General features: G+C 43.8%; 1 long non-coding RNA gene across 1 annotated transcript; it reads left to right on the top strand.

The window, feature by feature from the left end:
* The first annotated feature begins 47,043 nt into the window (after positions 1 to 47,043).
* LOC129497679 (uncharacterized) lies at positions 47,044 to 50,179 on the top strand. Its single transcript, XR_008661990.1, has 3 exons — positions 47,044 to 47,325; positions 48,525 to 48,694; positions 49,484 to 50,179. It is a non-coding gene; the product is annotated as an uncharacterized LOC129497679 (long non-coding RNA).
* Positions 50,180 to 72,089: the final 21,910 nt, after the last annotated feature.

Genomic DNA, 72,089 nt, shown 5'->3' with positions numbered 1-72,089 from the left:
ACCCCCCACCGCAACATGCATAGACTCCTTCACTATCAATGGCCTGCACCAGAGTGATACCTTGGTCACAACCGATGAACCCACACTGACACATCATAATCACCCAAAGTCCATAGTTTATGTTCAGGTTCATTCTTGGCGTTGTATATTCTGTGGGTTTCAATGAATGTATAAAGACATGTATCCATCAGTGTAGTAGCATATAGGGTAGTTTTCACTGCCCTAAAAAACCTCTGTGTCCTGCCTATTTAGACATCTTATTTTCTAGTTTCAAATTAAGTGATCTAAATATGAATGAAAATCCAGAAGTTAAAAAAAGTACAAGAACCCAAGTGTTAACTTAAAATTAATATTTGTTTAAAATCAGTAATACTTTTTGCTTAAAGTATCCAATATCAAATATTAAATGTCAACATTAAGATTTCATTAATTCAGAATGTGTGTCTGAAATTTACCTTTTCAGGAGCCATGGGAAAAAACTGTTGGCTAAGTAAATTATTATTAAAGATTTTATTTATTTATTCATGAGAGACACAGAGAGAGAGGCAGAGACACTGGAAGAGGGAGAAGCAGGCTCCCCGCAAGGAGCCTGATGTGGGACTCGATCTCACCTCCCAGGATCACACCTTGAGCTGAAGGCAGACACTCAACCGCTGAGCCACCCAGGCATCCTGGCTAAGTAAATTAAATGGTTTAAGTGTTTGAGAAGCTTTCAGCCAAGGGACAGCACCTCACCAATACCTTGCCACCCGGAACTTGGCTAAAGTTAAGGAATTAAACAACGAAGGACAGAAAAATCCCTGAAAACTCTTCAAATAATTAAGAAAATAAACAACACCTTTCTAAATAACCGATGAGTCTAAGAAGAAATCACAGTGGAAATTAGGAAATATTTTGAACCATAGGAAAGTAAAAACACAATATTTCATGATTTAATATTCAGCTACAGTAATTAAGGCATTGTAGTATGGTAGAAAGATAGACTTATAGATCAATAAAATAATTTAGAGGGTACTAGAAATAGACCCATTATATATAGTCAATTGATTTTTGACAAAAGGCCAAGATAATTCACCTGGGGAAAAGGAGAGTCTTTACAACAAATTTGCAGTAAAAATTGGATATCCACATGAAAAATAGGAACCTTGTATTTACACTCTAAACAAAACTAACTTGAAATGAACCATATTTTGTAATATAAACTAAAGACACAAAAAATATGAATGATACAAAATTGAAAAATGGACTTCAAAGTTAAAAACATTAGCTCTTGGCAAGATGCTATTAAGAAAAAAAAAAAAGGTGAGTCCCATGTCTCCCAGGAGACAGTATTTGCGATACAATAAGTACATGAACAGAAACATCATTAGGCATGGGGAAATACAAACTAAATCCACACATGTCCACTAGAATGGCTAAAATTCAAGATGACAATACCAAATGTTGGTAAGTATGTGGAACAACTGTAATTCTCACACATTACTGATAGTAATATAAAATGGTACAACCATCTTGAAAAATAGTTTGGCTTTCTTATAAAGTAACACGTATGATTCAATTCCACTACAAGGTATATATCTGGGATAAATGAAAACATAGGTCTACATAAAAACTTGTGCACGAATGTTCATGGTACCGTTATTCATAATTACCAAAGAGCTAGAAACAACCAAAATATCCATCCACAGGTGAATGCGCAAATAAACTGTGATACACCTATGCAATGAAATATTATTTTGCAACTCAAGGGAACAAATTGGTGATTCACACAGATAAACTTTAAAAACACGCTGAGTGACAGATGCCAGATACAAGAGTACGTATTGTAGGAGTTCAAATCTCCAGAACTCTTTTTATCTTGCTAAACTGAAACTCAATACCCACTAACATCTTCCCATTCTCTCCTCCCCTATGGACTCTGGAAACCGCCATTCTACTTTTTGTCTCTACGAAGTTGACTATTCTAGGTACCTGATGGAAATGGAATCATACAGCATTTCCCTTTTTGTGACTGGTTCATTTCACTTAGTATAACATCCTCAAGGTTCATCCATTTAAATATAATTTCTGAGGTGCTATTAGAGTGATTTTTTAGAGCACACAGTAGCCTTCCTCTTTGCCCCATCTCTCATCCCACATATCCCAGTTTCTGCATTGACATCACTCTTCATGATACCTACTATCACTCCTGTTACTTCTTAGTTGTCACCATCACAGCTCTACCAATGCCATCTTGCAGTGGGGATGTTTTCTTACCACCCCCCATCTCACTGGTTTTAAAACTGAAAGCAGAAGTGCACAGGCTGGGAGGAAGGGGCCTATTAGGTAAGAATTTCTATCAGAAAGGGGAAGTGAAAGTCCTTTCACTCAGGGAAGAGAGTAAGTCAAAGGGAATGAGACTAGGATCAGGACATCGCCTGAGGCCCCAGGGACACTGACTTCCTGTGCCGGTAGATCTGCCTTTACAGACATACCTCAAAATGCCTGAACTCACAGCTTGACATGCAGCTAGGACATGTGTTCCAAATCATCCAGTTTCCTATTGTCATTGGCAGATAGATTTCATAGCAGCAAGTAATTACAGTTTGTATTGAATATACTGAGGTACAAAAGCAACTGCCTCATTAGTTTTGTGAAGTCAGTAGTTATCAAGGATGGAATCTGTTATTATTTCCATGTTTATTGGGGACCCTAAGGTGCTACACACTTATTATGATTACCAAATAAAGGAACAGCACAGAGAGACCGTGTGGCCACAGCTACTTAAAATTTCAAAGTAATGGAGACCAGTTGCATGGGCCATGTGAGTGATTGGACGAATAGTAAATAAGCATCATGTGGATAAGTATGCCGTACATACTTATGGAAACATAAGCTAAACTATATTTAGGAGGAAGATGCAGCTCATGGCGTTGATTATATCCCAGGAAGGACATGTATAAATCATAGTTATCAAGTCAAACAGAGTGCTAGGGATCATTTGTAGGGATGTTGGAGACAAACACATTATATTACCACACCATCAAATGAATACATGGTGAACGGATGGATGAATGAATGAATGAATGAACAAATTTAGTGAATTATTTGTTTTCCTGGCTCTCGGGACAAACCCCCCAAATAGCTTTTCTACTTAAAATGTACCTTTTCTTATTCTTTGAAGCAAGATTCTCCTTGAAGCAAGATACCTTCTTAATTTTGGTTTCAAATGTGAGGCCTCTTGATTGGAAAACCATAATTGACTAATAAATGGATTATTTAGTCCAGCCGTGATAACCTATTTTGTGTGAGGACAAATCAGGGAAAAAGAAAGTGTTTTGGGGGGATTTTCCCCTGCATTCAAAATCAAAATAGATTTGCGATCCATAGAATATACGTAGACTTTTAAAATTTAGATTATCTTTTTAGTATTTAGTAGTACTTGGTATTACTTACTAATACTTAGTATTTAGTAATACATTTATTCAGTAATTGTAAAAAAAGGGAATTGCATCATTGAGATCCAAAGTTGGTATGTAGTAAAAGGAAAAATTTTTCTAGTCTTTTAACCAGAAATTAGATCTTGGCTGGTGTGGTGACAAGAATTGGTCTGCAGGCTCTGTATCATTGATATGGTCCTTTTTTGGTAAGATTATTGGCTTTGACCATCGCCAGGGAGATGTGCCGATCCTATCTCCTTTCTACCTTCTGCCCAAATGGCAGTGTAGCTTAACAACTGGTACAAGATATAATATACATTAGCCATATTGCATATAACATAGCTAACCATAATGTACACAACATGCTGTAATAGGAGAATCATTCATCATTTGTTCCAAGCACTGTCCATGCCCTGTGCCAAGCACACACCCCAATAAAATTGATCAGAGCAAATAGAACCAAGGCTGAATTAGGACACATAAATACAGATAGGGCAAAGGATATTATAAACATCTTTAGGACTACAAATAGGGCAGTTCCTGGGAAGATGTAACTTATCAACAGTGACTCAGGAAGAAATAGAAAAACTACCTGGTTCTAAACCCATTAAAGAAATTGAAACACAAGATAAAATCTTCTTTTGAGGAAATGTCAAGCTTGACTGATCTGCAGATAAGTTTTACCAAACATTCAAGAAGAAGTAATTCCAACATTGCACCAACTCTCCCAAGTAATAGGAATGAAGAGAACATATCTTAACTGATTGAAACTCAAATCAATTTGTATAACCACGACAGCAAAGCCAGCAAGAATGATACAAGGAGGGGGAATTCCTGGCAAGTTTCGCTCATGAATTTAGCTGTAAATATCCTTTAAAAAAAAAAGATTTCATTTATTTATTCATGAGAGACACACAGAGAGAGAGAGAGAGAGAGAGAGAGAGAGAGGAAGAGACACAGGCAGAGGGAGAAGCAGGCTCCATGCAGGGAGCCTGACGTGGGACTCAATCCCGGGTCTCCAGGATCAGGCCCTGAGCTGAAGGCAGTGCTAAACCACTGAGCCACTCGGGCTGCCCCTGAATAAAATATTAACAAACAAAATGAAGGAAGGTACAAGGAAGATAAAGTCAATCCTAGGAAAATCTATTGTAATTTGCCCTCTCAATTGATTAAAGAATGAAAACTATGGAGTGCTTCAATCAATGCAGAAAAGCAAATTATAAAATTTAACATTCATCCATGATCCCCCTCCCGCAAAATCATAGCAGACTACAAGTAGGAGAGGATATCCTTAACATAATAAACACAGTTTCAACAAACAAAAAGACAGCAAACCTCAAATTTAATGCTGGAGCACTAAAAACATTCTCTTTAAAATTCAGACCAACCCAAAGACACCAAGTTCTATCTCTGCTAGTCCATATGGTGATCGAGGTGCTAGTCAGTGAGGCAAGACAAGGAGAAACGAAGAAGTTACAGGATTGGTAAGGAAAAAGTAAAAAGAAACCATTTGAGATGTATTTGCCTTCTGAGAAAATCCTAAAGAATGCACACATATATGAATAGAGGGTTTTAGAATGGTTGCTGCAGGAGCATCGGGGTGGCTCAGTAGGTTAGGCCTCTGACTCTTGGTTGTGATCTCATGGTTCCTGAGATAGAGCCCAGCACTGAGCCCTACATTGGGCCCTGTGCTCAGTGGGGAGTCTGCTTGAAGATTCTCTCCTTCTGCCCCCTCACGTCATTCATTCTCTCTCTTTCTCTCTCAAATGAATGAATGAATGAATGAATGAATGAATAAATAAATAATCTTTGGGGGGAAAAAAGAAAGATTGCTGCAAAATCAAGGTACAAAAATCAATTACATTTCTACAGCATTGCTAAACCAACAACAACTAGTGAAAAATAGGTAATAAAAACAATACCACTTGCAATAATGCTTCAAATAAGCGTAATGAAAATGAGCAAGAATTTTATTTAAGATTTGCCCAACAGATGTTAAAGACCTAAATAAATGAAAAATTATATCATGTTTTGAAGTCTCTTTTGCACCCCAACTTTGTTGAGATATAAGTGACATGATATTGTGTAACTTTAAAGTGTACAACCTATTGCTTTGCTACACTTAAATATTGCAGTACGATTACCACCTCAGTGTTAGCTAACATCTTCATCACATCTCACAATTACCATCTATTCTTTGTGGTGAGAAAATTTAAGATTTCTCCTCTTAGCAACTTACCAGTGTGTCTAGTGCAATATTGTTACCTATAATCACAACACTATCCCTGGGTCCTGAGATCCTACTCACTTTTTAACCAAAAGTTCATAGTCTTTGACCAACATTTCCCCTTCTCCCCCATCCGTTGGCAACCCGCCACTTTCTGTTTCCATGAGTTTGGCTTTTTAAGGTTCCATGTATAAGTGATATCCTACAGTATTTGTCTTTCTCTATCTGACTTATTTCCATAACTTCCTAAACATGTCAATTGTCTTCTAACTGATTTATTGATTCACTGTTATTCTGATGAAAATTTCAACCAACTGTTTACGTTTTGTTTGGTTTTGGTGGAACCTGGCAAACTGAATCTTTAATTTGCTGATTATAAAATAGTTTATACAATAAGATTTCATTTTGTAGAAGGAAAATATGCACATTTATGACATGCATAAATGCTCTGGAAAAAATTTTGGATGGGGGGATTGTTTTCTATTGCTATGTAAGAAGTTAGCATAAATGTAGCAGTTTAAAACAACACTTGTTTAATTATTTTTTTAAGATTTAAAAAATTTATTTGATGCCTATTTAATTAGCTAACAGTCCTGTAGGTCAGAAGTCTGGCATGGTGTGGCTGAGTTTTCTGTTCAGAATATCACAAGGCTGAAATCAACATATGGACTGGGTTTAGTTCTTCTTTGGAATTTCAGCAGGAAAATCTGCTTCTAAGCTCATTCTTGTGGGAGATATTTAGCTCTGGGGTTGGAGGACTGAGGTCCTGTTTCCCTGCTGTCAGCTGGGGGGCTGCTCTCTGCACTTGGAAGCTGCCCACATTCCTTGCCAGGCAGTCCACTTTACATTCAGGCCAGCAATTGTGGGCTGAATGTCCCTCATGCTTGAAATCTCTGACTTCCTTGTTTTTTTTTTTTTTTAAGATTTTATTTATTTATTCATGAGAGACACAGGCAGAGGGAAAAGCAGGCTCCCTGCAGGGAGCCTGATGTGGGACTTGATCCCAGGACCCCAGGATCATGACCTGAGCCAAAGGCAGATGCTCAAGCACTGAGGCACCCAGGTGCCCCAACCAACCATAGTGAGATTATGGGTGTGTATGTGTGCCTTTGTATATTTTACAATCATTCTTTTATAAGTGTTCTTCACAATTTTTCTCATAATCGACTTTTTTTTGTATTTAAAATTTCTTTATTAAGTGTAACATTTGTTTTATATTCTTGGTGCACAGCCTTACTAAATAAATGTTGACCTTTATCAAATGTTTCCTCTGTATCTATTAAAATAATATTATTTTTCCCTATTAAATCATCAACATAGTGAATTACATTTGTGGATTTCCTGACATTAATCCACCCGTACCTTTGTGGAACACAGTGTTTTATTACATAACTCTTATTAAAATTATTTGAAATTAAATAAAATGTAGGGATCCCTGGGTGGCGCAGCGGTTTGGCGCCTGCCTTTGGCTCAGGGCGCGATCCTGGAGACCCGGGATCGAATCCCACGTCGGGCTCCCGGTGCATGGAGCCTGCTTCTCCCTCTGCCTGTGTCTCTGCCTCTCTCTCTCTCTCTCTGTGACTATCATAAATAAATAAAAATTATAAATAAATAAATAAAATGTAAATATTCTCTCAGCTTATCCGACTGCTAGGGAATCTCCTTCTGTAATTCACATATCCATCTCCACTGCCAAATTTTTCATCTCTGTTTATAAGTGAAATTTGCCTATTTTTTGTTTTTTTAAAGTCCTCATCCAGTCTTCAGTTTGGGAATCAGAGTTATATTATTCTCATTAAACTATTGGACAATTTTTCCCTCGATTTTTTCTTATTCCTTTCTTTTCTTCTTTCCTTTCTTCTTTTATTTTTACTGAAATAATCTGAATAAAGGATATTCTGTTATTGGATGTTTAAAACTCATTCATGGTACTGTTTGGAAAGGAAGCTTGGGTTGGAAGGCAACGCAAGGCAAGCTTGGATTGGGTTTGGGGAGGAGGCACCTTGACTCTAGGGGGGAAGAGATTTTTAAAATATTAAGAAGAGGTATGTAGACCACTCTTGAGGACATGTCTACAAAAGGGGGCAGAGGGAGAAGGTAACGAAGGAGGCTGTGGGGCCCAGGACATCTTGTTGGGTTCTCTGCTCCTCATCTTCTTGTTGGAGGATAGGAGACCGTGGAGAAGGTTGGAGCACTGACAAGTATGATCTCATAGAGAGGAAGAGTTTGAAGAAAGACAGAAGAGGGATGAATTAATCAAAGACCAGGGGAAGAGCATGTCTAGGTGGACACATAGGAGGAGGGGTCCAGCAGGGAGAAGGGAGAAACTTGATGGAAGTGAGTTTGTGGATCTGGGAGGAAAATCCCTTCACAGCCCCTACTCCTGAAACAGCAGATGAGCTCAGATGGCACGGTTCATAAGGATAATGATTTGGAGGGATGTCATGAAATTCTATGCAGTGATTGAAATTTCGAAGCAAGGCAGTCTGTCCTCTCTCTTGGAATACAAACAACCACAACAACAAACCCAGAAAAAAAGATACTTGTAGATTTCATAAATCCAAGAGACATTATGGTTTAAAAGTGCACAGAAAGAATGCAAAATGGTACACAGCCACTTGGCATGACAGTTTCGCAGGTTTTCCCAAACTAAACTTACTCTTCACAATGATCCAGCAATTGCACTCCTTGGCATTTACCCAGATGAGTTGAAAACTTATGTCCACACAAAATCCGGCACATGGATGTTTATAGCAGCTCTATCATAGTTGCCAGAACTTGGAAGCAACCAGAATGTTCCTTGGTGGGCAAATGAACAAACAGATGGGTATACCTGTACAATGGGATTTTCTTCAGTGATAAAAGGAAATGAGCCATCAAACCAGCAAAAGACATGGAGGAACCCTAAACGCATATTACTAAGTGAAAGAGGCCAATCTGAAGGGTGCATGTACCAGATGATTTTTAATTCTATGACATTCCAGAAAAGGCAAAACTATGGAGACTGTAAAAAGTTCAATGGTTACCAGGGCTGTGGGGGTGGGAGCGATGAGTACGAGGATTTTGAGGGAACTGAAACTACTCTGTGTGACACCAGAATGATATCATTATGTACCCATAGTATGTACAACACCAGAAGTGACCCCTAATGTAAATGGGCTTTAGCTAAAAACCATGTGTCTTCATTGACTCATCAACTGTAACCAACACACACTAACAAAGACGTTAATAAGAAGGTAAATTGGAAGGGCTAAGGGAGTCTATTAAATTTTCTAGACGTTTCACTTGATTTTTTTTGTAAATCTAAACCCGTTTTTAAAAATAAGTTCTATTCATTTCAAAATAAATAAATACAAAATTAAAAATAAAAACCCCCACAGAAAGTGTAAATAGTGTATACATTTTATTTATTTATTAATTAAAAGATTTTATTTATTTATTCAAGAGATGCAGAGAGAAAGAGAGGCAGAGACACAGGCAGAGGGAGAAGCAGGCTCCTCACAGGGAGCCCAATGTGGGACTCCATCCCCGAACTGGGATCATGCCCTGAGCCAAAGGCAGACGCTGAACCGCTGAACCACCTGGGCGTCTCTAGTGTATACATTTTAGACCACTGGTAGGCAATAAGGATATTCAGGGTTACGGTCTTCATTTCTCAGCATGTATAACGGATCCTAGGGCTTATGAAGAGAGCATGGCCCCAGCAGGTGAGCCAAGGCTGGGAATGAGAAGGAATGCAGGTAGTGCAGACAGGAAACAGAGACAGCTGTGCGTCTTCGTGTTTTTCATGTAACCCAAATGTTTGGAGCTTGTTGTCTTGTGATGTCATCCTTTAACGATGGAATTACAGTCAGCCTCATTCTGACCTACCTGGAGATTGTTTGTTATCAGATCCTTCTCCCCTAGGCTACTTACTTGTCTACAAATCCACTTGACCAAACCATTTTCCTACAATTCTAGACTCTACCTGCTAGAGACAGAAGAGAGAATAATCTGGGACTCCTGGGTGGCTCAGCAATTGAGCGTCTACCTTTGGCTCAGGGCATGATCCCAGAGACCTGGGATTGAGTCCCACATCGGGCTTCCTGCCTGGAGCCTATTTCTCCCTCTTCCTGTGTCTCTGTCTCTCTCTGTGTGTTTCTCATGGATAAATAAAGAAAATCTAAAAAAAAAAAAAAAAAAGAACAATCCAAGACCTGGGATGCCTGGGTGGCTCAGTCAGTTAAGCCTCTGCCTTCAGCTCAGATCTTAATCCAAGGGTTTTGGGATTGAGTCTCACATTGGGCTCCCTGCTCAGTGAGGAGTCTTCTTCTCCTTCTCCCTCTGCCCCTCACCCCTGCTTATGCCCTCTTCTCTCTCTCTCAAATAAATAAATAAATAAATAAATAAATAAATAAAACCTTTAAAAAAAGAAAAAAGAATCCAAGACTGGGGGAAGACCACATCTAGGTGGACACTAATGCTGTGATTGGACATCTATGCCAGCTGCCTCTACGACTTTTTAGGGTGAGCATAGACTATTACTTAAAACACACACACACACACACACACACACACACAAAACCTTGCTGAAAGCTTTGTTATAATAGAAAAGGACCCTAGGAGCTTCAAACTGGATGCCAGATCCACTGACTTGCAAAGCCAGAGGTCCAAGCCTTGAGATTTGGGTGCTCTGGAGTGTTTTCCTATACCAAACACCAATTCTCTGATTCTCCAACACCTACTGGGTGTCCAACAATTCAATTCAGACACTGAGTGCCTCGAGTTAGTGCAGACCTGGCTGGTAAGTTCTCAGTCCTACAAAATTGTTCCCACCTCAGATGCCGGTTGCAAGTCCTGGGCCACCTGTACTTCTCATGGACTGGCTATAGATCTGGAGTTCCCGAGGCTCCCTGCTAAGATTCCATCATTTGCTAAAATGGCTCATGGGATTTAGGGAAGCACTTATGTTTACCAGTTATTTATAAGGGCCACAAGTCAGGAACAGCTGGAGCGAACAAGTGTATAGGGTAAGGTTTGCAGGAGTGGCGGGCTGGGAGCTTCCGTGCCCCATCTGGGTACACTATTCTGGCACCTGCAAGTGTTCACCAATTTGGAAGCCCATCAAATCTTGTTCAAGGGTTTTTATGGAGTTTAATCCATAGCTCTTCCTTCTTCCCAGAGGTCGGTGGGTGGAACTGAAAGTTCCAACCCTCTAATCTCTTGGTCTTTCTGGGGACCAGCCCATCAGAAGCCATCTAGGGGCCCCAGCCTGTCACTTCATTAGCATAAACTAAGGTGTGATCAAAAGGGACTCCTTATGAATAAGGAGACACTCCCCTCACCCAGGAAATTCCAAGGGTTTTAGGAGCTATGCTTGACAGGAACTGGGGAAAAGACCAAATATTTCACATTAGACCACAGATGACCTTCTGGTGCCTCTGGTTATTCCGTGGCCTGCCCCACAGGGTTAATGCAGATGACACACAGGCTGGGTACCAAAGCATTCTTTGAAGAAGCTTGGTATTTGAGATTTCAGGAGAAGTACCTAAGAAGTCACCTTAGTTGTGCTCTTTCAGTTCTGGCTCACGGCCTTTTAGATTTTAATAAGTTCGCAATATTAAAAAACTTGGAGATTCCTGATTTCGCTTTAAAAATCAGAAGGGACTGCCAAAATGATGCATTGCCACCTATTGTCTGGAGTTGAGCAGGGTTGTCTTTTGGGGTGTCCTCTCCAGCTCACCAAGGTCCTCTCCACACTTGCAGCCTCACTGACATGAGGAGGCTGACGCCATCGACACACGGTCTGCACAACATGAGGTTCATCAAATGTTCCCTAAACTGGGGAGGATTGGAGGCAAAAGTGAGTTGAAATTCCCACCTTTTGCCACACGCAGAACTCACTTCTAGTCCCCAGAGAAGACCAATGGAAGATTTAGGAATCTCTTTTTGAGCACAGGCCACAGCTTTTCCCCAGGTACATGCGCCAGTGACAAATTGGACATTTTATATATTTCTAGTACATTCTGCCTCCTGGCCATCTCTGTGTGTCATTAATCCATCCCATTTTCAGGGTCTTGGGTGTTTCCAATGCCGCAGGCCATGCCTATGGCCAGAAATATTTCTCAATCACATGGAGTGTGTTTGAGTTCTTCCTACGTGTATGGCTGGGTAAAAGCAACCCCTTCACTCTGATTATTTAGACTCTCCTTTTGTGCCCTTTTTGTGGGAGGGTCCTTGGAATGTAAAACTCCTTTGCGGATGGCCATAAACATAGAGCGTTGAAACTTCACCATCTATAATGTGCACTCCACAATAAAAAAGGTGCCTTTTCTGTGGATGTTTCAGAGTTAACAAAAAAAATACGAATTCTAATTCCTTAGAGAATTGGTTGTGTTGAAATATTTACAGAAGGTCAAGGAGTTCCTCCTCCTGCCTGGAGCAGAGAAGTAAAGCTGTGGGCAGTGGTTAAGCAAGGCCAGCCTTTCAAGCATTGTTTATTCTGGAAATAAGTCTGGAAAATGCCTCATATGGTTCCCCAGAGACCTGGAGGTGGGCCTGTGTCAGTACATGACGAATGAAAACAAACCGTTTTCCTTTGCAGCGTTGAGCAAAATCTATAAAAAAGATCTTTCTTAGAACTTCCAGACAGACCTGAGAGACCAGAAATGAGCCTGAAAGTGTGAGGAAGTCAGAGTGCAGAGTGAGACCCCCCAAAATATATTTCATTTGACTTTATAACAGATTTAGATGGTGGAAATTATATCAACATGAAGCCCTCGGAACTCAGGCAGTTTGAAGTGGATCTGAAACACTGGCTTGTTTTCATCAGTTGTCAGTTTAGTGATGAAGTCATGCCCCCGGGCCCGGGTTAGGTGCTCCCTGTCTCTCGAGGCTCACCCCCAGGGGGCAGGACTGGGTCGGTGTCCCCTCTGCCTGGTGCCCGACCGGGGCCTGGTGGGCGGGAGGCAGCCTTTTGCTGCATCAACAAAACGTTATGACCTGTGGGCCTCTCAGTGAATGCCCAGCAGATGGAGGGTCATGAAAGGTTGTGTCCCTGGGACGGCCTAATCCACGTTGTCGATCCTGACTGTGATTTCCTACTGGAAAGTTCATTCAATCTGTAGGCACTCTGGTGTGTAAAGCACTTAGAAAAGTGGGCCTGGTTTCCTCTGGGAACCAGGGGATTTCGTGCTGAACATCCAATGGTTTTGTCTGCCTCCTTCTCTGCCACCATTCTACTCACTCTCTCTCCCTCCTCTACCCACCAGTCTCTCCCCTGGGGACCAGTTCTGGGATCTGGTGTAGGTTCTGTGTCACCCAAAGTACACCAATCAGAGCTCTTCCTCAAGAGTTTTCAATCTGGATCTGAGATAGAGGAGTCTTCCTCCGTGCTCTCTCAGTCATTAGGGTGAGATGCTGGGTGCTGCTAGCAGCCAGGGCTCTCACAGGTGGGGGGGGTGGGAAGGTATGTCTGCATTTAAGTGGCTTCAAACTCAGGCAGTCTGAGTGATGCCAGCTGCATTGCTTCAGGAAATGAGAGCTAGGACCACTCAGGAGACATGGGTCTCATCTGCCTCCTGGTTCCAACTCTATCCTTGCCTTTCCTGCAATGCCTTTCTCTGGGTCCACCCACACAGTACCTCTTCTTGCCTAGGCTAGTTTCAATTCAGTTTGTACCATTTTCAGTGGGAAGAGACTTAAAAATATAGCATGCATATCACCAGGAAAGCAAAAATGAATTCCCCGTTGTGGTCTGAAAAACCAGATCAGACTTTAATGTTCATAAGACATTATTTGAAATTTGAAAGTGCAAACCTTTGCTCTGTGTGCAGATGTGTTCATTGTAGTTTTGTTCTGTTTTGCATATTCATGTTCTTTCTCAAATAGAAAATTCTCAAAATGTCATAGCAATAAAATAATAATGAATGTCAGTATTTACCGGGCATTCGCTATATCCCGGGTACTACTTAATGGGTACTTACATTTTTCATCCTCATAGAAACTTATGAAGTTCATCCTGTCTCCCCCCCCCCATTATATACATATGGAAACTGAGGCACAGAGAGGTTGTGAGGTTCCCCCCCAGGGTTGTACAACCAGTAATGGGAGAGACAGGATTTGAACCCAAACTTTCCAAGTGCAGAGACTGGAATTTGAATCTAGAAATATATCAAAGTATTGAAAATCACAGATTTTTAGTTCTGACAATCCCTTTTGAGATTGAATTATGAATTTTTAATTATTTTGAAATAAATTTTGCTATTTTTCTTTTTTTTAAGATTTTATTTATTTATTTATGAGATACACACACAGAGAAAGAGAGAGAGAGAGATTGGGAGGCAGAGACACAGGCAGAGGGAGAAGCAGGCTCCATGCAGAGAGCCCTACCTGGGACTCGATCCCAGGTCTCCAGGATCACACCCTGGGCTGAAGGCGGCGCTAAACTGCTGAGCCACCTGGGCTACCCAATTTTGCTATTTTCAAGGCAATTGCCAAGTTGGAAATGCCCTAAAGTGTATTCTGCTCTATGACTCAAACCTTCGTGCAAGGAGAAGTTAACCCAGAGAGGCTTTGCTTGCTTTGCAGGGGTAGAGCCGATACCAGCATTCCCGTCTCTGATGCACATTCCAGCTGGACCATTCTGTGAATGCATCTTGAAGCAAATACTGACCTTCCCAGAAGCCAAAGCCAGGGGGCGGTTGGACCTTGAAGAACGCACCTGCTGTGGAGGGCAGAGCACCATGAAGCCCTCAGACCCCAGGCTCTGTCCAACTTTTTATCTTGACCCCTGGTGGCATCCAATAGACCAAACAGGAAAATGGCTAAAATGTTCAGCCCCACTCGCTCAACGTCCCCAAGGCACATGGAGAACAGGAGAAGGTTGACCAAGGCTCATTTCAATGTCATTCCTAGGAAGCATTTCATGCAATAGCTGGAGAATTTGGTTGAAACCCAAAGTCATGACCCAGAGTCTTTGGCCAAGTGCTAATTTCCTACCTGTTACCGTTTCCTTTGTGAGCAACTAGAAAAACAACCCACCTCCTTTATTCTTGATCAGAGGGGAATATGAGAATCAGAAATCCTGGGCCCCTCACTTCCTGTGTGGTTGTGAAACAAAAGGTAAACACTTCATGGGTCGTGGCAGCTCTGAACAATTGACCCTATTGAGGAACCAGTACAGGCTACTTTCCCTCTTCACACAAGCTCTTTCTGGTGAGGAGGTTGAGCAGAAGAAAAAGCCAGCCCTGTCTCTGTGGGTCGGCCAGGCTGCCCGGATTTGCAGGGAGAAAATGCAGGGAGATTTGCTGGGTGGGTGGTTTGTGGACATTTTCAAGGTTTAGGCAGAAATGTCTGTCCTTGGGTTATTTGGCAACGTTTTCTTTAAAGGGATGCATTCTCGGGCACCTGGGTGGCTCAGGGGTTGAGCATCTGCCTTTGGTTCAGATCATGATCCCAGGGTCCTGGGATCAAGTCCTGCCTCAGGCTCCCCGCAGAGAGCCTGCTTCTCCCTCTGCCTGTGTCTCTGCCTCTCTCTCTGTGTTTCTCATGAATAAATAAACACAATTTAAAAAACTAAATAAAGGGACTCATTCTGCATGATTTGGAAGGCCCGCCATGATTCTGCAGTTTGGGCAGAGATAGAGGGTTTGCAGCCCTGATAACTTTATTTATTAAGAGTCTGGAACAAGGTGTCTGGGCTGGATCCCTTGTCTCTCTCTGCTCAGGAGCCTCGGTGTTGTTCTGATTTTCTTCCTTTTTAGGTTTTCCCCCACGGTGAGCCCTTCAGAGAACAAGGTCATGTTGATCTACGGCGGTGACTCATGCCAGGTTTTGCCATGTCTCCTCTGCAAAGACTCAAGAGCTGAGAGTAAAACCTCATAATAGTTCTGTGATGGAAGGCAAAGGGCCCCATCAGTGCTGAGGAACCCGCTAATCATTCAGCTGGATCACTTGGTCTTTACCTTTTAATTGTCAAACGAAAAATATTCTAAAGCGACAGGAAAGACTTCTTTGAGGGTTAGTGTGAACTATTCCCTCCTATTCAGCAAACGTTTATTCAGGAAATATCATAAACCTGTGAAGAAATAGTAAGAAATATATGTGTGTGTCTCTGCCCTTGGTTCTAATATTTGGTCTTTGACCCTAGTTCCTGACATAGAGTTCCTAAAACCTGTGTGATCTCCTGGGTGACTGGAGTGTCTTTTGTTCTGAGAACACTCCGGGATGGCTCCTGGATTGTGAGTGGCCACCAAGAAGGCCAAACCATGATTAGAAGCGTGGAACTTTCAACATTGCCCCCAGCCCTGTCTCTGTTCTTGAGAGAAATGGAGTTAATGGGTGATCATGCCTATGTGATGAAGCCTCCCTAAAATTCCTGAAAGCACAGGGTTTGGAGAGTGTCTGGATCGGTGAACACATCCACATGTGGGGAAGGTGATGACTCCATGAGATACAAGCTTCTGTGCTTGGGACCTTTGCCCACTCAACCCATGTGCCTCTTCATTTGGCTACTCATCTGTTATCCTTATTATACAATAAACTGGCAAGTGAGGGTTCTCCTGAGTTCTGTAGGCTGCTGTGGTGTATGATCGAACCTGCCGAGGAGGTTGTGGGAAGCCTGCTGTATAGCTGGTCTGTCAGAAGCACAGGGGAACCACCTGGACATGCACTTGGCCTCTGATGAGGGAGCAATCTTATGGGACTGAGCCCTTTACCCACAGAACCTGACCCTCCCTCTGGGTAGATGGGGTCAGAATTGAGTTAAATGGTAGGATGCCCCATTGGTATCTGCAGGAGGGTTGAAGCATTAGTTGGTGTGGAAACCAACCTCCCTCCCCACATGTAGGGTTGGAAGTGAAGTATTGAGAGAAGAAAAGAATGTGTCTTTCCTAGACAACCCATAAATTGTGCTGGTCTTAAGGGATACAATGGTGACCGAGTCAATGTCTCTAATCTTGTGGAATTTATAGGTAAACGGGCAGTTACAATTAGAGTATGATAAATGCTGTGATGGGCAAAGTCGAGGATCATGCAAAAACTGCTGAGGGTTTCTCCCTGGACTTTGAGTCAGGAAAGGGGAAATGGAGAGAATGATTCATCCAGACCAGGGGAGGTCTCCCTCTGTCTCCAAGACTGACTTCTGTGAGGTGGTGAATAATTCTCTTTGTGTGTCTAAAAAAAAGAAAAGAATATGATGACTTATTTATTTAATGTTGTTATATTTTTACCAAGCACCACAAACTTACAGAAAAGCTGAGATTACAGTATAAAAAACTTTTTTCTCCCCCCCCCCCCGGGCCAACCTGATGGCCCATCAAACTCAACACTTCAGTGTACATTCTGTGTGAACAAAGACAGTCTCCTACAGAACTGATACACAACTGTCAACATCAGGAGATTGGCAGTGACTCATTCATATCCTCCCTAATCCTCAGACCCCACTCAAGTTTTGCCAGTTGTCCCAAGAATGACCCTTATGGAGAAAAGACCCAGTTCATAGCCAACATTGCCTTTCCTTGACCTTGGTGACTATGCCACTTTTGAAGAGATGAGAGTTGCTTTGTAGAGTGTCTCTCCATTGTCATTTGTCTGACGCTTCCTCATGAATAGATTTAAGTGCACATCTATAGCGGGAACAGCTTGGAGGTGCTGGTGCATTCTCCCTGCATCTTCGCATTGGTGCAGGATTTTAACCTCTCTCATTACCAATCATCTGATTAGGTGACATCTGCTAGAGTTCTTCTTCTTTTTCTTTTTTAAAGATTTTATTTATTTATTTATTTATGAGAGACACACAGAGAGAGGCAGAGGGAGAAGCAGGACTCGATCCCTGGACCCTGAGATCATGACCTGTGCTGAAGACAGATGCTCAATCGCTGAGCCACCCAGGCGTCCCTGCTAGACTTCTTCGCCATGAAGCTACTCTTTTGCTCTCTGTAATTAACGTGTATTTTGAGGGAGGTACTGAAAAACATCCCACTCCTCATCAGACTCTTGATTAAGCACAGACTCATGATTTCCTACTTTATCCATGGGGTTATAATCTGTCACCATCTTTTCTTTGATGCCTAAATTGTCCTATATTTGGTAGCCCCTATGTGTGGTCAACCCCCGCAGGCTGACTTCTGTGTCCTTTCGGCATGTTCCAATCACCCTCTGAGCATTCCCATTTTTTTCTGATGCAGATGGTTCAACTTCTACATTCCCTGTACCAGCCCTGGCACCAGCAACTTCTCCAAGGGAGCTTTTTCTGGCAAATGGTATTTAGAAACCAAGATCTGGGCATCAGATGTGCTCACTGCTATTGAGCTCTTACTGCTCCAAGGGCCTCCTCACAGACTGAGCTAGAAATGTACACACACACACACACACACACACACACACATTTGTTTCCATACTTTTACTGAAACCCTTGAGTTTGTATCAATAACTTAAGCTCCAACCCCAAACCACAGGGTTCATTCTGGTTTCCTCCCTTTCAATGTTTTAACTCCTTTCTCCAACACTCAGAGGCCTGGTTCCCATTATTCCAAGTATACTCATGTCTTTGATCAAGCCCTTGTGTGGAGTCAATCTCTGCCACCCCCTCCCCATGTGGACTCCCTCCTCATACCTGCCTGGCTCTGCTGGCCTGGCCGGGTCTGCCACATGCACAGAGGCCTTTCCTGCCCCACCTGGGCTCCAAGTCCTCACAGACATGAACCTTGCTCTACCACCCTTCCGGACTTTAGGGCAGAATTTCTGAGGAAAGGAACAGGAAAAGTAGGAAAGCAGAAGGGGAGAAGGGGGAGGGGAAGGAAAGGAAGTGGAGAGTCTCTTGAAGGAAGAGCCAATTACATTTTTTTTTTAGCTTCCATTTTTCTCACTTTTGGGGCACTATATTATACACCATAATTTCAGAACTTATGTTTATGTTGTGCAGATGCCACCTCTGCACTTCTCCCTCTACCCCTCTTTCTGTATCTGACGATCCATCTGGCCTGGTCTCAGCCATCTTGGAATCCGCTCCAGAGTGTGCAGTTCTGGAACATCCAGTTTGTCAGCTTTACTGAGGAGCCTTTCATGTCAGAAAAGCATGAAGAATTTTAACGTCCCTCCAGAGGAGCACAAAGGACAGAGGCACAGGACATCTGATATCTCAGAGGCAATTTCATGCAATTATGAGATCATATCTCTGAGACGAAAAAATACAGATAAGCGTATCTTTTCAAAGGTTTTGTCCATTTTTGAGAATGGGAATTAGCACCATCTTTTATTTGGATAGTTTTGTCAGGCATTCACTCCCTGAGTATAATATCAATTTAACTTTCTTAAAGCTAATTATGAATGTCATAAAAATGCTAAAGTTAGTACTAAAAATTATTAGAGACTTTAAGTGTTAAGTGTACCCCCTGAATTTAAGTGTAACATTTCAAAAAGGAGAGTGGGCCAGGACTATCTGGTTCCTTTAGAATTAATTAATAAACAAATAAAAACAAAACCCCCCTTAGAATAATTGGAGCCATAACATATTCCAATTGAAATGTTCATCTTACATTACACTACCTACTTCCCAAATATATCCATTTGAGGAGTGGCATATTTTAGGGATTTTTGAAATAGAAAAAAGACCAGGACAACCACAGAAAGTTCTACTATAAACATCCAGATCCTTGTGTGGATTAAAATGCCTCATCCTTAGTTTTTTATTCTGAGCTAACTGCACGAACACCTCAGAGATCAAAGGTACTGTAATCAGGGTCAAATGGTGGCATGGTCCCATGAAATACACTTTTGCTGGTATATGTCAAACTGGCAAGACTGATAATAGAGGGTTTTTTTCACGATATATCAAAATATCATTTTTATTTTTATTTTTTTAAAGATTTTATTTATTTATTAATGAGAGACACAGAGAGAGGCAGAGACAGGCAGAGAGAGAAGCAGCCTCCCTGCAAGGAGCCTGAAGCAGGACTCAGTCCCAGGACCCCAGGATTATGCCCTGAGCCAAAGGAACATGCTCAACCACTGAGCCACTGAGGCATCCCAAAATATCATTTTTAATAACATCAATATTCTATTTAAAGCCTTACAAAAAAAAAAGCCTTACAAATTCATGTAATGGTGGAACTAGATGAAACTCAGCCTCCATAAAGACATTACATCTCCCAGAATGTGGCTTGTCCTGGCATTGCTGCCCCCTTGCCACCCAGAACTCTCCTCAGGGCCCCCTCAGAGCCACATGAACTCAGAGTACCCACTGCCCCTGTGTGATGGGGGCAAGAAGGTTTGGTGGGAAGTTCAGGAGACAAGTGGTGATGACAGTTGGGAGGGTTTGGGGTGAGGGTTTCAGACTTGGGAAGGGGGGGTGAGAAGGATACACAGGAAAAAGGAGTTGAAGAAAAAGCCAGAAACTTGAAAGAAGTCTAAAACAATGGTTTTACACCCACAAACATACTGCTATTTTGATACCCAAAAATACTATAGTATCGAAAGAGCATGATAAAACTTTTAGGCAGTGACAGGTACATTCACTAGCTTTTTTAAAAGTATATTCCACACCCAGTGTGGAGCCCAACTTGGGGCTTGAACTCATGACCCTGAGATTAAGACCTAAGTTGAAATCAACTTAACGACTTAACCAACTGAGCCACCCAGGCCCCCCTGTATATTCACTATCTTGATTGTGGTGATGATTTCATGGGTGTACATATATATCAAAACTTCTCTAATTGTGCGGTTTATTCTATGTTTTATTTTGTCTCCAGCTATTTTTTTTAATTATGGTGACAATAATGCTCAAACCGGTACTATTATTGCTAGCTGTGTCAAAAATCTAAACAGGTCAACCTGGTATCAAACTTTCTGTTTGGACTTTGAAAGGATTTGGGTCAGTATTTCTACCTGCTGTCAGTAGGAAATGGGTGGCCTCAAGGACCTTAATTACCTTAGATGAATTATTTTCATGGGGGCTGGTAATTAATCCAGTGGTCTCCATTTTGTATGTTTAGCTAGTCCTTGCATACATTTGTCAGGGGAATAAACTTTTCATCTACTCTCTTTGGTTCAGTCCTAAGGGTCTGGAAGTTAAACCAAAAAAAAAAAAAAAAAAAGGTTTAATAGGAGAAAAGGCACATAATTTTTATTAACATTTCTGCATATGAGACTTCACGGAAAAAAATAAACTCTAAAAATTGGTTGACTTGGGGGCTTATATACCATTTTAACAAAGGAAAGGGAGGTTGGGTTTCTTTCTTTCTTTTTTTTAAAGATTTTATTTATTCGAGAGAGAGAGGCAGAGACACAGGCAGAGGGAGAAGCAGGCTTCACATAGGAAGCCCGACATGGGACTTGATCCCAGGTCGAGACCCCAGGTCTCCAGGATCAGGCCCTGGGCGGAAGGTGGTGCTAAACCGATGAGCCACCTGGGCTGCCCAAGACTGGGTTTCAAAAGATGATGACGAATGAAGGATAACTAGATAACACTTGGAGGGACTAATGGAAGATCAGGGTTCTTTTAGTAAAGTCTGTTTCTGCAAACTTGTTTTGGTATAAGTCTCTGTCTCTGGTGATAAAAGTTCTCTCCTCTTCCTGGTGGTGGGTGGAGGAGGGCTGGAATTTAGTGGGTTCGGAGAGGGGGCAGGGGACATCTTTACAAAGGGAAATGTATGCTCCGCTTTTACGCAGTTGACTGGAGAGCAGAGAAATCTCCCTGCACTTGCTGATGCTCAATTGCTCTCAACTCAAAATAATACTTATGGGGGCACCTGATGGCTCAGTGGTTGAGTGTCTGCCTTTGGCTCAGGTTGTCATCCTGGGGTCCGGGGATGGAGTCCTACATCAGGCTCCCCATAGGGAGCCTACTTCTCCTTCTGCCTGTGTCTCTGCGTCTCTCTCTCTGTGTCTCTCATGAATAAATGAATAAATAATGAATAAATAAATAAAAACTTAAAAAAATAATACTTATGCCAATAAGGCAGATGTGGGGGTGCTGTATTCTGATCCCCTTAATAGGGCAAACCACTCATAACAGAACCTTTTAGAAGACTCAGTGCCTCTGCTCCCCATATGACTGCCCTACTATCTTACTGGTACTTTACTGTGGGATGAGGAGATATGAGGGCCTGAGGTTAGTCTGCCTGGAGATGGAGCTGGCTGTCCTCTAGGGGTTGGCATTTTATAGTCTGAGGCCCTCCTCATTATGACTGTGAGCCTGCATGCAACCCCCTCCCTCTTGCCTTGGGCACCCCTCCTGCCATCTGCCTCCTTGCTCTCCTATCCTGAGATAGGGCACTCAGCATAGCTTTTGTCTCTTTAAAAATATCATACAGTATTTCCCCTCTGGACTTTGTTTCCATGGGGTTCATGTTTCATCTGAATTTACTGACCTTACACAGTTTATACACATTGATAATTTATTTTTCCAATACAAAATATTTTCTTCTGTTTCACCTCATCCATGTAACATTCCTCTTCATAAATAATCCCCAATTAGAATGCAGTTCTCATTTTAAATAATCCTCACTGTTTTTAAAAGAAGGAATTTGGCTCAGAAGCCTGAAGAAGCTGTATGACTACCAACAGAGATCCTAAACTGACCCAAAAGCAGAGCTGGGGGATGATGGGACTAATAGTCGTAAAAGAAATCCCTTTCCAAGAAGCTTAGCCTTGGAGAACATCCTTGTGCAGAAGTGCGGGCCCCTTGCCATTTCCCCACTGCTGTGCTGGCTGATCCTGGCCGGTCCTGCACTGGCCTCTTCTGTCCTGACCAAAACAATGCCTGACAGAATGAAGACTTCTACATTTTTCTTGGAAAAATGGTTCTATGTCCCAATTAAATACTTTTAAAATTTCCATTTCGAAGGTACCCTTTAAAAAGTGCATACTTCAAAAAAATAAATAAATAAAAATAAAAATTAGAAATAAAAAGTGCATACTTTGGTCTGAAACCCCAGCCTCCAAACATCATTTTAAAAAACTCAGTAGTCCGCACACATGTCAGGATCCCAAGATCATGGGTTCTTTCCTCTTGTTCGGAAGAACTGCAGCTCACACATGTTCAAATGTATCACTCTGGATTGAAAACAGCAGTGAGGCTTTTTTTTTTTTTTTCAGATTTTATTTATTTATCCATGAGAGACACAGAGAGAGAGGCAGAGACACAGGCAGAGGGAGAAGCAGGATCCCTGCAGGGAGCCCAGTGTGGGACTCGATCCCAGGACTCTAAGATCACGACCTGAGCTGCAGGCAGACGCTCAACCAATGAACCACCCAGGTGCACCAGCAGTGAGGCTTAACTGGTTCTCTTTCTCCTTCTGGGTGTGAGCTATGTTAATCTGCTTCTTGCCACCTCTAGATTTCCCTCCCCACTTTTAGCACACATGCTCAAGGAGCATTGAAGGATTTTTAGGCCCCTCCGCCTCCCCCTCCCCTTATCTCACACCTGAGTTGTTGTGCAAATTTGCTGGGTGCTAGTTAGGGTTGAGGTTTCTTGAGGACTTGAGTCTTGAGGACCTTTTCATTTCCTCAACCATCTCCTGGCTTCCCTTTTCCCCATCGAACACACACAAACACAGCAGATGCGAAGGGCAGCTCGGTCAGCCCCTCTCGCAGTGCCCCCCACCCACCTTCCCAGTCATCCCCAAGGCTCTGCCTTGTGCGTGCATCCTGCAAAACCCAACCTTTCTTCTTGTTTTCCGGCACTATTTTCCAGCCAATCCTACACAGAACATGATTTTACCCCTAAGTACTTCAGTATGTACCTATAACAGTCAAGGACTTTTCTGTTTTTTTCTAACGTGAGTGCAATGCCATTATCGGCCTAACACATTCACAAAAATCCTTTCATACGACTTGGGCCACAGTGGCCTGCAGCCAAGCATCTGGGGATTAGCTTTGGGCCACGGCTGGTCAGCAGAGCTGGTGGTGGGAGAAGGGCTGGGTGGGGGCACAGGACGGGAAAGACAAGCTGCAATTCAACGACCCCTCTGTGTCTGTCGGTCCTGCATCAGATCATGACAATCTTGGGAGAGTCGTGGCTGTTCCCCTTCCTCCACCAAGTCCCACGGGAATTCCTCTTCTGGCCTCCGCTAGCTTAGAATGGCCCCCTGGGTAGGGGCTCAGGGAATATCTAGCTCCAGCTTAGCCGAGATGACACAGTACATACCACCACAATCATCTAATTCCCAGTCCACGTTCAAATGTCACCCAGTGCCTTGATAAAGGGTTTTTTACACTTGGTTTATTCAAATTGGGGTCCCCCAAGAGATCCACATGTTGCATTTGACTGTTACTTCTCTTGGTGTCTTTATAATAGTCTCTCTCTCTCTCTCTCTCTCTCTCTCTCACACACACACACACACACACACACACACACACACACTTTTTATGACATTTACTTATTTCCCTGACAAAGAAGCCTGGTTGTTGATCTGGGAGAAATTCCCCACATCCTAACTATAGCCCCCTCTATCTTCCTGGTGCAATGGAAATCACCTCTAGAGGTTTGGTAAGATTCAGGGTTTTGTGTTGTTTTGTTTTATTTGGCAAGAACGCCTGAGTTTGGGGTGCCTGGGTGGCTCAATTGGTGGCCTTTGACTCCGGTCATGATCTCGGGGTCCTGGGATCGAGCCTCCGAGCCTCCGAGCCTCTGTGCCTCTGCCTCACGTCGTCGGGCTCCCTGCTCAGCGGGGAGTCTGCTGCTCCTTCTCCCTCTGCCCTTCCCCCAGCTCGTGCTTCTCTCCCTCTCTCAAATAAGTGAAATCTTAAAAATAAAGAAAAGAATGCCTGAGGTTCCTTAGCTCTTACCTCGTAGCTGCTAAGCTGTCCTCCCCAGTCTTAGGCTGATGGGGTTGGGAGAAGCCAGGAAACAGCCCTTGGGCTATACTACCCTCACCTCAGCTTTCTTAATCGCTGAGCCTGAATGTTTCGGGCAGGAAAACTAGATGAATCCACTGATGAAACATCTTCCCCTCTCTGGCCTCACGCCAAGAGCTAGTCTGTCTCTCTCAGCAATATTTACTTTGCTGCCTCTTCCCCCAGCTTGCTGAGCTTTGTAAGCACCGTGGTGCCAATCTCCTGCTTGACACCAGCTGTAGTGTGTCAGTTGGATAAGCGTCTAGTAGGAAAAGACCACACATACCCCTCGCCATAAGATTAAATTCTCCATTTATTTCAGAGAGGGAGGTTCATAAAAGTACGAAGAAGCTTATAGGAAACAGATGGAACATAGCTCGGTGCAGCTCCCCAGGGACTAGCACTGGGATCCCCCCTGGTCTCCCCAACAGGGTGGGGTGGGGGGGTGGGGAGGTGAGTCATCACCGTCTTCGAGTCTTGCTATGTCCTTGAACTTTTATATTCTGCACTTACCACAATTCAAGAAGAATTTGCTCCAGCAATCAATGGCTTTCATTCAAGAGAATATTTACCAGCACTGGGCTCTCCTGTTTCTTGAACCAAACTCTGCTTCAGCAAAGGCAGTTCCTGAGGGGGAAGAGACATTGGGAATCTGGGCCTCCTCAACTTCCATCACCACCTCCAGATCGCTGCCATTCTGGAAAGTCAGTGTCCCTGCACTTATTCCTGCAATTCTGTGAAATGGTTGATTCAGAGTGCTGTGAGCACCATCATCCCACCAGAAGGTGATTGTATTAATCTCTTTTAAGTTTTTCATCAGAAAGAAAACCTGTAAAATATTTTTGTTAAGACCTTGTGGGGGCATCTGTGTGGCTCAGTCAGTTAGGCATCTGCCTTTAGCTCAGGTCATGATCCCGGGGTCTTGGGAATGGAGCTCCGTGTTGGGCTCCTGCTGGGTGGGGAGTCTGCTTCTCCCTCTCCCTGTCTCCTCCCCCACCTCCCTACTTATATTCTCTCTCTCTCACTCTCAAATAAATAAGAACCTTTAAAAAAAAAAAAAAAAGGACCTCATTTAAAAAAAAAAAAAAAGGACCTCATGGATCTAGGAGAATGCACCTATGGGTCAGAATTCCAAGTCTGAGAACTCCACTCTGCATCTAACACATGCAATTTGATGAAAGAATATACATTTGAGATAGAAAAAATCCTGCCCAGGAAGCTGGTACAGAGCAGATACGGGTGAGCTCCTATGATAGACACCAGGATCCTCAGAGTCTAGTTTAAATAAAAGGGACAGCATTGGAAAGATCTCAGGAACTCTTAGAAAGGACGTGAGGTTGAGGCACTGGGTTTGGAAGTGGAAATAACGTGGTTCTGGAGAGCTGGAAGCGCTGTCCTCTTTCACACTCTCCGTGGGAGGAGCGTGCTGGGATTTTCATTCCATCAGATTGCCCCAAAGGGGAAGAAGCTAGCCCATAAAAGGAAATCCAGGTGCTATCTATGGCAAGGAAGAATGGTCAGAAGACAATTGAAACCCGACACTGATCCACACACAGTCCCTTTACATAAAGGAAGAAGAGCTTCCTCTTAGGCAGAAACTTAGAGTTTCTGGAGGGGGGGGGAGAAAGACCTAAGACCTTAAACAAAAGAATTCATTTTCTAAAATCTAGCTCCATGAATAATGGAGCCAGAAGGCAGGTTATCAGCTTGGGGTATTTGTGTTAAATATCCCAATTTACCACATTCCAAGAGCAGGATTTATAGTCATTCATAGGGAATGTTTCAGAGAACACCCGGGGTCAGGGAAATGTGGTCATTTGGGTTTTGAAACAGAACCGTATGTTTCTACAGCTGCTGACTTACCAGCTCCCCGGGGATGACAGGCTTAGTTCATCCTGACCAGGGCCTGCATGGCTGGATGCTTCTCTCTGGTCGGAAGGGATGGATGGCTTTCTATGCTCAGGACGTCTGACCAGAATTGGATTGGGGAAGAATCTGTTGGCTATAAAGGAAGGCCCTCAACTTGCGGATCTGAGGGACTGGTAAACAAATTTGGGGTGGAAGGAAGTGGACCAAACGATTCATATCATTGAAGGCAGAAAAGTGTTCCTGATTCTTTTTTTTTTTTTTGATTCTTTTTTTTTTTAAATTAAAACAATTATTAAAGTTCTTTTAACCTCCAGGTGGAGAAGGTGATGGCGCTGAGCCCTCGGGCCCTCCATCTGGGTCTTCAGCTGGCCCCTAGGGCTAGCAGACACTGTGAAACCATTTCCATGTTAAAACCCACACCCATAATGCACCTCAGATTAAAAGCAAATTTAAGGAACACGATTATGAAAATGAGGGCTCACAAAGAGAACAGAATAACATTCCTACAAATTGGCCGCCATGTGAATTTTCCCAGATTTCTTAGTCATTCTCATTGGATCAAAATATTAGATTTGTCCAGCATGGGAAGTTAAACATGTAATGACAATGACGTCGAGTGTTGCTCGTCATTCTTTAGGAATAAAGATCACCCACACCCACATTCTGCTTTTGCTGAGGCGCACTTACCACAAGCTGTCTGGAACTTTCTGTCTTGTCATTTAGAAGCAAAATATGAGACTTATGTATACCAAAAAATCCTCAGTTATTAAAACTCATTTTTAAAAGTGTAAAGATTCCAAGCAGTTCATAGAACCAGGGGTGGTTTTTTTTTTTTGATGCTTTAAAACATATGTAACTTCTAATCCACACTCAAGCCTACATTTATCACAAAATATATCACTTTAAAATTTGTTAGCAAATCATACTTTTCCTAATGTGACTAATTTTAAGTAAAATTGTATAGCTCTTTCCTTAAGTATGATAAAGTTGAAATAACTATTTTTACATAAGTTGGGTTTTGGAGTTGCAGTAGAAATTGGCCAGTTGCAACAGTAACAGACGGTGTGGGAGTAAGACTTTGCTTCCTGACCCACACTCACCCCTGGACAATCTAAGTAATCCATGATCTGAAAATGCCAGCATCTTGCTGTGCAAATCCTACACCCTCTACCAGAATACTGCCCCTCAGGCCCTTGGCATGGAAAATCCGAGGCTGCCACTGAAACCAGCTCCAACTGAGGAAGGCACAAAAGAATGTGTCAGGTGGTCTTGAGGGATGGAAGGATGGAGAAAAAGCTGAGTCACCACGTCTCAGAATAGTTCCAGGGACTCCCTGGGGAGCAGAAACCAATGGGCAGCCTCTTCAAAAGGAGAAGTTCCCATGTCACAAAACTTTTGATATGAGTTGCCGAATTACCTCCTAGAACAATCTTGGGCCATTACCTCTGTGTAACTGCTTTACACAGAGCTGCCTGATGGTTGGTCTGAACCTTATGCCAGGTCTTGTTGGTTGGTCTGAGCCCTATCCCAGGTCTTGGTGGTCTGAGTCCTATCCTAGTTCTTGTTGGTGGTCTGAACACTATCCCTTATCTCCTTGGTCTGAGAAGATATCACAGGAGATATCTGAGCCCTATCCCAAGTCTCATTGCTTGGTCTGAACCCTATCCCACATCTAGTTGGTGGTCTGAGCCCTATCCCAGGTTCCACACACAGATTGAACAGAACGTTGACCTTCCAGTAGCTTCTGGTGTGGACACAGTCACCCAGGCATGATTAATGGGCCACTCTGTCTCTTGCATGACCCATTAAATCTGAGACCAAGCCTTCCTAGGAGTCACTGGTCCTGTTGCTTGTGTGTGTGTAGCAGATATGTTACTTGCCTACTTGATAGTCATTCTTCCTTCTTCCCTAATTACTAGAAGCCCAATTTTGTTCAGGGCAGCACCAGTGCCCAGATAAAATACCCACATTTCTCGAGGCTTCTGCAGCTAGGGGTAGCCAGGTGACATGATTCTGAAATGTGTGGGAAATCTGTCAGGAGTTTCTGGAAATTCTTTGTTTTCATGATGTAGCACTGCCTTGTCCTCTTTCTCTTTGTCTTCCTCTTCCTGTTTGGAATATGGACATGAGGCTGGAGCTGGAGAAGCCATCTTGAGACCTTGAATAAAAAAAAAAAAAAAAACCCCAAACCATGAAGCTAAAAGTCTTATGCTCAGAGGAGGAGAGAAGCATAAAGATAAAAGGAGCCTGAAATGTCATGTTGTAGCAGGTAGGCCTGCCCTGACCTTCAGGGGGTCTGGGCAAGAACACAGATGGAGGCCTTTACGTTGTCCAAGTTTAAAAATGATCAATCACGCTAACTGTTAAAAAAAATAAGTTCTATCCGCCTAGATGACAATAACTTCATAATGATGAAATTTTAAAAGTGCACATAAAGCCATCATTTTTATATGACTTAAAGTTAGCAAACAATCAGAGGCAGCTAAATATTTTAGTACACTTCTCTGTATTCCACTGAGCAGTACTTAATCATGAATTATGACTCAGGATTTTACTGTGCCTTGGAATCAGCATAGGCTTTGAGTGTTAATTATCACTGCAAAGGGGTGCAGACAGCAGGATATTGGGTGAGGCCTACTGAATGAATAACCCAACTGACACCAGGATATAATCTGGACGTTTCGGTTGGAAGTAAATCTTGAATTTGGGCATATTTCATTATGATTTATGTCCTTCTAAAGAAAAAAAAAAGGTGACAAAACCCTTTTATTCTTGTGGGTTTGGAAGATATTTTTGGCATGATCCTAGAGGATTGCAATTTCCCTTCTACTTGCACATCTTGTATATTGTTCTGGAAACCGAGCTCAGCTAAATAATTGTGAATACAGTTTCATAAGAAAAAGGTTAAAGAAGTTCTTTATAAAGACACATGATGGATGATAGCTTTCTCTTCCTAAATGGCAGTCCCACAAGTCAGGCAGAAGGCGAACTTAATAGGTAGCTATTATGTCAAACCACAAAGAACTCTGAATTCCGTGGTGGCAGATCCTCTGACCTCACCGCCAACATGCAGACACTTCAATCTTCTTGTGGTTTCGGAATCAGAAATGCAGCTTTTCCATAGCCCTCGCCTACGGTTGTCAAAAGGAAATGCTTCCAGAATCACTGCGTGAGGGCAACTAGGCTGCAGGATAGCGGTTGAAAGTTTACAAGGGTTCAAACTATCTCCGAGAACGTTAATATGCAGACCAGAAGATAGTGAGGTTTTAGGAGACAGTTCTTATTGATGCCCCAGAGTCTAGAAAGCTCTCCAAGCCTGTGAGACCAGCCTGGCTTTGATCCAGTCTTAATTATGTGAATTCCAGTTTTTTGTTTTTTTACTTCTGGTCTAGACTAAGCTTTTGTCTCAACCCCAGAACATTACTATCTTCCGTCACTGCTTGTTCAGGGACACAGAACTCACGTGTGAGAGGAGGTTGTGTGCTGTGGCCTGAATTGTGTCGTCCCCCCCCCTCCCCCTCCCCTCCCCCAATCTCCTTTGTTGAAGCCCTAACCCCAAATGTGACCGTATTTGGAGACAGTGCCTTTAAGGAGGTGACAAAGGTGAAATGAGGTCATCAGGGTGGGGATCTGATCTGACAGGACCTATGTCCTTATGAGTAGAGGTAGAGACACCAGAGAGCACTCTTTCCATCACGTGAACACAGCCAGAAGGCTGCCATCTGCAAGCCGGGAAGACAGCTAATACCAGAACCTGACTATGCTAGACCTTGATCTTGAACCTTCGGCTTCCAGAACTTTGAGAAAATAAATTTCTGTGGTAGTCTGTGGTATTTTGTTATGGCAGCCCCAGCAGACTACTGCCGAGTGGTTTGCCCCATTCCTTTCTCATTGAAATCTAGTCTGTGCTTCCCTAAACTCTTCCTTCCCAAAATATGTGCAAGACTGGTTTAAAAATATAGGATATTTCATGTTTGTCTTTATGTTTTGTTTACCTTACTCTGATAATTGTTTTTGAATGTGAAAGTGGAGAATTCTTCTTCTCCTCTTCCTCCCCTCCCTTCCCCACTTCTCCTCCTCCTCGTCCTCCTCCTCCTCCTCCTTCTTCTTCTCCTTCTCCGTCTTCTTTATTTGGCCATGCAGAAGGGTATGCTCTGTGGGGAAACTGCCAGACAGTTGAGATTACCTGTTTGGCTTGAAGGAAAAAATATTGGGCGGATTATGATAATGGTAACACCTCTGATTAATGCCTTCCAGGTCACAAACACCCATTCATATGTGATCACATTGGTGCCTCTGGTTAGAGGCCTCAGTAGAGATCACACAGCTGCAGTGAGTGCCAGAGTCAGGACTCCCTGTTCACATGGGGAAGAGGGGGATGGTTATGCTGTGCAGTACTGTGTAAAGGGGATAACTTTGGAAATTGCTATAATAAACAGAATTTTACCATATAATTTAAAAAGGAGAGGGTCTGTTGGTGCCCCAACCCCACCCCCACACCACCTGTGCCTTTCCTACACCCACACAGGCAGCTCTGGGTCCCCAGGTTACATATGGGCTGAAGGCCATCTACACTTGGCTCTGAATTCTTATGCCCCTTTATCTTTAATTCCTTTTCAAAACAATAAATATTTTCGTAGAGCTAGACCCATTTGTTATCTCTCTGGGTCATTTCTCAAAACTTTAAGTAAAATGCTTGGTAAAAGAATTTAGTTTGGTTTTGCTCAATAGTTTGCTTTTGAGATGGCAGTGGACACCTTTTTTCCCCTCCACCAACTCTTGGAAATCCCTCTCACGATGAGAAAAACAAGAGACCAAAACACAAACTCAGTCCTAGATGAAACTGGGACAGAATCATACAACTGAACTGTCACTGATGAGGAAGGGGAGCAGAAGAAGCAAGGAAGCATCCTAGAGCCTGGGAAGTGGAGGGGCAGGGCCAGAGTGAGGTGAGGGCAGAAGACAGTGAGGCTTTTATAAAAATGTTAGATATTGCCTTCTCACTTCTCTTGCTTTGGCCACATTCATGGCCAGCATCTTGCCCTAGCTGCATTGAATTACCTAAGGACCTTGAAAAATGCCAATGTCCAGGCCAGGCCACCCCTCTCCATGCGTGACTCTTCCCCTGTAACTCATGGCTGTAACTCATGTGACCGGGGACATTGAGAAGGACTACGCTTGTTCCCTTCCCACTCTTCTCTTTGGGCTCTGCTGGTGTTGCAGAAGGCAGGTGTCCTGCCAGTCTCGTCCGTTGGGGAGGCTGCCATTTTCCAGCACAGCTGAGTGGGTGCACTTAATTCTAGGGTGCAGTGGGAGGATGCTTCCTTGGCCAGCAGACAAAAAGCCACCTTCTCCAAACAGCCTCAGCAGTAAAAAAGCTGGTGTTTTGATCCCCATCTCTCTGGCTCCAGCACCCACCTTTCAGCCAGCTCTGCATACTTTCTCAGGAAGCTTCTGGAAGATGTGGTCCATCGGGATGGGGAATAACCAAGAAGAACCAAGAACAAGGAAGACAGGAAATCCCAGAAAGGAGGGATTCAGGGAGCACAGGGAATTTCCAGGGTGGTGGTGATGGGAACATCATCCACCAAGGGAACAGACTAACTAGGATTAGGGAGCCCAGCACCCAAAAAGGAGTCTCTGGGAAACAAAAATGGAACCAACTCATTATCAGATAGCTTTAGTCCTGTGGCATGAGAAGATACTAAGAGGTGCAGGAAGACAGCAAAGGTACAAATGAGAGAAAGTAAAGCCAAATACGAGGCAACTACTACCAACTTTAGGATACATAAAAAAGTTGTAAATGAAAGAAAATACACTCATAGTTTATTGCTTGATTCAGCAGTGAAGAATATTTACATGGTTCTAATAGTGTAAATACTGAATATCAATCTAACCACAAGTAATGCTGTATCTATGTTTCAGATGCAAGAGCACTAAATCCTCCACTATCACAATACATGATTCTAAAATGAATTAATTGAGGTAGAGTAGTAGAACTGTACTTAAACACATGGAAGTAACTATCAGAGGGACCTGCTAAGAGTTGAAGGACCCAAAGAAATTGAGTAGAGCAATAGATGGCTTTTGTTTTGTCATTGTTTTGTCATCTATTTGTCAACAGATTGTTTTCTGCTTTGTCATAAACCTTTTAACACTACTTGATAAAACAAGCAAACAAATTGCTCCCCCAACCCCCAAAGAACCAGACACTCATGTTTCACCTTGATAAAAATAAAAGTTAAAAAAACAGTTTGGGCTTGTATTCAATTCCCAACTTTGGCTCCGATCATGCAGAGGCGAGCTTAACCTAATCTATGCCCCATGAAGAACTTCTGCCCTTCATATCTCTGGCATATCACCCAGGCTGTGCACACTCTAAGTGCATAGACAGAACATAGTGTTAATAATGAAAATAATTTGTTGCATGCTAAGAATCCTGTAGTGTCATTAATAGTAGAAAGTGCAATTTTATCTGCTTGTTTCTGATGAATGACAATTTCAGTTAGATGCCAGCTAGGTAGCAAAAGAAAACTGGAGGTGCAAATTTTCATACGTCTTGAAGTTCCCCCAAAGCCTTTCACTAACAGAGCAATACTTGGTCCACATCAGACTCAGAAAGCTCGAGGGATGTCCCAGTCATCACACACGATCAGTTCTCAGACAGATCGGTGGTAAATTTGATTCAAATTGGCAGGGTTTCAGGGCACCCGGGTGGTTCAGTGGTTGAGTGTCTGTCTTCGGTTCAAGTCGTGGTCCCGGGGTCCTGGGATTGAGCCCCTCATTGAGCTCCCGCAGGGATCCTGCTTCTCCCTCTGCCTATGTCTCTGCCTCTCTCTCTGTGTCTCTCATGAATAAATAAGATTTAAAAAAAATTGGCAGGGTTTCAAATATATAATTTTAATACATACATAAATATGAATGTGAACACATACAAGCATATAATCTGAACTGCCTTTTCAAAAAGATTGCATTTAAAAAAAAGGATTGCATTTATTTTAGAGAGAAAGAGGACAAGTGAGCAGAATGGGGTAAGGGGCAGAGGGAGAAGGAGAGAGAGAATCTCAAGCAGATTCCCCCACTGAGCATGGAGGCCAACCTCAGGGTTGATCTCATGACCCTGAAATCATGACCTGAACCTGAGACCAGGAGTCAGACTCGCTTAACCAGGTGAGCCCCCCAGGCACCCCTGTGAACTAGTTTTTAAGCATGTTGCAATACTAATTTATACTCCCATCTGCTTCCAAAAAGGATTTGAGGCAGCTCAGAGTAAAATAAGAGCAATGAAAATCTGTAGAAATCATAGCTTTATTCATGATTACCAAAAATTGGAAGCACTCAAGATGTCTTTTGGTAGGAGAATAGACAAAACAGACTGTGGCACAGCCGTACCATGGAATAGTATTCAGTGATAAAAAGAAATGAGCTATCAAGTCACAAAAAGACACGAAGGACGCTCAGACACATACTGCTGAGTGAAAGGAGCCAATCTGGAAGAGGATACAAACATACTGTATGATTCCAGCGACGTGGCATTCTCTGGAGGCAGCAGAAAGATCACGGTTGCCTGCACTTATGGCGGAGGGAGGAATGGACAGTTGGAGCACAAGAGATTTTTAGGGCATGGAAACTATTCTGTATGATACTGCCATGGTGGATACATGGCTTTATGTGTTTGTCAAAACCCTTGAAACACACCACACACAGTGAACCTAATGTAAACAGCTGGCTCTAGTTAATAATAATGTGTCAGTGCTGGCTCATAACCGTAAGAAGTGTACCAAGCTAGTGCAAGATGTTAACAACAGAAGACACTGTGTACAAGGAGAAGAAGGGGATATATGGGAACTCTCTGTACTTCCTGTTCCATTTTTCTGTAAACCTGAAACTCCTTGAATGAAATAACTTATTAAAAGCCATCAGTACTGGTGCACCTGGGGGCGCTCAGTGGTTGAGCATCTGCTTTCAGTTCAGATCGTGGTCCTGGGGGCCCTGGGATTGAGCCCTGCATCAGGTTCCCTGCAGGGAGCCTGCTTTTCCCTCTGCCTATGTCTCCGCCTCTCTCTGTGTGTCTCCCATGAATAAATAAATAAAAATCTTTAAAAGCAATCAGTACTTCAGTACAGCCCAAGACCATTAAAACTGAATGAAGGGATAGGTATTGGAATACAATTGTATTCCAATTTGTATACAGTGGAATTGTATTCCACTGGGGAGAAGCACTCAGCTAAACCCAGACCCTGACTCAGAAGTTCTCTGGCAGGCAGGTGCAAGGAGGGATGGATTCCACAGGGCATATTGTCTGCAAAAGGAAGTAGATCCATTTGTCAGGAGACGCAAGCCAGCCCAGAGATGAACTTGCCCCACAGTTTTCATTCCAAAGGGACCAACAACATACTGGGTGATGACCTTGTCTGGACTTCCACTAGATGCTCTCTCTATACATTGCCATTTCTTAGTAACCCTCTGATTTAAACAATCTGGGAGGGCCTGATGTGACCTTGTAGTTAATAAAGATTCATCTGTGGGGTAGAGCGGAGGTTAGAGACATCCCTTTTCTGGAGGAGTGCTTATTATGATCATATCTTATGAATATTGATTTGTCCCTCAGCTTCCAAGGTGAGCCAATGCTGGGCCAGACGTGTCTTAGTTGCTTATTTATTTCCTTATCTGCTCAATTTTTTTTTTTAAATGACTGTTGTAAAAATCAATGCACAGTTTTTTATTGTGATGGATTTTATGGTTTTAGGATATAATCTGCTTGCTCGATTTCCTTGTATTAGCAAAGGAAATCACGATATTATAGATGTTAGAACTGAAAGGATTTTGAAGACCAAGGAGTCCCCCCTCATTTACAATTGAAGGGGCTCAGACAAATGTATCCAGTTGATTTGTGGGCACGTGGCTAATTAACACCAGAGCTGGTTCTAGGGCTCAGATTCATATAAGTTAAATGATGTGCTCTCCTGATTATCTCACACTCCCCACCTCCCAGGCAAGCCAGCAGCCGCAGCATTCCGTAAGTCAGCCTAAAAGCAGAATCTTGTCACTTTCTACTGGTGTCACTGCTGGCTGGGGGGTCATGAAAGTGCTTCGGGGACTGGCCATGGCTTTGTCAGCAGAATTCTGGCCGTTGTGCCCTGGGTATTTGCACACTGTGGCCTGTGCTGACACTCCGGCAGTTGTGTCTACTTTGCCTGGTTGAAGACAGCTGCCACTGGGGGCCCTTTTGCTGTAATACTGATCTGAAATGTTGTTTGTTACTATAGGGTGGTGAAGATGAAGCTACCTAAGCATCCCTGAGGCTAATAAATCAAGCCTCATCAGTAGTGTTAATTCGGGGTTACTGGCTGGCTCAGTTGCTTAAGTGTCTGCCTTCGGCTCAGGTCATGATCTCAGGGTCCTGGGATAAAGCCCTGCATCGGTGGGGTGGGGTGGTCCCTGTTCAATGGGGAGTCTGCTTCTCCCTCTCCTTCTGCCCTTGCCCACTCTGCCCAGCTTGTGCTTACTTTCTCTCAAATAAATAAATAAAGTCCTAAAAATAAATAAAATAAAATAAAATAAAATAAAATAAAATAAAATAAAATAAAAAAGAGTGCTAATTCTGTGACTTACACTGGTGACTTCCTTTACTGTTTTATCCAAACACCGTGGACTCTGATGCTGATGGCAGCCCAAGGGTCAATGAATGTCTGGACTTTCTTCACCCCTCAAGGACAAAGAATGTGTTCATGAACATCCTCCTGGTGGGCTGAGCTACCCCGGATGATGGGTGACTGGTGGCCCTGCAGCAGCTACGGTGCCACCTGTGTGGACTCAGCGGTCAAGGGTAACTCCTGCAGGATTGCTCTCGCTCAGGACAGAGAGCCTGGGCAAAGCACACCTCACATAGATACAAATGTCATTCTGCGAAAACTAAATTCACTCTAGGAATGAAGTAAATTCCATTGTCAGAAGTGAGAAAAATCGTATTTTTATAAAGAAAAAGATGTGCATGATTATACTTTGAGATCTCCCATTTCTTTAGATGAAGAAGGAAAACATTTCTTTGTCCTGATAAAAGATATGTCTTCTTAAAAGTGAAGATGTAGGTGATCTGCAGGGTCTGAATTTTTTTTCAATTTATAGATCTAGGGGAAAATAGAAATATTTTTGGGCAGCCCTGGTAGCGCAGCGGTTTAGTGCTGCCTGTAGCCTGGGGGTGTGATCCTGGAGACCCTGGATCGAGTCCCGCACCCGGCTTCCTGCATGGGGCCTTCTTCTCCCTCTGCCTGTGTTTCTGCCTCTCTCTGCCTCTCTCTCGCTCTCTCTGAATGAAAAAGTAAATAAATCTTAAAAAAAAAAGAAAGAAAGAAAATAGAAATATTTTTGAAATAATGGTAAGTGAAAAAGGAAAACAGGGTTAAAAGGGAAAATGTAATAAAATGGCACAATCCTTGGTTATTAGGAAGAGGGAAACTGTCTCCTCTGACCCTTATCCTAGGACAACAAGGGTAAGAGAAATTTGCATCCTAGGCACTGACAAGGATCAAAGGGTCTTCAATACAATTTTATGTATTATGTATGGATTTACTTACTCTCATTCCGATTATTTTAAAGAGCCCACCCAGGCATCCCCCAGTAGAATTTACTATATTCAGGTGGTTTTAAAAAAATGTTAAAGCAATGTGGTTTTTTGCAATGAGATTTACAAGTAATTAACTCATGAGTTGCTTCTTTTGTGCTCTGCTCTGCATCTGGTCTGTTCACCCAGCCAGGCTTTTGTGGTTCCTGGAAGCCCTTGAAGAACCAGAAGCTGAAGGAAGGCAAAGGCGCAGGTTTGCCCGGTCCCAACAGGAAAAATTGGTTTCAGTCTCCACCTCTCTGGGAATGTGGTTTGGTGGAGGAGGAGGGGGAGGCCTCTGAAGCACCACACAGCAATGCAGTCTGGTTCTCCAGGAGCTGGAGAGCCTCTCTACGCGCCTCATCCTGAGGCCCCAGAGAAGCCGCCTCCCCATCTTCCCCCCTGGCTGGCCCTCCTCTGGCCCTACCCCTTAAACCCACGTCTCTGACTACTAACATTGATGTGGATGTATTATTTTTTTTAAAACACAATCTACTACATTGTAAAAAAGCCCTGGGAGTTTAAAAAGTGAGGAATCCTTTTTATTTATTTTCCTTTCTTTAAAAAAAGATTTTATTTATTTATTCATGAGAGATAGAGGAGAGAGGCAGAGACACAGGCAGAGGGAAAAGCAGGCTCCCTACAGGGAACCCGATGTGGGACTCGATCCCGGGACCCTGGGATCACGCCCTAAGCCAAAGGCAGACACTCAACCACTGAGCCACCTGTGTGCCCCTAAAAAGTGAGGAATCTTATCAGGAAGTTGGGTTCATCTCATCTCTAGTGAAAGGGGGTTTGCTCCCTTCTTCCATTCCAAAGATGCTCTTCCATGAGAGTTATACTGTTCTCATATCCCGTCTGATGACTGGGTTAGGTTTCACCATTGGCCATGGAGGTCCTGACCAGTTGACACAGGTATCCAGTGTATTTGGTATGATACAGTGGGAAATAGATACTGGTCTTGGTCTATTCCTGGCACACAGCTCCTACAACCCTTGGAATCTCTGGAATGGTGCTAATGAGTTGGCTGGGAGCTGGGAGTTGGGGGTCCCCAGGCAGCTTCAGAATTGAGGCTGGTCACCAAGAAGACCTAGGCATAGTTAAAGGGTTGAGACTTGGGGCAGCTGGGTGACTCAGTCGGTTCAGCGTCTGCTTTCGGCTCAGGTCATGATCCCAGGGTCCTGCTCAGCGGGGTCTCTACTTCTCCCTCTGTCCCTCCCACTTGCTTGTGTTCTCTCTCTCTCTCTCTCTCTCTCTGAAATAAATAAATAAATATCTTAAAAAACAGAAGTATTGGGACTTACAGGAAAGGGAGAGTTGCTGGAGATTGAGCTAATCATCATTGGCTGAAGACTTAGTCTTGCCTACATAATGAAACCTCCATAAAAAACCCCAAACCAAGGGGTTGGGAGAGCTTCTGGGTTGGTGAACCTATCCAGGTGCTGGGAGGGTGGTATGAGAGGATACAGAGGCTTCACGCTCCTTTCAACATACTTTGCCCTATGCGTCTCTTCCATTTTGCTGTTCCTGAGATGTATCCTTTATATAACTAACCAGTCATAACAGTGAGTAAAGCTCTTTCTTCAGTTCTGGGAGCTATTCTAGCAAATTATCAAACCTGAGGAGAGGGCTGTGAGAATCCCCGATTTATAGCCAGTTGATCAAGAAGGACTGGTGGTCCAGGATCTGTGATTGGCATCTGAGGTGAGGACGGTCATGAGGACAGAACCCCTTCACCTGTGGGGTCTGCTCTAACTCTGGGTAGTGTCAGACTCGAATTAAATTCTTGGACACCCAGTTGGTGTTGGTGTAAGAAAAAAACCTCACACATCTGCTATCAAAGGAGGTGTGAATAAAAACAGTTCACCTGGCAGTATCATTACATTTATTCTGGTTTATTAATTTGTAATTTGCATACACTGGTTACATCCTAGGATCTTTGAGTTCTCACCAGGCCACACGAGATGAGACCTGCCTGGAATAACCAGCAGCCCATCCCAGCCTTTTTGTTTTGTTGAGGTGGAAATCAAGACACAAGACAATTAAGGAATTTACCCCAAATTATGTAGGGGATGGTACAACCCAGATCTCTGATGGTTAATTCTTGCTCTTTGCACACATTGTTTCTCAAAAGGAAACAGGACCAGAGGGAAGGTCTGGGCTTTTTTGGAATATGAAGCTTTTCTCACAATGCTTTGTATCATTACTTGTGCCACACACGTGGAGTCTGGTATTTTTGACCCTAAAAATGCTCTTCCCTAACTCTGCATCCTCCTGCACCTGGACACTGGAGGTTTTGCAGAGAAGCTCCTGGAGCAATGGACAGCAATGTCCAGCAATGGACAGCTTCCTGCATGGAAGTTATCTGTGCAGATGGGCTCCCAGACAGCCTTACAGAGACCTGCACACCCAGTGTGGCCGGGGAGAAGCAGACAAGAGATCCCAACACCCCAAGAGGAACACAGAAATGACTTTGAGGACAGGAGGTCTAACTGGAAGAAGCCTCAGACTTGGTCATCAGGAGAAAAAGAGTACTATACTTGACAACTGGAGACCTTGACAGACTCCTGGACATTGTCACAAGGGCCACGAATGAAGGGTGATGCCCCAAACCTGGTGAAACAGGTCATTGTCAGGAGAGGTCAGAAAGGACAGAGAGTCATGGACCTGATGTGCACATCTCCATCTGTGACACTCAGACATGCTCCCCTGAATTCAGGTCCTATCCAGGATAAGGACCGATGAATGGGGTGAGGGTGAGGAGCATCCCAAAGTGACCAGAGGAGCCAGTTATGCAAAATAAACAGAGTTTAAACTAGGAACCTAACTTACTTTGGATTGTAATGTTAGATTTTCAGTTACCAAATGGCTGAAGGGTGAGTTCATCTGTCAAGAGGCAGACAATGTGACTATGGGTCAGTGTTCTCCTGAGAAATGAACCAATAGAATAGGACAGTTACATTAAGATGCACATTGCAAGATACTGGCTCAGTGAGTGCCAGCAAGTCTGAAATCCATGGGGTGGGGTTAAGTAGGGTGGAAATAGGTAGGAGTTGATGTTGCAGGCTTTAAAAAAAAATTGTGATAAAATAAACATACCATAAAATTTCCCATTTTAGCCATTCTAATCATACATTTCAGGGGCGTTAAGTACATCTGCACTCTTGTGCAACCATCACCACCACCCACCTCCAGAGCTTTCTCATCACCCCATGCTGAAGCTCTATCCACTTTGAACACTGACTCCCACTCTCCACACCCCTGACCCCTGACAATCACTGATGCTGCTGTCTTGAACCAGAATTTCTTCTCCTGGAAACCTCAGTTTTTGTTCTTAAGGCTTCCAACTGATTAGATGAGTCCCACCTCCATTATCGTGGGTAGTATCCATTACCTAAAGCTAACCAATTTGTAGATGTTGGCCACAAAAATACTTCTACAAAATACTTTGATAGCAACACCTTGATTAGCGTTGAGTTAAACACTAGGATGGGACAGCCTAGCCAAGTTGACAAGAACTAACCATCACAATGATTTTTTTTTTGTAATTCAAATTTGTGATTCTGTTAAAATTTATACTTGACACACATATACGATATGTGTATAATCATACATTCGTTCTCTCTCTCTCTCTTTTAAGATTTTATTCATTTACTCATGAGAGACACAGAGAGAGGCAGAGACACAGGCAGAGGGAAAAGCAGGCTCCATGCAGGGAGCCCAATGCAGGACTCGATCCCAGGACTCCAGGACCATGCCCTGGGCCGAAGGAAGGTGCTAAACCTATGTGGCATGGACATAGGTTTTTGGTTCTCTTGGGTCTATACCTTGGGGTGGAATCACTGGGATCCCCTCTCTTTTTTTCTTAGAGAGAGAAAGAGCATGCGCTCAGGGCAGGGGGAAGGGGTAGGGGAAAGGGGCAGAGGTAGAGAGAATCCCAAGCAGGCTCCATGCCCAGGGCAGACTTGACATGGGGCTCGATCTCACAACCCTGAGATCATGACCTGAGATGAAAGCAAGAGTCAGACACCCAACCAACTGCTCCACCCAGACACCCCACATTCTTACTCTTCTAACTTGACTCCAAGATAGAAGCATACAGACTCCCATCTGAGGTGACCCTCACCCTCATGCAGGCAGGAGAAAGAGTGAGTGTTTCTGAATGGCCAGACCCCATGCCTCCCCCACCAGACTCAGAGAGGTTCCACACCTTTCATCTTTGAGTCCTCTCCTCTTTGGAAGGATAGAGTTTGCTTCTTTTGAGCACCTTTACCTGTGTTTCCTCCTCAGTTTCACGCAGGATGGAATGTCTTCTCCTACAATAAGACTCCTCCTTCCAGCACGCTCCACTTTGGGGTACACCTGCTTTCTCCTCCCTGCCTGCAGCTTCCTTCTGCACGGCTTGGGTTCCTTCTGCAGCCCACAGCTGGTGGCTTTCTTCTCACCACACCACAAAAATGCCTCTTCTAAAATTTGGTGGTTCCCCTAGTCTCTATCCAACCATCCTATAATATCCGACACCCTCCTCTGTCACCTGTCACCCCCGTCCGCTGGCTCCCTGACCACCCCCAGTTCTTCCCACCTGGATCCCTTCTTTCCCTCTCCTTATCCCTCAGATGTGGATGTTCCCAAGATTCCCATCCTTAGCCCCATTAGCAGAAACCCTGTTCCAGTCCCTAGGCATTCTCGTGATGCCCCTTACCTGCACACTGCCTGATGTCGAGTCTGTGTATTTACCCCACCCTCTCTCCCTCCATCTCTTGGCATCAACGTGCTCCACCTGGCCATCCTGCGGGAGCCTCAGAGTCACTCAGGAGCGGGCTCTCAGCACCTGTCTGTCCACTCCTCAGCCTCCTCACTCTCATACGTCCTGGGACTCAGGCATCTGCATCCGACCCCTAATCTAGAAATGACAGGCACCTTTGTCTTCTCTCTCCTTCACTCTTGTGGACCAACTACTCCATCTTCAAGCCTGCTGACACTTCCTCTGGGACCTCCCCCATTCCTCCCCCTAGAGGGAGGACAAAAGTCCTCTAGTCCCGGGCTAGAACATAAGTCCAGTCACCCATCTTCCTTCTCACCATGTTAGGACAGCCACCCGGGTGGTGTTCCTGCCTCCACCCTTTCCTAAGCACCTCCATTCATATTCCTTCCACACTGAGCCCCTGGATGGCTCTTCCCCATTGCCTGGAGGACCAAGCCCAGCCCTTTAACATGACCCTCAAGACTAAAACTCTCGTGTACTTTTCTTCCTTATGCTTCCTTCCTCTTCCTTCCATTCACTGACCCAGGCTTTGGCAGACCAAGGTCCTTGGGCTGTTAAAAAAAAATTTTTTTTTAATCAAGGTGTAATTCATGTACATAAAATTTATACTCAATATATAAAATTCAGTGTATTTTAATGTATTCACACAAAGCTGTGAACCAACCCAACTATCTAATTGGAGAACATTTTCATCACCCCGGAAAGAAACTCTGTACCCACTAGCAGTCACTCCCATTTCACCCCCAACCCCTCTAACCCAAGGGAACCATTCATCTACTTTCCATCTCAGTGGATTTGCCTGTTCTGGACATTTCCTATCAACGGAATTCTGCAGTAAGTGGTTTCCTGTGTCAGACTTCCTTAATTTTGCATGTTTTCAAACTTCATCCACGTTGTAATGTGTGGCAGTCCTTTATTCATTTTTATTGCTGGATAAAATTCCATTATACAGATATAACACATCTTGCCCATCCAATCACCAGTCGATGGACATTTGGGCTGTTTCCACTTTTTGGTGATTATGAATAATGTTGCTGTGAACATTCATGCACAAGTGTGGTATGGACATAGGTTTTTGGTTCTCTTGGGTCTATACCTTTGGGTGGAATCACTGGGTCACGTGGTAACTCTGTGCTTAGCCTTTTAAGGACCCACCAGACCACTTTCTGCAGCAGCTGCCCCATTGTACACCCCCACTAGTGAAGTATGAGGGTCCAGGCCCTTTACATCCTCCCTGGTACTTGTTATTAACTGCCTTTTTTCGATTCTAACCATCTTATTGGGTGTGCCCTAGCCTGTTTGTGTTTTTGTATTACTTGCGAGCTAAGAATAGTTTTTATATTTTTAAAGGGTTATAAAACACACACACATATACACACATAAAGAAAATGTGTCAGAGAGAGTATGTGGCTCACAAAGCCTAGAACATCACTACCCACCCTTGGGGTTTGGCTGGCCATCCCTACGCCCTTGGAATGTGGAGATAAAGCACTTTCAGCTCTCTGTGCTTTTGCCTACTGGTCTCTCGAGAGAAGACAGAAGCCTTTCCTGGTCACCTCATCCTCCCCCGGGCTCTGCAGGTGCTTCGTGGAAATGTCTGCGGTGCAGGGTTACAGCATGAGGCCCGTCATTCCTGTGTTTTACAGGAGAGTTGGTCTGAGACCCTGGATGGCAGAGATTGCAGTTGGTTTGTTTTTTCCTCTTTCTTTTCTGAGTCTAGGGCTGAGCACACGCTATTGAATTAATGAAGGCTCAGGAGGGGAAGACAAGCTCTTGACCTCAGGAAGCCAATGGTATAATTGGAGCAGCACAACTTCTATCCTGATACCTCGGGGAGCACAGAGGCCCAGGTCGCCCTGCTGCATCTGTGGAGCGGCCACAGGTACCAGTCCCGGACAGGCAGCAGGGGCACAACCACATTGAGAAAGAAGCCTTTGTTCTCACATGGAACCAAGCACAATGCTATTGCAGCCTGACCATGTGGATGGAATGGCCTGGGCTGACCAAGTGGGCCTCCCTTTCCAGCCTGGGGCTCCCCGGGCAATGGCGTTGGCATAGCTGTAGCACCACATGTGGTGATCTGGGCCCCGTGGAAGTCACTAGAGTTCTTTTCCAGATCCTTGTGGCTCTTCCTTTCTGAGCTCCTGGTACAATGGCGCTTCCTACTCCCTCTGTGGCTGGAGTGGCCATTTGACTCAAGGAAACATGAGCAGAAGTGATACATAGCACTTTGGGTGGATACTCGAAAGGCCAGTGTTCTCTGTCCCCCCTTTCCTTCCCCATGCTTCAATGACCACAGGAATGTATGCCTGATGGGGCCCCTGTCTGCCCATGTGACTCTAAAGACCAGAACCTTGCAGACTGTGTAGGATTTGAGGTTATACAGGGCCATGGCCTGACCTAGATGGTCCTAAATGATACACCCCACGTCCCATGGGAGTCCACCCATGGGAGGACCTGGGGTGGTTGCTGTAGGAGGCAGGGTTGACCCAGGCCCTGAAGGATGGGTAGGGTAGGGGTGGGTAGGAAGCTGGGGAGTGAGGATTCTGGAAAAGACCAAGTCAGAGTTGCGCTGCCCCCTCACAAATTTCAACTGAGGTCGATACTTGCAAAGACCACATTTCTGCTCTAATTTTCTTCCAAGGCTGGAGCTGCTTCAAAAATAACCATTCCTCAATTTACCTCCTGAGGAGGAGATTCCATATTGAGGATTTTCTTGTCTGTAGCTCCTCAGTGAACACACATTGGTCATTCACTGGACATCTTATTTTATTTTGTAGTGGAGCTGGCAGTAAGAAAAAAAGTTCTGCTTTCTTTGGATTACAAGATTATGCAGTCGCACTGTGCAGAGGAGGAAAAGGAAAACGGCACAAGCCCAGCATGGCCAGCGGTCTGTGGCCTCTCAAAGAGAATCATGCTCTTGCCCAAAGAGCCACCCCTGGGTGACAGCGGCATGTGACCTGTTTTATGCATAAAACTAAGCGCTCATTGGTGAAGCTGGGCTGGAATTCTTTTTTTTTTTGCGGGGGGGGGTTGGAATTCTTAAAGCAAGTTTGAAAAGTATGTCATGTTCCTTTCCTGGTGCAGGCCACAAACCACTGTTCTCTCTTTCATTAGCCTCATCATCTAGGAATAACAGCACAAATTATTTTAGTGCCAATAGGGGTCGATATCCCAAAACTGAGTCAGTGTGGAGGTATTGACTAGATAGCAGGAAACCCCCATGATTAGCATCAGTCACTGCCTCACCAGGAAAACCTGCTGTGCTGTGGTCCTTCTGAGGGCCAACGTGGTAGCTAAGAAACCCATGTCCGGCAGGGTCCCCAGTGTCCGCTCTTGGAGCAGGGTTGCTCTTCTTCAGCGACAAGGGGACAGGAGGAACAATGCCTGCACTTGACTCACGAAGTGACTGAGTAATAACCTTCTGGGCCAAGTAGTGCAGGTGCACATGTTTCTCAGCAGGGAGTGTGCGAGCTGGGTTTTATGGGCTGCAGACTCCTATCAGAAGCTGATAAGAGAGGTTCTGGGTTATTGGTTCTCTGCTGATTGGAGAAGTATTTCCTAAGCCCAAAGTGTGAAACACCTAAGGATGAATCATCCACATGGGCCATGTCCTCCACAAAACGATCTGTCTGTTGGCATCAACACACACACACACACACACACACACACACACACACACACGAACACAACCACATGTGCGAACACCTTAAGTCTTGTCATCAGGGCCCCTGAGGAAGTGGGGAGATCAGACAGCCAATGCGTGGCACCCCTCCTCGCCAACTACAACCAGAAAGTGAATCTGATATCAGACAAGGAAGAGGGCAGTCCCAGGGGTCTTATCATCCTAAGGAAGAAGCCAGGAGACCAAGGGGTCATTGTTGGCAGGTGCATCCTTGGGATTCCACGCCTATGAGCATCCCAGGCTTTTAAATGCCAGTGGGCTGGGCCATCTGCCAGTATCCTACTCACAGCCTCCTGGTGCTCTGGGCACCTGGTCCCTTCAGAAGAGCACTCTTGGAGCTTGTCACCTTATCACATAGTGTCACAGCGACTGAAGCATAGTTTCTCAGGCTACAGAGCTGTGTGTCTGAGGGCAGATATTCAAACTTTTTGGAATGTCTAAGTTCTGAATTGTTTCATAAATATATTTCATGGCCATGCAACCGTGACACGAATACCAGGTGCCTCGAGGTCAACACCTGGGTCTCATCCATGGCTGTGCTCCCCCTCCCCATGCCGCACCTGCACCTGGGCGTGGGGAGATATGCACAGAGCAGCCTGGGCTCTCTCTCTCCACACCCCTCCCCGCCCCCGCCCCATCGGGGACCAAGAGCAATGGAACTTCCCACCGGAGCGTCAAAATCTGTGCTTTCGCTACTTTTTCTTTGTGAGGACCAGTCTTCATCGAAATGCATAAAATTTAAAGCTCTTAAAACTCCCCAGCTACAACACTCTTCAGGGAACTAATCTAATTATCATGTGAGATGAGCCAATTGTCCTGAATGTTATGGGTGAAGATGAGTCAATGATGCTCTGGGTGAGGTCAGAGGGGTTCTCCAGCCTCTCTCAGCCTCTGCTGCCCCAGGGGTGTTAAGTGGATTTCTCTGCAACCTCTGAGCCTGGGTGGGCAGCACTGCCCTCCAGCGTCTGCTGTGGGCTCTCCCCCAGTTGTCTGAGCTGTCTGCACCTCCTCTGGTCTCCAGGGGCACCTGTCAGAAGTCAGGCCAAAATACTGCAACAGAAACGGGGCAGTTGGGTGGCATGAACAGTAACATAAATTCAGTTAGAGGTCAATAGCCAATCTTAAAATGGGTGAGAGAGAGGAGAGGGAGGGAAATGGAGATGGAGGGAGGAAGAAGGAGGGGAGGAAAGAGAGAAGGAGGGAGAGAAGGAAGGAAGGAAAAGACAGGAAGGAAGGAAGAAAGAAAGAAAGAAAAAAGAAAGAAAAAGGGAGAAGAGAAGACTTTCTGGCACCCATCCCAAGCATTTCACCCACAAACTGGTTTAGGCCAGTGAGACAGGATGTTCTGCAGAGCAAAGATCATGTGACCGCACAGTGTGAACAAACAGATGGTGTATCATTAACAAAATGCAAGGCTGCGTTTCATAGTCTCTGCAGGTGTCACTGACCCAGGCAATTTAATTAAAAACATAAAAAAATAAAAAGTGGCAAAGGCCAAAGTTTCATCCTGTTCAAATGCAACCTCATCAGCAATGCAGAGGGGCTGCCCTTAAATGCAGGTCACATATCTGCCCCTGGGTGAAGTGTGACCAATTGGTGGCCAACTGTGTCATCTGATCTCAGGTTCTGTGGCCCGCGGCGGACTGGGCAGCTCCAGGACAGAGCTTGTCCCTCCCCTTGTCCTCATGGGGAGGAAGTGCAGCTGCTGAGAGCTTAGAGGCTGTGAGGACCGGACCTGCACACTGTGGATCCTGAGTGCACAGCAGTGTCACCTTGGTCCTAACAAGGCCCATACCAGAGCTTCGGGGGAGCCCGGTCAGCTCCACTGACCTAGTGGTAACCCGGAGCCCTGCTCTGCTGTTGGCGGCACAAGGCGAGGGTCAGGGCTGTGCACTCGGGGCTCAGAAGACTTTGTCCAAAGCCCTGCTCCACCATCCCCAGGTGGGGGATACCTTACTGCAATCAGCCTCAGGGCTCCACCTGTAGGATTGTCACGGTGCTTGTTCTTTTGGGAGGAAGCCATGGAGAGGGGAGGTAAAGGCCGCTGACCACTGAGTGTGCCTGTGACACAGCTGACTGCTGTTGCTGTCCTGGATGGGCTCCTCCGTCACTGCCAGGGCTGCTCTGAGCCGGGCCACCCTGGCCTTACAGCAGAGAGGATGCCCAGCTGCAGATCAGGGCAGGACAGAAAGGAAAGGTGCAGGCAAGGGGTAAAGGGGGACCCAGGGCAAGAGTAGGTATAGTGAAGACTCCCCTGGAGGTGAAGGGGTAGCAGCGCCATGGGGGTTGTTAAAGCTAGCTGGCAAGGCACTGTGTGACATCCAGGGACATTCAAAGCAGGGAATCGATTTCGGGAGATACACGTTTTCAAAGTCAGGTCCAGCAGTGGTTCAGAGGCAGCGCAGCGTGGCGGCCCACCGCAGGTCAAGGGGGCAGAGGAGGGAGGATTTGCAGCAGGGCAAGAAGGCCCCTGGGGAGAGACGGTGGGGAGGTTGAAGGGAGTTGGGAATAGTGCAGGAATCTGTGAAGAAGGAGATATAGGATTTAAAAAAAAGAAAGAAAGAAAGAAAGAAAGAAATTTATGGGCAGCCCGGGTGGATCAGCGGTTTCACACAGCCTTCGGCCCAAGGTGTGATCCCGGAGACCTGGGATCAAGTCCCACGTCAGGCTCCCTGCATGGAGCCTGCTTCTCTCTCTGCCTGTGTCTCTGCCTCTCTCTCTGGTCTCTCATGAATAAATAAATAAATAAATCTTTAAATAAAAAAGAAATTTATATAATCATGGGCTTCTAAGTATGGAGATGAGAGAAATTTTTTTAAAGATTTTATTTATTTGATACACACACATTGAATGAGGAGGGGGAGGGGCAGGCAAAGGGAGAGGGAGAAGCAGGCTTCCTGATGAGCAGGGAGGCCGATGTGGGGCTCCATCCCAGGACCCCAGGATCATGACCTGAGACAAAGGTAGATGCTCAACCCCCGAGCTACCCAGGCGCTCCGAGAGAATTCTAATTAATCCTAAGCACAAAGCATAAGAATCTGGAGGACCTTTTTATACTTCAATGTCTATGGAGAGTGGTAGCTTACTAGACTACAGAAATTCTAAATAAAATGTAACTTGCATTGTGATGCATCCAACAGAAGCACAAGTCTGACTTCGAAGCCTCTCTGGAGACATGAGCTTCCCCTATGTGGAGGGTTTTGTGAGCAGCTGGAAAAGAGGGCACGGAGGGCCACATGCACAGCGACGGGCACTCTGCAACAGCTTTCCCCAACGCTCCTGTCAACACGTGTTCATCATTTGCTAATGGGTATTGAGCACGCATTGCATGCTCTGCTCTAGATGTGGGGATGATAAAAAGGACCCTAATGGGTCTCTGCCCTGTGGGGAAGCAGACAGGAAAAACCAACAGCTAGGCTGTGTCGGGTATAGTGACTTTAGATTAGGCAGATAGGCAGCAGGATCTGTGTTATTTTGACTGTGATGTGAATGACAAGAAGAATCCTGCTTCACAGAGTTGAGGAGAACCTTCTAGGCAGGTGGGAACAGCAGGTGCAAAGACCCTGAGGTGGAAACAAGCCTTGGTATATTTCCCAAAGGAAGGTCAATGTAGCCCAGTATGGGGAGCAACATTTTCCGGGAACAGTGTGAGCAATGGTCAGGGAGGGCTTTTAAGCCTGGATAGAGGGTCTGACTTCTGCTTCAGGTTCATGGTTCATGGCACAGCCATCCTAAAGGCTTTGAGCAGGGGAGCAGTGGAATCTGACTTGTGCTTAAGAGCGCATCTGGGTCCTGGTGGAGAATGGTGGCTGTCAGAGGTGGAGGGAGCGAGACCAGGGAGGAGTCTATTGCAGAATCAGGTCATGAGAGGCTGGTGGCTCCGACTGGGGTGTGGTCAAGGAGATGGACAGCAGTGGGTGACCTGGGACACGCCTTGGGGACAGGACTTGATATCAAGGAGGGAAAGGAATTGAGGATGATTCCCAGGTGCGTTGTGCATCTGAACTGGGTGCGCCTTCTCAGGGCAGGAGCAAAGAGTGATTCTGACGGTGGCAAGCTTGTTTACTTCTGAATTTTTTGTTTTCTTTTTTTTTTTCAGTGCAGCCTGAGGAACTGAAAGGGACAGAGAGTTCGGGACGAAGCACAGTGGTTCTCAAACATTAGCATGCGTCAGCATCATGAGGAGATTGTGTTAAAATACGTATCAGGGCCCCACCCCCAGAGTTTCTGATTCAGCAGGTCTGGGGCAGGGCCTGAAGATTTGTGTTCCTAACACGGTCCCAGGTGATCCGAGCTGCTGCCCCAGAGGCCCCACTTGGGGAGGAAAGCAAACATGCGACAGCCTGGTGGAGTTTCCAGGCACGCTGAGTGCCGTTCCTGGAGATGTATGGCCACCGTGGACCCCTGCAGATGACCAGAGTTAGGGACCTGTGCAAAACCCAGCTCAGATCCTGTCAGCAGACTGGTGTGCAAAGAGACTGCTCGGTTTAAGTCCTAATAAAATGTTTAGGGGTTGTATATTTCACTTTTCGTGATGGAAAATGTGACCCAAATTCTCAATCATCCAACCAACTGCAGGTCCTACTCACATTAGATTTCAGGACTTCTACTGTTCTTAAATATTTTGTAGCGACTCACAACAACATTCAGTAATTCTTCCTGCTTATCAAAAATGACAGTATTCGGGACACCTGGGTGGCTCAGCGGTTGAAATGTCTGTCTTCGGCTCAGGGCATGATCCTAGAGTCTGGGGATCGAGTCCCACATTGGGCTCCCTGCATGGAGCCTGCTTCTCCCTCTGCCTGTGTCTCTGCCTCTCTCTCTGTGTGTGTCTCTCATGAATAAATAAATAAAATCTTTAAAAAAAAATGACAGTATTCTCTGAGCCAATACTGTGTAAATGTCATCACATACATGCACGCACACATACACACAAACATCAGTGAAAAAGTTACCTTATCAGCTTAGCATATAAGTTTAATAACCAGAGAAGAAAATTTATCTAATTTTTAGTGTTCTGGGGATCCCTGGGTGGCTCAGTGGTTTAGCACCTGCCCTTGGCCCAGGGCACGATCCTGGAGTCCAGGGATCGAGTCCCGCGTCAGGCTCCCGGCATGAAGCCTGCTTTTCCCTCCTCCTGTGTCTCTGCCCCCCCCCATGTCTATCATGATTAGATAAATAAAATCTTTAAAAAAATAATAATTTTTAGTGTTCTGTTTAACCAATTGTAGACCAAGGTTAGATGCCCAACACATTTATTGATCAAATATTATATAAATGTTTGGCTCCTTGAGAGATGCTAAAAAATAGTATATTACCTGGTCCATATGCTCAACGAAGTTCACCTTGTTGGTGACACATGACCTCCATTCTAGAAGCAAGAACAATGTAAAATAGGCTATAATCAAGTGCTTCAGTCATTTGAAAAGAACTTGCTCTGCCTTACGTCTGGGAGTTTGCCAATTCTAGGACATGTGCTGCTGAAGGGAGTATAGCGTTTGTCAGTTTTAAAATCAGTATCCTATCTAGAATTTCTGTTGCCAACCTTGCCTATAAAAATTTTCTCTCTCCTTCAGGTGTACTTCCTTCATGGATCTTTTTTATTCTTCTCATCTCAAAGTGGTCATTTGCTTTCAGTATCTTTAAAGATAGATTATTTGATACTTTGAAAATATTGAATGTGACATATATGTTAAATAAGATATAATGAATCCTTGGATCCAGCACCCAAATCAGCAGCTAGAATATCACCAATGAGTCGTGATCCTTCCTTTTCCCAATTTACCTACTCTCCCCCCCAAAACCCAAGTAACTACAATCTTAAATTTTGTGTTTCTCAAGACTTTGCTTTTTTTTTGTTGTATTTTGGTTACATAATGTCTTTCCATATATTCTTTTTAAAAAATTTTTAAAAGATTTTATTTATCTCTTTATTTATTTGAGAAAGAGAATAGGGGAAGAGCAGAGGGAGAAGGACAAACAGACTCCACGCTGATAGCAGAGCCCAACTTGGGCTCCATCTCACAACCATGAGATGATGATCTGAGCTAAAACCAAGATGCTTAACCAACTGAGCTACCCAGTTGCCTCTATATGTTCTTTTTTTAAAAAATGGAGATGTAATTTATATACAAAACAACGTGCAGGCTTTCAGTGTATAGATTGAGGAATTCTGAGAAATGTTTGCACCCACAGAGCCAGTATCCTATTCAAAACATGTATTTCCTACCTCAGAAAGTCCTTTATATACCATCCAATTGCCTCTCCCCTGCCAGAGGTGGCCACTGCTCTTTCCTCTCCCCCGTAAATTAGTTTTGCTTGTTTTAGAATTCCATGTACACTGAATCGAGCAATGTCTACTCTTTGTGTCTAGTTTTTAAAAAGTGTTGTTCACCATAATGTTTTTGAAGTTCATCCATGTTATTGAGTGTATGTGGAGTTCTTTCTTTTTATTATAGAATAATATTTTATTGTATGAACATGCTACACTCTGTTTCCCATTATTGCCTTATTTATTTGTTGATGGGTATGTAGGATGTTTCCTATTTACAGCTACCAAACAACTTGGTATACTTTCTTGTGTGCATCATTGTTTTTAAATATATATATATATATAGAGAGAGAGGGTCTTATTTCAAATGTATGTATGCTTGTTTATTATTTAGTTTTGCTAGGTTTTGAGCTCTATAGAAATGGCAACGTGTTGATTATAATCTTATGGGACCTTTTTCCCTGCCTAGCATTTTGTGTCCAGACTAAATCTGTTACGATATGCAACTGATTTCTCAATATAGCTTTTATAGGCAGCTACCTTGCTAAACTTACTATTTTAGAAAATATATCTATATATTCTTTTGGGTTTTATAGAAAGAAAATTATATCACCAGAAAATAGTAACTGTCTTTTTATTCCTTTTTAATCCTTGAATTTATTTTTCTGGTTATTGCGTTGTTTAGTTTCCCAGCAATTTGGGGGGAAAAGTAGTGATAGTGGCACCCTTGTCTTGCTCCGGATCTTAAAGGAAATACTGCAAACAGTTTTGTATTTATACTGTTTGTTTAGTCTCTGTCAGGTTAAGGAAGTTCCATTGTAATCCTGGTTTACTAAAAGTTTCTTTTTTCAAACAAAATGAGGAAGAACATTGCATGCATTGAGATTTTCAATTTTTTTTCTCATTCAGTCTGTTACTGTGATGGATGTCAGGCCAGAGTTGTCCAAACTCAAGCCAAAGGGCACAATCCTCCAGACTGTCAAGTCTGCCCCCAAAATTCTGACGCAGGTTGCAAGTTCAGGAGTCCTCAGGGCTATCCTCTCCTAGACCAGCTGTCTACACAGTTAGGGATGTGGACTGCTGGGTTTACTAGGATGACTCACATACCCGGGAAAATGCTATACTTATTCTTACAGTTTTCTTTTAGCAAAAGGATACAAAATAGAACCCCCAAGGGAACAGACATGAGGCAGAATCTGGAACTCAGTTTCAAACACAAAGCCTTTGTGTCCTCTGGGAGGCATTACCCTCCCAGCATCAAAGTGTGGTAATAAGCAGAGTGTTGCCAACCCAGGAAGCTCATCCAAGCTTTGGTGTCCAGAATTTGATCAAGGCTTCCTTATATAGGTATGATTGATTGAATTATTGCCCACATGGTTTTGATTTCCATTTCCAGCAGCACCACTGCTTGCCCAAGTCAGGCTGATTTCAAGCGGCCCAAAGCCCCAATTCTCTAATCACATAGTTGGTCTTTCTGGCATGAACAGTCCCCACCCTGAGTCATCTCATTAAGGTAGACTCTCAAGTGTGGCCCAGGGATAACAAAAACACTCTTCTCCCTCAGGAAATTTCAAGAGTTTGGGGGATACTTCCCAGGAGCTAGAACAAAGGCCAGATCTCTCTTTGGGAAAAGTGAATTCTTCACTAGGCAGTGATGCTCGTAGGTCTCCTGAAGTCAACCCAACCTTGCTCTTGGAATAATTTAACATGATATTTTTAAAAACACACGTGGATCTTTTTTGCAAATTTTTAAAAGGATTCTGCACCAATATTTATGAATGAGATTGAGTTATAATTTCCATTTCTCTTACTAATCTTGCCTGATTTTGTAAATTAAGATTACACTGAACATATAGGGTGAGTTGGACAGTGATGTCTTTTTTCCTGAACACAAGAAGAACTTTTGTTAGATTGGAATGATTGGTTCTGTGAAGATTTGGGGCAACTTACCTGTGAAACTATCTGAGCCTGATGTTTTGCTTTGGCAGGACTTTTCATGGTGTTTTAATTTTTAAAGTAATTTTAGGACTATTCAAACTTTCTATTTCTTCTTGAGTCAGCATTGATAAAGTTGCATTTTTCCAGAAATGTGTCTATTTTATCTAATTGTCAAGTATATCAGTATAAAACTGTTTATTGATTCCACTTTTTAGTTTCTGCTGTATCTGTAGTTAAATATCTTCTGCTGGATTTATGTTTAAATATTTGCACCTTTTTATTTTTCTTGAGCAGTATCATCAGAAATTAGTCTATTTTATCAATCTTTCTAAAGGACCAGTATTTGACTTTGTCAATTCTTTCCGGTGTATGGCACCCCTCCCCCACACTTCATTGATGCCTACTCTTTTCTTCATTATCCTTTCCCTTCTATTTTGCCTACTCTTTTCTTCATTATCCTTTCCCTTCTATTTAGGACTACACATTCCTCTGAATGCCCCTTTCACTGTAACACACAAGTATGTGTTTTTCATTATAATTCTAAATACTTCTAAATTTTTATGATAATTTCTTTTTGGAGTTACGAATTATTTAGAATTCTATTTTTAAAATTCCAATATATGATAACTTCTTATCTTTTTGTTATTGACTTCAACTTAATTATACTGTGTTTAAAGAATGTGATGGATGTGATATTTACTTTTTTGACATTTATTGAGATGTGCTTTATGACTAGTACATGGCTAATTTTTGTAACCATTTCATGTGTGTTTAAGAACTCTGTGAATGTAACTCTGATGGTTACATTCAGGATTTTATGTATGACCATCAGGTCACAGTTGTCCAAATATATTTACTGAGTTCTTTTTCTGTTTTTTGTTTTTTTTTTTTTGCTGCTCACTTAGCAATAACTGAGAGAGAACTGTTGGTAGATTTGTCCCTTTCTCCCTATATGTTAAGTTTTTATTTATATGGTGCAAAACTTTTTTATTAGGTGCATAAACACTTGGAATTCTTGTCTTCCTGGTGAATTAAAAATTATATCGTTGTATAGTAACATTTTCTGTCCTAGAGCCTATTTTTTGTGATATTGATATAGTCATGTCAGTTCTCTTTTGGTTAATATTTTCCTGGCATATCTTCTCCCATCCTTTATTCTCATAATTTTCCTTGTCTTTTTGCTTTAGGTGTATCCCAAACAGGATTTCTCTCAGTATAATAATGTCTGCCCTTTAACAGATAGATTTAATCCATTTATATCTGGAAGGATTATGACCATCATGATACAGGTTTCCACACTCTTCACCAAGCAGCATTGGAGAATACAAGTCCCAAGATGACACAACTTTGCCAGTAATCAAAGCCAGTGATCTGACAGACACCTCAGGCATGTTGATTATCTTTGACTCTTCCTCAATAGTGGTACTATTAAGTTTTGTATCTTGAGAAAATGTTATTTTCTGATTAGGTGTAGGGTTAAAATCAAATCTTTGGGAAATTAGTGAGTCCACATAATTTCTCAAAGCTTTTTTCAGGATATTTTAAGAGGCAGCAGAATGCTTATAGGAACACATGAGCTTTAGTGCTGGGCCAAACTGGCTCCTAATCTTTGCTCTGCCACTTTCTAGTTGTGTGATTTGGGATATATTCCTTAATCTCTCTGAGTCTGTTTCTTCATCTGGAAATCAAGAATGATCACACCTGCCTCTCTAAGATTTTTATCATGGAAATGGAATTGCCTGGAACATAGTAGGTGCTGAGGGAATGTTCCTGCTCTTTTTTCTCCTCCTCCCTCTTCCAGGCCCATGGCCTTGATGATGTCAAGAATGTTTTGTAATTACAAATAAGATGTGTCATTGTGATTATTATTAAAATCTCTTTGTTTCCTGAGCTAGGTGATTCATCTCAATGAAAAGAAAGATTTGTGCTGTTCTGGATGATAAAAACTTTGCAAAACAATGATTGCTTCATTTCAGCAGCCCCTTCTGTGCTGGTCACGATGTCAGTCTACACTGGCATCAATTTCAGGTAATCACTGAGCTTTCTGAAGCTTTTTGTTTGCATATTTGTTTTAGGGCAGATAGAATGACTTAGGTAATACGATTGCATTCTCAGGAATTCACAGAGATGAAAACACAGATCTGAAATGATGCCAGAACAAAGCATAAGAGCAGAAAATCACAAGAACACTCAAGTGTTCAGTCTGCATCTTGTATACAGGAGGAACTTAGAAGTGTTCTCTTTTCTGGGCTTTTGACCCATCCAGTGCTGATAAAATAGGTTACCAATCATCTCTCACAGATCTTGTCTTGCTGCTTTTGGCTCATTTTTATCATTATCAAATATTTTTAATGTCTATAGGTGTTAAGGGTTAAATAGTTTTCATGTGATTGAGATATTTGGCCAGAAGGTATTTGAGTATCATTCTGTGTTCAGGCTCTTCAGTGGTTTGGAACCTAGTATAGAGAATCTGAAAGGACAGATGAGATGGATGACATGTGAGGACACATCAAAAACAAGGCCATAAATTTGGGTTTTCATGCATGTCATGGTGTGGCCTAGTTGGAAACATGGGGTAATCAGGAAAGATTTACTAGTGAGGCCGATAGTGCACAGAATCTGGTACCAGCAATTCCTGCCACTTCCTGGCTGTGTGATTTCAGGTAAGCAACTTCATCCCTCTGTGTTTCAGTTTGTTGTAACTGTGAACAGAGGATGATAGTGCCTTCTTTGTAGGGTAGCTGTAAGGATTAAATAAGTCAGTATATATATAGCACTTACAGCAGCCCAGAACTTCCCAACCATTGTGCAAAGCACAAAGGCTTCATGTGAGTGGCAGACCTATTAATTCCAGGCCCCTGGCTACAAGCATTCCCCACCTGTTTACTGCAGTGTGCCTAAGACACTGCATTTTCTTTGTAGGCCATGATATGACAAAGTCTGCAGGGCGCTACTAGGTACAGCTCTCTAGGCTTGAGGGGTGTGAGTGTCTCGGTAGATAAATGCACTGATGCAGCAAGATGAGGCCACTATTAAGAATCTGTATTTGGTCCATTGACATCAGAGGTTTTGAGCTTTTATTTGATCTGCTGGCAGCAGAAGTGTTTGACACTTGTGAGCACAGCTCAAATCAAAAGCAACTGAAGGGATTTGTGCCTCTTCTATTATCAAGAATTGGAATATTAAAAAAAAAAGAATTGGAATATAATTTGAATTAAAAATGAAAAAAGGATTCTTTAGTATAAACATTTGCCCTAGGGGCTAAATTCCTCCTACCTCCTTCCAGCTCTCTGGTAAATTAAAAGTTGTCACACCTTGGAGAGTATGATTTTGTGGAACAGCTGACTCCATGCCACCCTTGTCTGTCACACAACCAGTGACACTAGGGATTTGGGGATTCGGCTTGAATGCTCCCAGTTAAACAGGTGGAGTGTTGCTCATCGTGGAAGATGGGAGTGGGCACAGATGGTCCTTTAAGCTGATCTATCTTTGTGTTTGTTTTATAATTTCCACAATTAAAGTCATTAAACATTTGTTCAAATAATTAAAGTCCCTTATATAGGATAAAGAATGATAGTGAATTATGATTAACTCTGTTCTTTATATTCTTTTTGAAAAATATTTTATTTATTTATTTGACACAGAGAGAGAGAGAGAGAGCACAAACAGAGGGACCAGCAGGCAGAGGCAAAGGGAGAAGCAGACTCCTGGCTGAGCAGGGAGCCCGATGCAGGGCTCTGTCCCAGGACCCTGAGATCATGAACTGAGCCAAAGGCAGATGCTTAACTGACTGAGCCACCCAGGCGCTCTTGTTCTTTATATTCTTACAAAATTTTCTAAACAACACAGGCGATCTCAGTGTTCCAGACACTTCTTATTGTCTGATTTCTCTCTTTTTTTCCACTTTGAGAATAGAGTTCATTAAAAGCAATATACCATGAGTTAAGCTCCATTGATGCCAGTTAATAATAAGAGCAACAGCAGCAGACACTTACACACTTATACTTCCTATATGACGGGCACATTTTTAAGCACCACAGGCCAATGAGGTAGGTACTCTATTATCCCCATTTTACAAATGAGGAGATACAGGCACAGAGAGTAACTCCTTTAAGTTCACACATCCAGCTAGTGGCAGAACCAGGATTCAAATCCAGGCCATCTGGCTCCAAAGTCCATGCTCTTTGATGATGTAAGATTGCACCAGACTTAAGCATCGGCTCTAGTATTTGCCCCAAATCTGCCTTTTGGCTTCAGCAGGGGAGCCAAATGCCTGCCTCCATCCATACCGTTTCTAGCATCCGTGACCTGGTGTGTGTGATTGCAAAGGCTGCCACCATGGTTCGTCAGCTTATGTCAGGAAATATAAATAGGAATATAATTAGAATGTTGTGTTAATATTGATGCATTCCCTTTCAAAATATGGGTGAGGGGGATCCCTGGGTGGCGCAGCGGTTTGGCACCTGCCTTTGGCCCAGGGCGCGATCCTGGAGACCCAGGATCGAATCCCACATCAGGCTCCTGGTGCATGGAGCCTGCTTCTCCCTCTGCCTGTGTCTCTGCCTCTCTCTCTCTGTGACTATCATAAATAAATAAAAATTTAAAACAAAACAAAACAAAACAAAAATATGGGTATTTTAGATGTTCTTTTTTTTTAAGATTTTATTTATTTATTCATGAGAGACACACAGAGAGGGGCAGAGACACAGGCAGAGGGAGAAGCAGGCTCCATGCAGGGAGCCCAATGTGGGACTCGATCCCAGGACCCCGGGATCACGCTCTGGGCTGAAGACAGGCACTAAACCGCTGAGCCACCCAGGTGTCCCATTTTAGATGTTTAGAGAAAATATCTTCTACATGCTCTTTATCTGAAAATTCTGTCAGCTGAAGAATCAATGCATAATTATTATTGCAAGAAAAAGATGCTGTAGTAATTGATGTGATAGATGTTCATTTTATGTGCAAAAATAATGATCAAGTACACCAAAAAAATAAACAAATAGAGAAATAGGTTGACACTTAATGTGAATAGGGAAAGTGTGTTAGCTAGATAACTTTAAGAAAAGCATTGTGGCAATAATTATATAAGGCAGAATGAGAGAGGATTAGATTGTTTTGTAATTTTCATTATGAACTTGCTCAGTGACTTGCATTCATAATATTAAGCCAAATGTTTCAGGGCTATATTTAATTTATAGTAAAATCTGTCTAGGTGATGAACCTTTCAAGAGAAGCCCCATTTGGGAAGTCTCCACGTCTTGTAGGGTGACTTGCAAGTAGAATATCAGAGTTTCACATGGAGAAAAAGTCTCTGAACTCATGTATAATATATTAAAGATAAATTATCTTCTCTCCAGACATAGCCAAGAACATAAACAGTGTGAATAAATGAAGAAGGTGTTAGAGAAAAGAGAAACATTGTTTGCTATTGTACCAACAACTGAAGGTGGGCACATTCTAAATGTGCCTATGAAAGAGATATAGTTGGCAGCACAGAGAAACTTTTTCCACATGTAATGCTAAGCCTTTAAAATATGACTATCAAATTTTAAATGTTCTAACTCTTGAACATTTAAAATAAAATTTCAGATGTTCTGTGTTATATCCTGGAAGTTTATTTTATGAGAATTACCCATGTTAGGTCAATTACAGGTTTTAATAACTGGACTTCTAAAACTTGGCCCAACTGTATTCACTGAGCCTCTAGGAGCAAAAATTTCTGTAAAACCGGAATGAGGGATCCCTGGGTGGCGCAGCGGTTTGGCGCCTGCCTTTGGCCCAGGGCGCGATCCTGGAGACCCGGGATCGAATCCCACATCGGGCTCCCGGTGCATGGAGCCTGCTTCTCCCTCTGCCTGTGTCTCTGCCTCTCTCTCTCGCGCTGTGTGCCTATCATAAATAAATAAAAAAAACAAAAACAAAAAAAATAAAATAAATAAAAAAAAACGGAATGAAATTTAACCTTATCTTAAAAATTATAAAATTTAGTAGAGAATTACAAGACAGAAGTTATAGAAGAAAATGCAATTATCCAAATAAGGAATAAGGAACAACTAGGTCCAAGGTAGAAAGATAAAGAACATGGAACCAGGGGTGACCACAAGCTGAGTAACAGTTGGCATTATGAACAAGTATGATTTAAAGGGTAATCATTTTACCTATGTATTACATCTGTCAAACATTTATGAAATATTATCCCAGTAAGTGTTGACAAGGACATACAGACACTGGACAGGGTGTAGACTGATCATAATTTTTTTTTAGTGAATAAATAAGCCAGAATTGTCTCATTAATAAAACAGTTGACTAAGAGGCATCTTGATTACTTTATCAAGAATATGAAGGGTTTTTAATGGAAGAATGCAAACATATAACCTCCATTATCTATGGAGGTCTGAAAAGGAAGAAAACCTTTTTTTTTTTTAAGATTTTATTTATTTATTCATAAGAGATGCAGAGAGAGAGGCAGAGACACAGGCAGAGGGAGAAGCAGGCTCCCTGCAGGGAGCCGGATGCAAGACTTGGTCCCAGGATTCCAGGATCACACCCTGAGCCAAAGGCAGACACTCAACCACTAAGCCAGCCACAGTGTCCCAGGAGGAAAGACTTTTAAGTAAAACTATACAGTATTTTATATAGTATTATACTATATAATTATATAGTATAAATTATACCTTCTTAAAGAAGGTTTGGAAGATCTGATACCTCCATAAATCAATCAATCCAAAGATATTTAGTGAGTTCAGACTATTTGTCAGGCACGGTTGGGTACTGGGAGCAAATAGGCAAGTGGACATAATCCTTGATGAGAAAATGAGGAGGACTCCTGCCCTAGATGTTAGCCCCACAGGCCTTGGGCTCATGTCTCTGAGCCCATCTCAGACACATAGAAATATAGGGGACATAAAAAATTGTATTGGCTACTAAATACAAGTGGAGGAAAAACAGAAAAAAAAATGAATGTTGAAATATCTATGAAATGCAACATTAGTTTATAATGTATAATTTGTCAGACACTCATCACTCCTCCAATTGGAGGAGCCCCTGGCTGGCTAGGTAGAGCAGGCAACCCTTGATCTCAGGGTTGTGAATTTGTTTTTTTTGTTTTTTTTTTTTAAATTTTTTTTAATCATTTATTTACGATAGTCACAGAGAGAGAGAGAGAGGGGCAGAGACACACAGGCAGAGGGAGAAGCAGGCTCCATGCACCAGGAGCCCGACGTGGGACTCGATCCCGGTCTCCAGGATCACGCCCTGAGCCAAAGGCAGGCACCAAACCCCTGCGCCACCCAGGGATCCCAGGGTTGTGAATTTGAACGCCACGTTGGGTGTAGAGATTACTTAAAAATAAAATCTTAAAAAATAAAAAATTTATCACATTGGAATGCTACCTGTAGGCTATATATTTCCTCCCCCCATTCAAACTCCCAAATTTCCATGGTGATTGCTGTGAGTCATAGCCAATCATAAATGGGTTATTTGTAGCCTAATAAATCCAAAAACAAAATTATAGAAGTTGTTTCAGATATTTTCATGGAAAGAAGTACAGCTCACGTGGGGCTCTGGTGCATGTTGCACACTTAGAGGCAACTGCTACCAACATTTTGATTAAAAATACTTCCCAAAATTTTTTCCTATGCCTCAGTAAACAGATTTGCAATAGCTTTTTTGAGATATTATTCAAATGTCATTTAATTCACCCATTTAAAACATAAAACTCAATAGTTTTTAGTAAATTCACAGAGTTGTGCAAAATCACCATGATCAATTTTAGAAACTTTTTATCACCTCTCCCAAAACCCCTTTAGCTGTCATTCCACTTTTCCCTCCAAACCATTCCCACCCAAACCCTAGGCAACTACTAATCAAACTTCTGTCTCTGGATTTGCCTGTTTTGGACATTCCATATCAGTGGAATTAGACAATATGTACTCTTTTGCCTGGCTTATTTCACTCAGTATGTTTTCAAAATTCATGCATGTTGTAGCACGTATCAGCATGTCATTCTTTTCTATGGTAAATAATTTCCTGTTGTTGGGATGGACCACATTTTACTTATCCATTCATCAATTGTGTATGGACCCTTTGTCTTGTTCCCCTTTTGTCTCTTATGAATAATGCTTCTATGAAATTTGGGTACACCTTTTTGTAGGGACATACATTTTTATTTCTCTTGGCTATGCACCAGGGAGTGGAATTGTTGGGTCATATGGTTACTCTGTGTTTAATAGCTGACTCTTTTCTGGAGCAGCTGCACCAATTTATATTCCCACCAGCAAGGTATGAGAATTCTGGTTCCTGCACATCTTCACCAACACTTTTTATTCTTGATTATAGCCATCCTAGTGAGTGCAAAGTGACAAATAAGTAGATTTTTTTGAGAAGGAGGAAGGGGAGGAAGAAAAGAGCTGAGATCATTTAATAGGCATGGTTCTGCCTATTACTTTTTCATGTAACATTTAATGTTAGATCCCTCCATGCCAACCAATATAATAACTGTAAATGCTTGCATGACATTCCATTGGCAAATAGTCCAATAATTATGTTGCCAGCAGCTAATGTTGGACACTGTGCCTGCTCTCAGGTTTTGCCACCATACACAGCCTGCAGTGGCCAACCTCATCCTTGTGTGTATCTTTTTTTTTTTAAGGTTTTATTTATTTATGAGAGAAACAGAGAGACGCCAGGAGATAGGCAGAGGGAGAAGCAGGCTCCCTAAGGCGAGCCCGATGCAGGACTCAATCACAGAACCCAGAGATCATGCCCTGAGCCAAAGCAGACCCTCAACCACTGAGCCACCCAGGTGTCCCATCCTTGTGTGTATCTCTGTACACTTGTCCCTTGATTTCTCCTGCAACTTAAAAAGTGGACCTTTCTAAGATCTTTGATAAATATGGCCAAATATCTTTCCACAAAGATCTTTCCAGTGTGTTTTCCACCTCCCTCTATATTCTTATCCATAATGGCTCCCATATTTAAATTTTTAAAATGTAATTGTTTAAAAACATCCCATTTTAATTTGAATATCTTTGATTACTAATGTGATGAAACACCCCTTTGTAACCTATCAGCCATTTTTAGAATACTGGCTAGTTACAGTCTTTGTGACAAAGACAGATTTTTTTCTATTAGAGAATTTGTCTTTTTTTAAAAATTGATTTGGAAGACCTCTTTATAATTAAACCTGTGATTTTTTTTTTAAATCTTTGCAGAAAACATGCTTGTCATCAGTCTTTTAACTTTGATTATGGCATTTTTGCATTCAGAAGTATAAATACTTAGATACTTGAATCTCAGGATTTTTTTTTTTAATTTTTTTTTTTATTTTTATTTTTTAATTTATTTATGATAGTCACACAGAGAGAGAGAGAGAGGCAGAGACACAGGCAGAGGGAGAAGCAGGCTCCATGCATCGGGAGCCCGACGTGGGATTCGATCCCGGGTCGCCAGGATCGCGCCCTGGGCCAAAGGCAGGCGCCAAACCGCTGCGCCACCCAGGGATCCCGAATCTCAGGATTTTTTAAATTATGGTTTCTTGCTCTGGTATAGAAAACTCTTCTTCATCCTGGCATTATGACAATATTTACTTATGCTTTCATCAAATATTACAATATTTTTTAAACATTAACTCTTTAATCATTTACCATTTATTTTTATATAAGATATGGGGTAGGGGTCTAGCTTTTTTTTTCCTCTTTTATCAAATCATGAATCAGTTGTCTCAAAACTATTAATTAAATAATCTTTCTAAGATAATTTAACCTGTTATACTTCATCATACACTCAATTCCCACGTTTACATGGGTCTGTTTCTGAGCCTTTTATTCTTTGTTACTTGTTATTCTAGTTACTGTAGCTTAAAACTAGCTACTCAGAAAGAAGACAAGTCATACTTTTGGGGCAAATTTCCTTCTTAATACTACTTTTCCATAAAATAAAAATAAAAAACTATTGGCTATTTTTCATACAGTTGTTCCAAACAAATATTATAATATAGTCAATTTTTAAAAAACAAAATAAAAATTTTAAAACACAAAAGAAAATGTTTTCATTTAAAAAACAAAATAAAATGAGAAACTCTAATGGGACTTTCAATTCCTTGTGTTGTATTTATAGGTTAACTTGGGCAAGCAATGAGAGCTATTTTTGTCCAGTTCTGTGCAGGAAATTGATAGCTCGATTAAACTGGGAAATAACGGAATCTATTTAGCAAAGCATGGGACATACACCAGGGCTGGGCACCAAGGCAGGGTGGGATGGGAGTGGGGGTGGGCTGCTGGCTGAGGCCACCTTTGGCTCTGAAACGACCAAGGGCCCCTGAGAGACACAATAGACACAGTAGCTATATGAAGAGGCCATCCAGGAGGAGCTGTAGCCTTCTGCTAACCTTGGTCTCCTACAGGTGCCTCCCACTGGCCAAACCCAACAGAAGCCAGAGGGCAAAGGATTAGCAGGATGAGGAAGATGGAGAGTGGCCCTAGGGGCAAAGGGAACCTGACCAGCCTTGCAATGTCAGTTCATTTGCACATAATATATTCAGAGTTGTGGGACGCCTGGGTGGCTCAGTGGTTGAGCATCTGCCTTGGGCTCAGGGCGTGATCCTGGGGTTCCAGGATCAAGTTCCGCATCAGGCTCCTTGCATGGAGCCTGCTTCTCCCTCTGCCCCTCACCTCGCTCATGCTCACGTCCTTGCTCTCAAATAAATAAATAAAATATTTAAAGCAGGGATGCCTGAGTGGCTCTGCGGTTGAGCTTCTGCCTTCGGCTCAGGACATGATCCTGGGGTCCCGGGATTGAGTCCTACATCCGGCTCCTTGCAGGGAGCCTGCTTCTCCTCCCTCCACCTATGTCTCTGCTCTCTCTCTCTGTGTGTCTCTCTTGAATAAATAAAATCTTTAATATATATGTATATATGGGTTGTGAGGAGAAAGTTAAAAAAAATTTACAAAAAAAAATGACCCATTGTAAGGGAGATTGCATTCCCTTTATGAAATCCCAATTAGCCTTGGGCTGGGGGCCCTCCCTATGAGCCCTGAAAGCCCCTTTCTCCCCGTAATCATGTCTACCTTTCCCAATCAGGGCTGCCAAATTTAATAAATGGAAATGCACACCCCAGTAAATGTGAATCTCAGATAAACTATATACATGGTTGCTTAGTAGAAGAACAGTCCTTGCAATATTTGATCAGCCCCATCCCTCCTAGACTGGACTCATAAGAGGAGGTACATTGTCCTTAGCCCTAGAATAGAATCCAGTACATATTAGGTCCTCCTTTGAACAGAATCTTGAAAGCCGCTTTATTGGATCATTGGTCATTTATTTAGAGCCAGTCAAAAATGGGGAAGGGGGGCATATATTTTAAAGCTGCATTTTAATTTTTCTTTGGGAGTCCAGAGGGATGATGAGAGAGGGTGTGTGAGGATGAAAGCAATCTCTCCGTGAAGCCTAACGCCCTTCATGAAGCAGGGACCTGACCCTGCTTCCCATAGCCACAGTGGATGTGCCCTCTGCTGAGCCACTGTCTGACTCCCTGCAGTGGACTTTCTCTGCTAGCCACCAGCATTCTGCTCAGCCTCAATGCCAGGGATCCCTGAGGCTGCATGGGGCAAAGAGGAGTGGATTTAGAGGGTTCTAGAACCATCCCAGATATGTTTGTTGGGTTATTTCAGCAGAAAAGCAGGAGGAGGGAAGAGTCAGTATGTGGGTAATTCTGGACATGCTTCTCACCTGTGTCCTTTCTTTTTTTTTTTTTTTTTCCACCTGTGTCCTTAAAGATGGATGTCTGTGGATGACTGGGCCTTCCATGGAAGCCCACACGGGGGAAGGCTGGACCTGAGCATGTCTTCTTGTGATTATTGTGTTTGAAGGGAGCCAGTACAGGGCTCACTAAGGCAGCTGTTTGGAGCATAGAATCTGATGAGCCAAACTCATAGTTTGAACTCCCTTCTATGGCCAAGACATTGTTCTTTCCTCTGGATCCATGAATAGCAAGTATATGTTCTAACTTCAAAAGTAAACAGAGAATTGAGAAATTAGGGAGAAAAATGCATCACACCTGCACAAACAACTCGAAGCAGATGGTCCACAGAAAGAAGACCGGTCATGCTATGTTCATATAGAAAGGCTAAAGCATTGTTCACAGGCTCATGACCAACTGATGACTATCTCCCCTGAGAACTGGACAAGAGGCAACTGGTTAAAATCCTAACAGGAAGTTTACATTATAGTGAAAAAAAAAAAAACCACCACTCACAGGAAGTGGTCCTTGATATTATTGGCTCTGGGAGGATATACATGTTTTGGTACCTGTCCCCCCCAGTGACACAGAGATTCTCTCGAATACATCCTGTGTGGGCTCAAACCACAGTGCTTTGAAGTTTAGATAGATCAAAACCTCTCCGAACCCTGTTTATGAACCAGCCTCTCAGATGAAAACCTACATGACAACAGATACCTGAACCCTTGCCCGAGCAAACTTGGCTTAGGCATCCTGCCCATGTTTGGTGTCACTTCTCGAAAAGGCTACTTTGGCATTTATTAGGCATTACATCATGGTCTGTTTTATGAGCTGAAATTATGAAATATCAAGAAACAAGGAATTAAATATATGGGTCTGGGGTTGGTGAGACGTTTAGCTGGATGACTTGGTTTCCGATGATGACAGAAGTGGGCTTACCCACCCAGCCCTTTCCTTGTTTGGGCAGTGACTGGCCCATTAGAGTTGTTTTGGAAGCAACTAGAAATAGAATTGATTGCTGTTTGTGGTGATACAAAAAAATATATGTCTTGGGCTGGGAAATGAGAAATCTAAGAGGTAGCACCTGATGCTGGAGTGTGCTTTAAACTGAGTTAAGCTTTGGAACATTTACAGAAATAAATGTATATTTTAAAAGCCATATTATGAGTTTTATTGGGAACTTGAAAATACAGAGCTGCCCCAGAATTGGCCTTTAGTTCTCCCAGGGCAGTTTTTTGGCAGAGCCTTGTGAGTGATCCCAAGGGCTATTGTCCCTGACATGGGGACACTATTGTCCCTGACATGGGGACACCCAAACTGCTCTAGGGTCCTGATCCTGTCCTTTATTCTCTTTCATTGTCATCCCAAATACATAAGATGAGCATTGGTATAACTGAACTACTCAGAAATAAGGAAAAACCTGTTTATGGATCAAGTGTCTATTATATTCCCACTGCCAGGCATCCAGCCACATGCCAGGCATTGCAGAAGGGACAATTGGTGTCCCAGGTCGGAGCAGTACCTGCTTCCAAGGACTTTTGATAAAGTTGGAAGTTGAAACAAATATTTGTGAAAGAATCAGAGACAGGAGAGGAATGGATTGCTTTGGAGTGTATTCTTTTTTTTTATAGTAAATTTATTTTTTATTGGTGTTCAATTTGCCAACATACAGAATAACACCCAGTGCTCATCCCGTCAAGTGTCCCCCCACCCCCGTCACCCACTCACCTCCACCCCCCGCCCTCCTCCCCTTCCACCACCCCCAGTTCGCCTCCCAGAGTTAGGAGTCTTTATGTTCTGTCTCCCTTTCTGATATTTCCCACACACTTCTTCTCCCTTCCCTTATATTCCCTTTCACTATTATTTATATTCCCCAAATGAATGAGAACATACACTGTTTGTCCTTCTCCGATTGACTTACTTCACTCAGCATAATACCCTCCAGTTCCATCCACCATTTGAAGCAAATGGTGGGTATTTGTCGTTTCTAATGGCTGAGGAATATTCCATTGTATACATAAACCACATCTTCTTTATCCATTCATCTTTCGATGGACACCGAGGCTCCTTCTGGAGTGTATTCTTGACCTCCAGGAGAACAGCAGTGTGCCAGGGAAGTTGGGCTGGTCGCAAATGTCCCTGAACTGCAGATGCACAGAGTGGGGGACATGCACCCAGGTGCGAGGCCATAGCAGCAAGCCTGGGCGAGGTTCCAGGCGCTGGGACAGAACGGAAGATGGAGAGGAGCAGATCAGAGGAAGAAAGAATAAGATGTGGCTGCAACCTGGATGAAGGGAAGAAGGAGAGGGAGCTGGAGCCATGGGGGTGACGCTGGCCCTGGGGCAAAGCAGGGGCAAAGCAGGGGCAAAGCAGGGGCAAAGCAGGGGCAAAGCAACGTCAAAGGGACAAAGGGGGAAAGGCAATTTGGGTTGTGAATCATAGTTAACAGTAGGGTGCCCAGGAGGTGTCCTGGACCAAGCAACTCTGCATGCAGGATTGGCACACTTGACCAGCTGGGGATGAGGATTTGGGAGCCATCCTCCAGATATGGAAAGGTCGTGTCAGGAGGATGAGTGCACTCAAGGAATGAGCTACAAGGACCCAGACTTTCTCCTTCCTTCCTTCCTTCCTTCCTTCCTTCCTTCCTTCCTTCCTTCCTTCCCTTCTTCCTTCCTTCCTTCCTTCCACCCTCCTTCCTTCCACTCTCCTTCCTTCCTACCTACCTACCTTCCTTCCTTTCTTTCACCTTCCTTCCTTCCTTCCCTCAATCCCTTTCTCCATCCTATTCCTCTTTCTTCCTTTCCTCTGTCCTTCCCTCTCTCTCTCTCTCTCTGCCCTTCTTTTAATTCCTTTCTTCCATTTAGTGCCTCCATTTTTATCCTTTTTCCACCTGTACCCCCTCCTCCCAGTAGGCAATCCTTTTAACGTATCTGATAGGGATTATTTGGTTTTTATAATTTCCTGTACTACTGTTTAAGTCATATATTCTTGGTAACTTTGTGTTCTAGAATAATTCAAATTTGCTGAAAAGTTGCAAGACCAGTGCAAGGAACTCCCCTATACCCTTTACCCAGATTCATTTATTCACACTTTGCCTGTTTGCTGTATCATTGTCTCTCTCTCTCTTTCCAGCTCTCTAGATACACACACACACACACACACACACACACACATGCACACCCAAACACACACCCCATACCCAAACACACACGCACACATAGACACACAACATCCAAATGCACACACACATATAGCCACACACACACCCAAATGCACACCTATAGGCACACATATAGACATATACACACATATAAGTACATATTTTCTCTGAACCATTTGAGACCAAGAAGCAGGCATTGTGTCCCGCACACCACAGTGTGTATTCCCTAACAAAAACATTCTTGTGCACAACCACAACACAATGATCAAAACCAGGAAACTTTGCCTTGACAAAGCTATCATCCAATCCACAGTCCATATTCAAATTGTACCAACTGTCCCAATACCATCCCTTGTGGCCTCTCGCATCCAGGACCTGATCCAGAACAGTAGAGAGCGCTTAGCCCCTAGGTTCTCTGGCTCACGGCTCTTCCACGTACACCTCCATCCCCCGGGGCTCCTTGTGTCCTGGTCCCCTCCGACAACCCTCCTGCCCTGGGCTGGGGGCCACCTCTTTGTCCACCCTCTCCTTTACTGCCTCTCCCTCTGTGGGAGGTACTCTCCAGGGACACGGGCAGAGGACTCCTGTGATCCCTGCAAACCTCTCCACCCACTGGCTGCATGACCTCGGGCAGCTCTGTCATCCATTCATCTGTGACACCGGTTGATGAGAGCACCCATTTCATGGGCGTTTTCTGAGGACTAGATGGGCCCATTGTGAGGATTAATGGAGTCCGAATATGTGATGTGCACAGGACAGTGCCTGGCACACAGTGAGCACCCAGTGACGGCCGTCCCCTCCCACTCATCATCACCCTTTGGAGCTGCCTACCCCAGCGCCTGGCGCATAGCAGGTGCTCAGTAAGACACTTGCTGGAGACTGAGTCTCAGCTGGGGAAACAACACTGGTAGTATCCAAGGTTGTGGAAGTGCCCAGGAGAAAGGGAAGGCTCCCAAGAGACTGTGCGGAGGTGACTGAGCACATTGCCAAGCCCCTTGTTCCTGCAGCCCCCCAGTTAGGGGTGTGCGGCCTCCTCAGGGGAGAGCCCCCTACAGGTTCAATTTCCCTTTGCCAGTCGGTGTTTTCCAACAGCAGATGGACAGAGGTGGTGGAGGCTAAACAAAAGGCTCTGATTTTAGGAGCTGGAGCTGGGCATTTGCAAGGAAGAAAGTGGCAGGTGGGTAAAAGGGTGACCTGGTAGGGTGGCCGGCTCTGTGTCCCCTGGGGGCTCCTGTGACTGGACCCCTGAGGGGCTGGGTGAGTGAGGAGGGGACCCCCAGGTTGCGCCGAGGTGGCGGAGCCAGGGATGCGGGCAGAGGGAGGGTCTGGTGCCCAGACGGCCGCTTGCACGCTGAGTCAGTGCCCCTTTGTTGATTCAGGAGAGAGTTCATGCCCTCGGTAAACCAGCGGTTGTGACCCAGGAGGGTAGGAGGACAGAGGTCCAAGGCCAGGACCTTGGCCCCCCACTGTGTGCCGTGAGGAAAGAGGAAGAAGGCAGGAGGAGGTGAGCCAGACACTGCTGTGCCCCAGAGGCCGTGGGAGCTTAGCCCTACAGGGAGTGAGCCCCGGAGCCCCGGAGCCCCGGAGCCACAGCAGGAGGACAGGAGGCCAGGAGGACTCCACTAGTTTCATTTGCTCGATTTCAAGGGACGAAGGATCCAGCTGGGGGGAGGAGATGGCAGTGGTCCCAGTTAATATTTAAAACACGGGAAACGCAAACCGTTGTCTGAGTCAAACACAGGGTTTTCTTTCTGAGCCTTAAGAAATCCAGGCTGATGGGCCCCTACCTGCCAGACACCAGGCCCGGTCCCTGCCAGAGCCTGACTCCCTGGGACGCCACCAGAATCCCTGGAACCGTCCTGCCCAGAAGGCACGCTCTGGGTTGTCACTGGAGACCCAGAGATGGAGTCACGTGGCCTTCTAAGCTCTGAGGATCTTAATGTGACCTGGTGAGGACTGAGGATAGACCCACATCCTGGGTGTCTGTTAGCCTGTGTTGATTCTACCCTGGTGAAAGCACCAGGGAGGTGCAGACCACTTACCCCCCAAAACCCCTTTAAGAGGTCTGAGAGCTTCTTACAGTATCCCCTGGAGAGGGATGGGGTATTAGGCTAAGAAGCTTTTTTGTTTGGGGCTCCAGGAGAGAGATAATATGGATTGTCTCATGGGTGGTGAGGGAGGGAGGCTCCCCCCAAGTGACAGGGCAATGTGGCAGAGAACTTGTGTGCAGGGGGACCTGTGGGGTTTTGGGACGGGCACACTGGGAGCGGAGAGAGGGCCCTTCGACCTTGAGAAGAGCACGGAGGGTCTCTGGGGTCAAGTCCTTGGAGAGCTCTCACAAGCTGGGGTCCACAAAACCTGAGAGGCTATAGCACTGCTCAGCCATAGATGATGGGGAGAGGCGGCCCCAGAGGCCAGGGACGAAAGATGGGGCCCCTCTGTTTTGTTCTGGATCCTTGGATGAGCCCTTGGAGGCACAAAATGCCCGACTAGTGACCGATCCTGCCACCTGCCAGGCCCTGTAAGGGTTCAGAGCCAGATCACATTTGGTTTAGAAACACAATATAACAGTCCCACCACCAAGAGCTGTGGACCAAAGTCACTCCTGCCCTGCCCTAGTGCAGCCGAGAGGGGTCTCAACATGTATCCTGAGTTTTCACTGATTTATTCTTGAAATGCTCAAGTCATTTTTTTCTAACACGTTTAATGATTTATACATTTCTATCATGGTAGGAAACACATAGCACTGGACTCACCATCCGAGTCATTTTTAAGTATGTGGCTCAGTAGCCTTCAATCTACTTCACAGTGTTGTGCAACAGGTCTCCAGAACCTTCTCCTCTTGCAGCACTGAAAGACTCATTTCGAATCGTTTTTAACAAGAGTCACTGGGGAGCTAAGCTGTCAAATCTACATAGAAAAAGATGTGTGCCTTTATCCTTCATTGTAGTACACGCCGCGGAAGGCGGGAAATGCACACACCGGCCGTGATTTTACACCTGACACCAGAAGGGCTCCGCAAACAGGAGGCCTGCCACGCGTCACCGCCTCCTGGGCCGCACCCCTGGATGGACAGTGATTACGGGGCGGACGGCACGTATTAAGTGAGGTCGGGTCACAGCTCTCTAGCCCTTGTGACTGTCACCTTTGCACACTTGGAGTGACTTTTCACTTGGTCTCATGGCAATCTGACAGCACACTCAGGTCTGGAAAACGGAGAAAGAAGTTGTTTCATGCGTTTCTAGAGGAAGCACAGAAGAACTTAGAACTTCTGTGGATTTTCAAATGTCACTCAAAGGTCTGATGCCCCCCAGGCTGTGCTTGGCTGTGGGAATGGCTGGGGGAGAGACTGTAATCCCTCAACCCAATTCTTTCATTATTATTTACCTTCTATGTCCTCTCTTTCAAGAATATTTTTTTGACATTTGCCTTCTGGCAGAGCTGGGACCAGTGAGTGGGAGTTGCAGGGAGGTGGACTTGGCTGAACATAAGGAAGAATGTTCTTAGTCAGAGCGGTCCAAAAATGGAATGGCCTGACTCAGAAGACAGTGTGTCCTCAGCCTGGACGAGGTCCTGGTGAGGTCCCTTCAGGGGAGCGC

This window comes from Nyctereutes procyonoides, unplaced genomic scaffold (assembly GCF_905146905.1).
Source record: "Nyctereutes procyonoides isolate TBG_1078 unplaced genomic scaffold, NYPRO_anot_genome, whole genome shotgun sequence".
NCBI lineage: Eukaryota > Metazoa > Chordata > Mammalia > Carnivora > Canidae > Nyctereutes > Nyctereutes procyonoides.
This window is presented reverse-complemented; position numbering and strand designations above follow the sequence as displayed.